The sequence below is a fragment of the Panthera pardus genome, unplaced genomic scaffold (genome assembly GCF_024362965.1).
Source record: "Panthera pardus isolate Hobbes unplaced genomic scaffold, ASM2436296v1 HiC_scaffold_11, whole genome shotgun sequence".
NCBI classification, from domain to species: Eukaryota; Metazoa; Chordata; class Mammalia; order Carnivora; family Felidae; genus Panthera; species Panthera pardus.
The window spans coordinates 106,458,095-106,513,233 of record NW_026526666.1 but is presented as its reverse complement, the minus strand read 5'-3'; the positions used below and the strand labels follow the sequence as shown (position 1 = coordinate 106,513,233).

Genomic DNA, 55,139 nt, shown 5'->3' with positions numbered 1-55,139 from the left:
ACAGGCAAGTCTCATCCGGATCAAACGAGGATGAGAATGATGAGAGTCATTACAATTTCACTGGACAGGCCACATCACGGGGCGGGAGCGGGGGGTGGGCAATGGACAGATCCCAGAGCCCTTACTGAAGTCCGTTTGGCCAAATCTTCCTTAAAGTATTGTGCCTGTACTTCAGTCCAGTGAGTCTTCTGCCGGGAACTTGCCTATGAATACACTAGCCCTAGTCCACATACGGGGCTGGGCATGAACGGCCACTTTTCCTCTGCCCTGTCTTCGGTACGGCAGGTACAAAGGCCCAGAGGCTGGAAGTTTGCCTTGCCTGGAGAAGAAAGGAGATGGAAGGCCAGCTTGTGCCCTCTTTCCCTCCACCCATCTACCTAAAGGCAAGGCTCTGTGGGCCTGGACAGCCAGATCCCACAGCCTTCTTGGGAGCAGTCGTGGCTCCTGCCAGGTCCCCCAGGCCATGCACCCCTGTCCTACCACACCCTACCCCGCCCCACCCAGTTCAAGGCCTGGTACTTGTAGGAGTTCATGGAGCGAACTCAGCAAAGGCCAGACAGGCAAAATGGTCTGCGTGGGGTCACAAAGGGTCAGGGAGGATGTGGTCCTGGGCTGCCTCAGGCCCCAGGGGCAGCAGGGCCTTCCAAGCTTCGGGTCCAGGGTGCTTACGGGGGCGGGGCTTCTTGAATGAATTGGCGGGGATGGATGATGGTCGGTGAGGCTTCTCCTAGACAGGCGGCGGGCGGGGCCCAGGGGGCTTCCTGGAGGAGGAGGCAGGCAGAGAGCCCAGACATTGGGAGGATTAGAGTGCCTCGTTCAGTCCCCAAAGACGCGGGCTGCGCGGGAGGCGGAGCGGGCGGCGCCGAGAAACAGCGGCTGCGGGCAGGCGGCGGGACCGAGGGAAGCTGAGCCGGCCGCCACCGCCTAGCAGCCCTCCGGCCGTCAGTGCGTCCGTGCATCTGTGCGTTCTCCGCGGATCGCGGCGGGTCCGGCGGCCGAGACCATGCAGCCGCGCAGCGAGCGCCCGGCTGGCAGGACACAAAGCCCGGAGCACGGCAGTCCGGGGCCCGGGCCGGAGGCGCCGCCGCCGCCACCGCCGCCGCAGCCGCCGGCGTGAGTGGGCCGAGGGTCTGGGGACCGTAAGCCAGACCTGGGGCTGAGTGGGTCCGGGAAGGAGACAAGGAGGGGCGCGCGCCGACCCTGGCAGGCTGCCCGGAGGAGGCGGCCTCTGCGCCCCGCAGACTCGGCCGGCCGGTGGAGGGTACAACTCCTCCTCCGTTTATCGCGCACACAGAGACCTGGGACAGGACGTCCAGAGGTGGCTGCTTCCCGGAGGCTCTGTCCTCTCCCGCCGCCCTTGAATTCTGGCTGCGCTCTTTAGACTCAGGCGGCTTGTCTGCAGGATGCGTGTTGGGGGGGGGGGGGGGGGGAGAGGGGCGGGTGGAGCCGCTTCGGAGGGTCAAGTGAGGTCAGGCCTGATGGTGGGCATAGGGGTCTTCTTCAGAGCTGTCATACAGCATTAGCCAGTTTCGCTTCATGCACGTCCTGTGTGCCCAGCTCGTGCGGAGGACACTGGACTCATGGGAAACAGGAACGGTGGCCGGTCACAGACAGAGGAGAACCTGGTCCCAAGGAGGGCAGAGGAAGCCTGGTTCTTGGGAGAGTCACAGGCAGAGGGGGTCCTGGTTCTTATGGGTACACCTGGGCAGGGGGGAGTGCGGTGCCAGGAGGGTCCCAGCAGAGGAAGCCGTATAGGCCCGACAGTCGACATCAGGTGCGTGACTGAACCTCACGCTAGGAACAGGGACAGGGCAGTTTTGCTGGACTCCAGGGAGGCTCCCCGTACGTGAGGAAAAGTTGAGGAGGGTGGTCCTTGATGGAAGCCAGGTACGGGCTGCTGGACGGAGGGGTGACCTCCTGGGTGTCCTGGCCCTGCCTGAGGTTTCAGGGGTGGGTGGACAACTCCCTGCAGAGTGCACCCTGACCTGGCACTACCCACCTGCAGCCCAGAGGCAGAGCGTGCACGTCCTCGGCAGGCCCGGCCCACGGCCCCCATGGAGGGTGCAATGCAGCTGCTGAGCCGTGAGGGCCACACTGTGTCCCACAACTCCAAACGGCACTATCACGACGCCTTCGTGGCCATGAGCCGCATGAGGCAGCGTGGCCTCCTGTGTGACATCGTCCTGCACGTGGCAGCCAAGGAGATCCGAGCACACAAGGTGGTGCTAGCCTCCTGCAGCCCCTACTTCCACGCCATGTTCACAAGCAAGTACCACCACATCCAGTCTGGGCACTTGGGGGGCTCCGCAGATCTCACAGGGCAGGGACCGGCCTGACCCGCTGTCCCCACAGATGAGATGAGTGAGAGCCGCCAGACGCACGTGACACTGCACGACATTGACCCTCAGGCCTTGGACCAGCTGGTGCAGTTTGCATACACTGCCGAGATCGTCGTGGGCGAGGGCAACGTACAGGTGAGGGTGCCTCATCTCACAACTCACGGCACCTCTCCTGGGCCTCGTGCCTCAGCTCCCGGTGTCTTCTCGTGCCTCTCCCTGTCCCTCAGTGCCTCACGTCCCGTTTCTCCGCCCCTCTTCCCCTGGCTCTCTCTCATCTCACCCCACAGACTCTGCTCCCAGCTGCCAGCCTCCTGCAGCTGAATGGCGTCCGTGACGCCTGCTGCAAGTTCCTGCTGAGTCAGCTCGACCCCTCCAACTGCCTGGGCATCCGGGGCTTTGCTGACACACATTCCTGCGGTGACCTGCTCAAGGCAGCACACAGGTACGTGCTGCAGCACTTCGTGGATGTGGCCAAGACTGAGGAGTTCATGCTGTTGCCACTAAAGCAGGTAACGTGCCAGCTGGCATACAGCCTCGACCCTGACCCAGTCCCTAGACCCTGGACCCCAGACCCCGTCCTTAGGCCCCTGGCTCCCTTCATCTTGGCCCTTAAGACCTGGCCCTTTGCCCCCCTCCCCCCGCCCCCAACCCTTATTCCCAACCCATGACCCACGCTCCAGGCTCACGACCCACCCCCTGACCAAGCCCCACAACCTCATCCCCATTTTCTGACCCACCTAAGCGTTCAACCTTTGACTTCTGATCCCATCCTGCCCTGACCACACCCCTGCCTACAACCTCTAGTCCCTGGTTCCACATCCCCAGGACTGCTCTGGGCCTAGGTCCCCAGGAACCAAATCTGTGGCTCCTGACCTTGCTTGGCCCCTTCTCATAGGAACTCTGGGCTCCCTATCAGACTCTCCCTCCCAGGCACCTTCAGGGCTCCATGGGCCCCCAAGACCCTCCCCAGATCTCAGGTCTGAGGGTCCCCACCCCCAGGTGCTGGAACTGGTCTCCAGCGACAGCCTGAACGTGCCTTCGGAGGAGGACGTCTACCGTGCCGTCCTGAGCTGGGTCAAGCATGACGTGGACTCTCGGAGACAGCATGTCCCAAGGGTGAGGCCAGCGCCTGGGGGGGCCCAGCGTACCCGGGAGGGGCTGCACAGTGGCTGAGGGCCTGGGTGCACCTGGGCTCTGCCGTGTCCAGAGACACTTCACAGGAGTGATGCAGGCACGTGTTTCAGGAAGGGTCCAGGGTGTCTGAGAGTGAGTCTCTTCGCTGGGGCCTGCCCCCTGACCATGGCACCCCCTGCACCCCCCAGCTGATGAAGTGTGTGCGCCTGCCCCTGCTGAGCCGGGACTTCCTGCTGGGCCATGTGGATGCCGAGAGCCTGGTGAGGCACCACCCTGACTGCAAGGACCTGCTCATTGAGGCCCTCAAGTTCCACCTGCTGCCTGAGCAGAGGGGCGTTCTGGGCACCAGCCGTACGCGGCCCCGGCGCTGTGAGGGTGCTGGCCCTGTGCTCTTTGCTGTGGGTATGTTCACCTATCGTGTCCCCTGGTTTCCACGCCCCCCACATCACCTCCTTCTCCCCTCCCATCCCTGACCTATGCCTTCTATCTGTAAGCCAGTGCAAGCCTACCCCACGTTATATTGGTCACATCCTGCAGCCACCCCACACCGGCTCCTCTTGTCAGCCTACAGAGGACCCCGAGTGGTGTGACCCGCTCACCAATCCTCACCCCCACCCACACTTCAAGCCCCCATACTCTTGACCTTGACCTATGCTAGAGACCCCCAGCCCATTGCCTCCCTGGGGCCCCTTGTCCTGCCCTGTCACCTCCCCATCCCTAGGTGGAGGGAGCCTGTTCGCCATCCACGGGGACTGTGAAGCATACGACACACGCACTGACCGCTGGCACGTGGTGGCCTCCATGTCCACGCGCCGGGCCCGGGTGGGCGTGGCAGCAGTTGGGAACCGGCTGTATGCCGTGGGTGGGTAAGTGTGGAGGCTGGTCTGGGGTCAGGGGCTCAGCATATACCCGCTGGGCCAATCCTGACCGGCAACGGACCCCTCCCCTAGTTACGATGGGACTTCAGACCTGGCCACCGTAGAGTCGTACGACCCCGTGACCAACACCTGGCAGCCTGAGGTGTCCATGGGCACAAGGCGCAGCTGCCTGGGTGTGGCCGCCCTGCATGGGCTCCTGTATGCAGCTGGTGGCTACGATGGGGCCTCCTGCCTCAACAGGTAGTGGCCGGGGTCAGGGCCGGGTGGCCTCTTGGGGTTGGTTTGGCTGTAGGTGTGGCTGCATCAGGATTGCAGAAGTCATGCCTGAGGGGAGCAAAGAGGGATCCCACCTGACTCGAGTCACCCGGTGCCCTGGGCTTCTCCATCTGCACCAGCCCAGCTGCCCTTTCTTTTCCTCTCAAGTTCTTCCCAGCAGCCCAGGGGCTGGGCCCACGTGGACACTTGCCCAGGGTCTTTCAGGCAGCCGGCCAGTGGCTCATGCCCACCCAGAAGGCCTGCTTCTTGCTGCAGTGGGATTCTGGGGTCAGTCTCTGTGACTGCCCAGCATGGGACTGTAGTCATTCCGTAGGGGAGGGCAGGTCCTGGAACCAGGGCAGCCTTTCTGCCACTGCTCAAGGTCAGTAGCAGACCTGGTGTCCACAGTGCTGAGCGCTATGACCCTCTGACGGGAACATGGACGTCCATCGCTGCCATGAGCACCCGGAGGCGATACGTGCGTGTGGCCATGCTTGGTGGGTGACAGAGCCTGCTTTGTGTAGTGCCCACACCCCCACCCCTACCTGCCCCCACCCTGAGGACCCCACAAGTAGCAAGCACGCCGTGGGTATGTTGACTCTCTGCAGATGGGAACTTGTACGCGGTGGGTGGTTACGACAGCTCATCGCACCTGGCAACTGTGGAGAAGTATGAGCCCCAGGTACGAACCCTCACATTGATTTCCCTTTCTAAGAGCTATTTGAGGTCATCGCTCTGGTCACCCATGTCACCCAGAGGGTCAACCCTCTGCATCCCATCCCTTTCGCACAGATACCCTGCCCCGGAGTAGGGGTCTGCGCTTGTGGTGGGTCTGCCCCCAGCCACTTTCCTCAACCACAGGTAAACGCGTGGACGCCCGTGGCTTCCATGTTGAGCCGACGAAGCTCAGCAGGGGTGGCCGTGCTGGAGGGGGCTCTCTACGTGGCCGGCGGCAATGATGGCACCAGCTGCCTCAACTCTGTGGAGAGATACAGCCCTAAGGCGGGTGCCTGGGAGAGTGTAGCACCCATGAACATCCGAAGGTGCGCTCGCCCCTCCTCCACAGCCCGGGGGTCGTCACCACCACCTACCAGCGCCTGGCAGATAGGTCTTAGGGCCTCACCCCTGTGGGGTGTGCCGACCCCTCCCATCTGTACCCCCGCCCCCTCCGCCAGCTCCAGGTCCCCGCCCCCAGAAGTGCCGCCCCTGGTCCCACCCCAGAAGCGCCTCCCTGGTCCCGCCCCCAGAAGCTTCTTCCCCACCCCCGCCCCGTCCCGCCCCCAGAAGCGCCTTCCTGGCCCCGCCCCCAGAAGCGCCTCCCCTGGCTCCGCCCCCAGAAGCTCTTCCTCTGGTCCCGCCCCCAGAAGCGCCTCCCTGGTCCCGCCCCCAGAAGCTTCTTCCCCACCCCCGCCCCGTCCCGCCCCCAGAAGCGCCTTCCTGGCCCCGCCCCCAGAAGCGCCTCCCCTGGCTCCGCCCCCAGAAGCTCTTCCTCTGGTCCCGCCCCCAGAAGCTCTTCCCTGGCCCCACCCCCAAGTCTCACCACCCCGACCCCACCCCCACGCCTCTAGGAGCACCCACGACCTAGTGGCCATGGACGGCTGGCTGTACGCGGTGGGGGGCAACGATGGCAGCTCCAGCCTCAACTCCATCGAGAAGTATAACCCGAGGACCAACAAGTGGGTGGCCGCGTCCTGCATGTTCACGCGGCGCAGCAGCGTGGGCGCGGCGGTGCTCGAGCTGCTCAACTTCCCGCCGCCCTCTTCACCCACGCTGTCCGTGTCGTCCACCAGCCTCTGAGCCGCCGCGCGGATTGCACAGAGACCCGGCCCCGCGGCCTCCCACATGCCTTAAGCCCCAAGGGGTGGCCCCAGCGCCTCGTGTGTCGGGGGCGGGGTGCTCGACCCCCACCGGGAAAGTCCTGCCCTGTGTGTCCATGTCTCTCTGCGTCGAGGCTGTCCATTTCTGTGTTCGTTCCTCAGTGTTTGTGTGTGTACCGTTTATTTACTTAATGGTTGGTTTATTCATTGTTTATTGATCGATGAGCAGCGCAGCACCCACCAGTTTACAGTTTCCCCTTGAAGTGTCCTGTGTCTCTGGGACCAAGCTGCCTTCCCCTGAGTCCTGCGGCCCCACTGGGGGCACCAGGGAGAGATGGGTCAGGGGTGAACTCAGACTCTGCAGACCTAGATGGACTGAGGGGCAGATGCAGAGCAGCAGGCCAGGGTTAGTGGGGTGGGGGCTTTCTGCGCAGGTGCAGACCCTTCCAGCCTGGGCTTTGCACACCACCCCTACCATGCCCAGCCAGGCACACTCCCAAGGAAGTCATGAAGCAGCAGGCTTCCTTCTCGTGGGCATGGTGTCTTTTCTGGATCCTGCACTGAGCTGAGCACAAGCGTGCCACAGACCCCACACAGCAATATGAGCCAACTTGAACAATAAACATGTTTCTGGGGCTCTGTGGGCTTGAGGCTGAGCGTACATCTCCACCCTTTGGGGTCCTGCCTGGAATGACCGGGAGGGCGCGGGGACAGGCGTGCGGCTGGGGGAGGCTCTGCGCTGGCAGCTGGGGGCTTTGAGGCCGCATCGTCACATCCAGGTGGGACAGGGAGGCGATGTTGTGGACAAGCACCCGGCCAGGAGTGTGGTTTGCTGTCAGCATGGTCCGGAGAGGCCTTCATGGTCCCATCTCATCATCCCAGGCTCTGGAGAGGGGGGTGGGTGTACACAGCATTACCCCTGCCTCACCACGATGGTCCTGGGGACACCCAGGAGGTTTGTGGCCTCCTTTTCTGGGCATTGGCCAGGGACGGAGAGGTTGGGGGAGGGTCCTGGCTTCCCCTTCCCTAAAGTTGCACACTCCTGTTTCAGCAGCTGAGAGTAAGCACACACCCCCTTAGTCAGTGGTGACTCAATGGCATTTGGGTGGAAACAGGATGTGTGCTCTCAGTGGGGAGGGGTTGTATCAGGCAGGGGAGAGAGGGGGGGATCCTTGGGCTCACGGAGCTCCAGCCCCAGGCAACCCCAACCTGAGTGTTGGCAGGCCACATACTCATAAACCAGGCCTTCGAGGCGACTGCTGTACAGACTGGAGGCCAAGGTGGGTTCTCTTGGCTGGACCCCGGGAGAAGACTCTTCCCACCCCCCACACCCCTACCCCCACCCCAACTCCAGCCTAGCCTGTGTGTGTGGAGGACCAGGGCAGAGAGCTGAAAGGCTTGGGCCCAGGGGAGGGTGGGTCCCTCCCAGAAAGGCTCCACCCTCGTCCGGCCCTTAGGTATAGGGCAAGACTTCCCAGAGCCCCGCCTGGGAGGCGGGACGTGAGGCTCAGTACCGAGGGACACAGACCGGTCGACCTGTTCCACTGGGGCACGCCACTCCCGCCGCCCATGGGGAACAGCCACTGCGTCCCTCAGGCCCCTAGGAGGCTCCGGGCCTCCTTCTCCAGAAAGCCCTCGCTGAAGGGGAATAGGTGAGGGCGGGGGAGGGGGGAGCTCAGCCTCGGCCACTAGGTCACAGGGTGTCCCTCAGTCTGCCTCTGGGGCCAGGCTGTGAGCCCCACTTCACTTGTCCCCAGAGAGGATGGCGCAAGGAAGCTGGCTGGCCTGTTTGGCACCGAGGCCGGTCCTGACGGGGACACCACTGCTGACAAGATCTTCTACTACGTCCCTGGGACGGTGAGCAGGCGGGTGGGCGTGTCCCAGCTCACAGGGGTGCGGTGGCGGTGGTCTCCGTGTGGCTGTGTGTGCCTGTCCTATCTTCGCTCGGCCCAGGGTCTTACCCCCTCAGCCTGGGGGGAGTCAGATCCCGAGTGAGGTGAGGAAGCAGACGCTGCCCCACCCTAGGGAGCTCATGCGGCCGAAAGTCTGAGTGGAGAGCGAAACTGAGAGACACTGAGTCAGTGGGGCGAGGGAGCACCGGGCAGGGGCGGGCCACAGGCGGGGCCTCCAGGAGTCTCTCTGCTACGCGGGAGGGGGCCCCAAGGTCAGGCTGTCCGCTCAGAACCGTACCTGTGGTGTCTGCCCACCCCCAGGATTGGGCGCGGGACAGCATGTCCAGGCATATTCGAGATGGACCAAGCACATGTATCTATGTCGCCGCGTGGGCGCGGGTGTCACGGTGGTGGTGTGGCTGTGAACCCCCACCCTCTGTCATTACTCTGAGAGGAAGAGGCTTTAGGTGAACAGGGAGCCAGCCTCTCACCTACTCTGGACCTGTTTCTCCCAGGGGGTATCTCGGCATCCACTGCTGCCTCATTCCACAGCAGCCCACTGTGCCCCGCCCCCCCCCCAAGGCCACACAGCAGGGATGTGGCTCCCGTGTGCTAGGCCCGCCTCTGAACTGAATTCCACCCCCTCTCACCCTGCCCACCTCCTTGAGGCTAAGGGTTAGCTGAGTGGGGAGAGACCCGCAAGCCCTCTTCCCCAGCTTGGATAGCACCGGGTGGGGGTGAGGCTCTGCTATGTGCAGAAACCCCGGCACATGAGGGAAATGAGCCTCCAATTTCTTGGGAGACATAGAAGCAGTAACATTTGTGACTCTGGGCCAGGGCCCACGCCCTGCATCCCTCTGTCCTCGCACTGCCCCTTTGAGGCCTAGCAGCTGGTGTGGGCTTCCAGAGCTCACCTTTCCAACGTGTTCCTCTCAGGCTGGGAAGCCCACCCCTGTCCCCTCTCTTGCCCTCTGTGGTCCCAGGGCTCTCCGCAGGCAAAGTGCTGGCTTGAGAAACCATGCTGCCTCAGAGAAGTGGGCAGGGCACTCTGTCCAGGCTCTGGCTGGGCTGGGCTGGAGTCCCTCCGTGTGGTCGCATCATGTGACCCTGGTGGAGTCACGTGAGGTGTGGTGGCCCTGGTGGTCCTCTTTTGGCAGGACATAGCAGGAAAGGGGACCAGGCAGGTTGAACCTACAAATGAACCAACCTTGCCACAGCTATGAGCTAACTCCTCCCTGGGCCCTAAGGCTGGGCCCGGGCCACAGGGACAGCTGTGTGGCCCTTCCTGCTCCATGGCCTAATTTTCATGGGTCCCATCCCTGAGCTGTTCCCCACACTGGGTGTGGGTACAGGAGGCCCCACCCAGAGTCAGGGAGGCCAGGAAGCCGTGAGCCTGTTCACATTCCTGGGCTTGCCCAAGGGGTGGCTTAGCTTGGCCAGGACTCAGCAGCCTTTGAGATGGCCCCTGCTAGCACCCAAATGAAGCATGGCCCCAACTCGCCCCTGAGCCCCTAGACCTCAGCCCTTCCAGCCAGGGTGTCAGGTCAACACCCATCCCTATCCGACTCCCAATCTGATGATTAACGCCCCCGACTACAGAGGATCCCCTGTGTGCCAGAATCAGCTAAGTGTGTGTGGGCACTGACAATCCCTCCCCTCAACAGACAGGCATTGAACCTCCAGCGCATCCCAGGCCTGGCCTAGGCCCTGGGGATACAGCAGTGGGCAAAATAGACAAAGACCCCATTCTCTTGATATTCCCATCCCTGTGACAGAGCCAGATAACAAGTAAAAGATATGATAAGTCAGATGTGGTGGCATTAAGGAGAAAAGTAAAGGAGGAAAGGTGTGCAGAGGGATCAGGGAAGGTTACAAAGTTACCCAGAAGCGATCTCCTAGAGAAGGTGATATCTGAGCCAAATCCTGATGGGTGAGAAGAGAGTTGGCCTGAGTAGTCCAGGCAGAGGGACAGCAAGTACAAAGGCCCTGAGGCAGCCTGTGCATGATATGAGAGAATAGGACTACAGGAGGCGGCAGATCACAGGGGACCCTTTGAGCCATTTCCAGGACCTTGGGCTTCTCTGTGGGTGAGGTGAAGGGGCCCGCTGTGGTGTGCCAAAGCTGTCGGCACAGACTCTCAAGGGCTGATCTGATGCATCTTTTTCTGGCTCCCCAGTCACTGACATGCTGGTAGTTTGAAATGGGCCACGGTGGGAGTATTTACATCGAAATCGCCTCCCCCACTTTGTAGAACCAGGTATTAAACATTTACAGCCAACACTACAAGCATGGGAGTGTTTCGAGCACCGTCTCCGTCAGGTGCCCCCAAACCCCTCTGACCGACAAGTCTTTGGAGGCTGAGTAACTGACACGAGGGTATGCAGCTGAGGAAATGTCTAAAATGAGGGTTGGATCTCCGCTGAGTTCAGACTTCGCTGTCTCTACCACCGGGCCATGTAATTTTATGACTGGCAGGCAGTGTTCGCTCGTGTGTGTATCTTCCCACTATTTCCACGTTAAGAAGCTGTGAGTGTGTGTACGGTTCTGTACCTATGAGCGATGGTGTGTGTGTGTGTTCCTAACCTTTGTATTGTGTAACTGTAGGGGTGTGTATGGGCGGGGCAGCTGGTCCCAGGTCAGGCCCCCTCCCCTGAGCTCTGCTCCCCACAGGACATCCCAGATTTGGAGAGCCAGCGAGAAAATCTAGAGCAGCCGTTCCTGAGTGTGTTCAAGAAGGGGCGGCGGAGGGTGCCTGTGAGGAATCTGGGCAAGGTTATACACTATGCCAAGGTCCAGCTGCGATTCCAGCACAGCCAGGTGGGGTCAGGCCGGGCCGAGCGGGGAGGGGGCAGGGGTGCTCGGGTACCGGCCCGGGGCCTGACCCCCAGCCCGTCACACCGGCAGCCCTGCTCTCCCCCAGGACATCAGCGACTGCTTCCTGGAGCTGTTCCCCTCTTACCTGTACTTCCAGGCCCATGGTTCCAAAGGACTCACCTTCCAGGTGCGGGGAAACAGGCAAAGGGCGGAGGCTGGGGGTAGAGGAAGAGAGCAGCCTCCTGGGAGGCGGGTGTCCACGTCCCACTCGGGGTCCCCCAGCCCTCCTCTCCCCCACGTGCTCTGGCAGGGGCTGTTACCACTGGCGGAGCTGAGTGTCTGCCCGCTCGAGGGATCCAGAGAGCATGCCTTCCAGATCACAGGTGTGTGGGGGGCATGAGTGGACCTGGCCCCCAGGAGGGACCTCTAGCTGGGGCTGCTCAGGGACCTCGGTCTGGCTGAGCTTCAGAACAATGGAGGGACCCTGAGTGCACTGGGGGATCCTGGCTTTTCCTCCAGCGTGCCCATGAGCATTTGCTGGGCAGGGGTGCAAGGTAGCGGGTAGGGGACCTCCAGGGCTGTGAATGTGGCCCTGTTAGTGGCCGATGGTCCCAGATGGTGTCACAGGCTCCTCCTGTTCCAGGCCTTGGGGTGCCCATGGATCCCTCGGGCAGGGCCTATCCTGTGGGCTGCTGGCCCAGCCCACTCCACTCCTCCACCCCCAGGCCCGCTGCCTGCTCCCCTTCTCGTGCTCTGCTCCAGCCAGGCTGAGCTGGGCCGCTGGCTGTACCACCTGGAAAAGCAGATGGCCCTCGTGGGAGGGCTGCAGCACTGCCACTCATCGCCCCCGCAGGTGAGTGCCAGGAACCCCCACCCCCCTTTCCATCCCCCCTGCGCCCACACCCTCTGCCTGCCCCTGACCCCCCTCCGCTAGGGCCTCCCTGAGGACGAGCTGCCCTGGACTCTACAGCGCAGACTGACCCGGCTGCGGACAGCATCGGGGCGTCAGATGGTGGGTAGTGCCATCTGTGCCTCGAGGGTCAAGCTTCAGCATCTGCCTTCACAGGTGCGTGGGAGGCGGGGGGACCCAGGGGTGACAGGAGATGGGGCCACAGGGATGAAGACATGGGGGCACAGGATGGATGGGAGGGGGAATGGAGGAGGGGACAAAAGATGGGGGAGGGGTGAGGAATGGGGTCCAGGCCCTCGCCCACACTGGTCGAGCCCCCCCTCTGCCTTTGACTCCCTTGCAGGAACAGTGGGACCGGCTCTTGGTCCTGTACCCAACGTCACTGGCCATTTTCTCTGAGGAAGCAGATGGGCTTTGCTTTAAGGTGGGTCCCTCCCCACTGTGGACCTGCCCCAGGGAGACACCCTGTGTGTGGGGGTGGGAGAGGGCAGTGGCTCCGGAGGAACCTGTATTTCGGGGCCTGTTGGGACAGAGTGTGCTGGCCCCACCCACCTGGCCCGCTGCCCTGGTCAGTCTGGTCTCAGCTGCGATGTGGCTAAGGAGGGACCCCTGCGTAGGACCCCTTATTATCCTAGAGCATCCTCCACCACCAGCAGGACCGTCACCGAGGCAGGGTGCATGGGGGCAGAACCCCTCCTGGGAGGCACTCTTGTGTTGGCCCCCAGTATCTCTGAGAGGGGCCTATACCTCCGAGCGGACATTTTCCAGTGTGTGTGTGTGTGTGTGTGTGTGTGTGTGTGTGTGTGTGAGGGTCCTCTCGAGCTGGAGTGTGTCTGTCATGTGTATCACAGTAACCTTCTACCCTCAGTCACTGAGGAACATACAGGGGTCTCCTGCATGATCCCTCCCACCCTAGCCCCAGTCTTAATAGGTGACCCAGGGGACCAGTCCCCAGAAGCATCCATCTGTGCCTGCCATTGGCTGATGGAGGCCCCACCCAGAGTCCAGGGGTAAAGGTATCCCTCAGGAGAGACGGGGAGCACTGACCTCCCTCAGGGATGTCAGCCTCAGCCTGCCTTGCCCTCTGCCTGTGCTCTGAGGGCCCAGCCCGGCTCTGGAGGGTGAGACAGAATTATGGGCCCAGGCAGAGGCACAGGGTTGCACCCACCCCAGACTGAGGCTCCGTCTTTCATCACTGCCCCCACAGGGGGAGCTCCCACTCAGCGCCATCCACATCAACCTGGAGGAGAAGGAGAAGCAGATCCGCTCTTTCCTCATCGAAGGTGGGTGGAGGCCTGGGCTGGGAGGGAGGGCGTGGGCCTCCCGGGCGCCCCAGCTCCTCAGTGGGGCCTTGCAGGGGGCTTCTGTTGCCAGGCCCCCTCACAGTGTCTGTGTGCTAGGCCGTCTCATCAACACCATTCGCGTGCTGTGTGCCAGCTACGAGGACTACAGCCACTGGCTGCTCTGCCTGCAGACGGTCTCCCACAGGGACGGAGCTCCCCCACTGCCTGGCCCCGAGAGCTTCCCAGGGCTGCGGGTGTCCACACAGGTGAGGGGCCAGCAAGGACAGATGCTGCACCCACCTCTCAGGTTCTGGGCAGAAGGGTGGGTGGGGAGGGAGAGGGGTCCTGCTGTCTGTCTCACCTCCCCTCTGCCTGCCCCCTGGTGTCCAGGTCATGGGTGGTGGCCGAGGCTCGCTCTCCTCAGATGGACGAACCAGCTGGGGCTCAGGGTGCCCAGCACCCCCGTCCACGCACACCAGCCACTCTCTCCCTGAGTCCTCGGTGCCGTCCACCACAGGCTGCCCCGCCCAGCCTGTGCCTGTGAGCATCTGGGAGTGGGGAGGGATAGGCAGAAGAAGGGGGCAGGGAGTCACGAGGACAGTTTGTGTTGGGGAACCTGGACCCCCATGGCACCCCGTTTCAAGCAGGACCCTAGTTCCCCAGGGGAGGAGACTCAGACTGAAGGGAACTTTGTGCAGCCTCATGGGGTTGAGTGGGTCAGGGCCCTAGGGAACCTTCTGGAAGGTCTTTGGTCCCCACAGGACCAGGCCAACCCTGGCGGCACCAGCACCAGCAGGCAGAGGGCAGAGCTGAGACGGAGCAGCAGCAGTCGGTCACCCAGGAACAAGGCCCGGGCTGAGGGGCCCGGCCAGGCCACCTCGTTGTTTTTGGACCTGACCAAGGTGAGCCCAGCACGCTGACCCAGTTCTCCATCCCACCCTTCATCTCCCTGGCCTCCATTTCTCAGGCCCAGGTGGCCCTGGAGCCACCTAGAGGCCTTCTTGCTCAGAGAAGGGAGGACTCAGGCCACCTCCTCTTCAGGAAACCTGTCCCTCCCGCCTCTTGCCTGCAGCTGAGCAAGCACAGCCCGGAGGGCAACCCCGAGGCCCGAGACCAGCCTCCGGAGGCCCCACGGTCCCCGCTCTATGCCGATCCCTACACACCACCTGCTACCTCCCACCACAAGATCACAGATGTCCAGGGCCTGGATGAGGTCAGTTCCCTGTGGGGGACGGACAGGGCTGGGTGTGTCCACAGCCTGAGGTCCACTCAGCCATGATGAGAGGCCAAGGCATTTCGGGGACAGGGATTCCCTCAGCTCTACCGAGGTTCTGGTCCAGAGCCTCAGGTCACCACCCCTTTCTTGCAGTTCCTCAGCGCGATGCAGAGCTCGCTTGGACCTGAGTCCTCAAGCGCATTCCCCTCGGTCCCTGTGTCTGTGCCTGTCTCTGACCCCAGCTCTGGGCTCTGTGGTCCCCACTTGCTCTCCAAGAAGGGAGCCCTGCAGCCGCGAGCCTCTCAGCGGCACCGAGGCTCTGTCCAGGGCCAGGGTCCACCACCCCCAGACTCCCCTCAGCATGTGAGTAGCAGCACCCACCCCTGCTGGGCAAAGGGTTCTGCGGGGAGGTGGAAACAGTGTGTGGCCTCGGGGACCCTGGGGGAGCAGGACAGACAGAAACAGGGAAGATATGGCAGGTCAAGGACAGGAAGCAGCAGCAGGCTGGGGGGAGGCTGTAGGAAGGGTAGGTGCGGGAGGAAAAGGTGGGGGTGGGATCTGGCAGATTCGTGGGCTGGTCTCCAAGCGTCCCCCCCAGGGCTCAGATCTCAGACTTGTGGTTGGGGTCCCCAGGTCTCCCCTGGGAGAGAAGTCTCACCCGACCCCCTGCCGCCTCCCTCAGGTGAGTGAAGGCCCTTGCCTCTTTCTGAGGGGAGCTCTGGGTGTTGCTTCCTGAAGGCACATGCATCTCTGTCCCCCCCACCAGGTGGCCATCCCCTCAGGAGCTATGACAACATCTGGGACAAAGCTTCATCTCCTTCCCACAAGCGCTGGCCCCGCGGAGCACCTGAGGCTGGTGGGGGGCTCATCCAGTGGATCTGATGGCCCCTGGGCCGGCTGGTTCTTGGGACTACCCGCCAGCATTAAGCCGGGAGTGGGGGGTCTGCAGCAGAGCTGGGTCTTTCTTTGTAGGGCCACAGGCTGACCAGCATCCAATACCTGAACGCCATCGAAGGCTGAGTCAGTGTCTGACCCCAGCAGGGTGCAGGGGTCTCCAGAACTCTGAGTTTCCCTGGGCTCTGGAGGGGCCAGGCAGAGGGCCTCATACCGAAGATGGCCTGGTGACACTGCTCAGGTCAGACACAGATCAGAGCAGGATGCATGGAGGGACCAAACTTGAACCATTCCTCCAGGGAAGACACGGGGAGGCCACTTGGTGCAGGCTTTACCTGGGGGTGGGAGAACAGCGTAGGTGTGAAGGCCAGAGGGCTGAGAAAGATTAGTGAGGGTCAGAGCACGTGAGGTCAGAGAGCACAAGGGTAGGAGGTCAGCGAAGTCTGAGACATCACAAGCAGAGGCAGGAGGGTGTTCTGGGCAAATGCGAGTGGACTGCGGCCGGCTGGGAGAAACTGACAAGAGACTAAACATAAAGATAAAGATTTTATTTGTGCTGCGTGTCCCCGCGTTTTCCACTCAGCAGCCAGAAGTCCCCTGTCCTGGGGACCCTGTGCACATGCCGACCCGGCACCCAGCTTGGTAGCCTCCGTTGCTTTGCTGCCACCAGCCTCCCACCCGCGCTCCTGCCCCATCTCTGGCTCCTCAAAGCCCCGGGACAACCCCAAATGTTCAGTCCCTTTACCTGACACCACCATATTCTGCCCCTGTGCCTCGTCCAGGGTTCCCCACAGGAGGGGCTCCAGCCTCTGCCCTACAGACCCTCACCCTGCTAGGGCCGCCCTCCTATAGGCCCCTATGGGTTCCCGCTCACGGTCTCAGGAGCCAAGAAGGCCTTGGCCACACGCCCCCGGGGTTCAGGGGTCAAAGAGGCCTCAGAGGTTTTCACTACCCCAGCCCACTTGTAAACAGGGCAGATAGTCTCTGGGACACCCCCCTCCACCTGAAGGCCACCCAGTCTCCTCGCCCTTGCCCCCTGCCCGGATTTCCAGCTGCAGCCTTGCTGCTGCACTGACACCTTCTAGTTTCCAACGCTTTGTCCTGCTTCTCACCCCAGCTCGCCAAATGAAACATAGGACACCCCGTCAAATTTGATTTCGGATAAGCCACGTGTAATTTAGTACAATCTCCAATACTGCATGTCCGAAATGCGAGTTTCACCGGACACCCTATGTTTTTATTTGCTAATCTGGCCACCTTACTAACCAGCTCCTGGCTCAGCCCTACCCACCCAGCCTTCCAGAATCTCCCTCTTTCCAGGTGTGGAGCACAGCCGTGGCCTCAGCCGCTGGCTAGACCTTTGGGTGGAATCCAAGGGAGCCAGGACCGAGGACACTGGCTCCTTCCTAGATGCCACAGGACACAGGGATCAAAGGGCAAGACCTGAGGCAGCACCTCGTCCTGAGCCCCTGGGGCCACTTCTTTGTCCTGCGTCTTCCTGGGCCGAGCCTGGATCCTACCGGCTGGGGCTGGGGCTGCGGCTGCGGCTGCGGCTGCGGCGCCCCTGCCCCACCTGCCGGCGGAAGTAGTGGATGGCAGAGATGGTGCCGATGTTGGCCAACAAGACTGCAAGAGAAGCATGAGAGAGCCTCCTGAGTGCCGGCCGCCTTCCGGTCTGGCCGCTGTCTTCTATGCACACGGCCCGGCCCCCCAAGGGCAGGAGGAGGCCGGCGGAACTAGGGGTGGGTCAGGGGAGACATCTGTGCCTCTCCACGCACCCCTCATCCCTGCTGGCCCGGCAGCCGAGACTGGACACCAGCTGTCATCCTGGGCACCAGCCCCCTCCTCCCCCAGGGCCCCCGAACCTGTTTTCCAGGCGTCTGGGGTGTGCAGGTCTGACGTTCTCACAGCCCAGGTGGCAAAGGCTACGAACACCAGGCACATGTCATTCTGGCTGAAGGTAAACGAGGTGAGAGGCTCCCGGGGCTCTCCTAGGGAAAAGAAGCATGCTCTGTGCTCCGGCTCCACCCAGGCTCGTCTGTCCCAGACACGCTGTCTGAGTCACTTCTTCCGTGCAGTACCCCGTCCCAGGACACAGGGTAGTGTGTGGCACAGTTGAGTCAAGCTGACCTCAGCAGGATTTGCCGCTGGGGTACCATTTCCTGGTTTGTAAAATATCTTGCAGGGAAATGTGAGAGAAAGTCTATTGAGTGCCCGACCCAGCAGGCAGCAAGGCCTGAGCGTGAGCTGTCCCGGTGTCTACTGTGCTAGAGGCCGGGGGCAGGGCACTGCTGTCATCTGGGCCCGGATACAGAATGACGGCCAGTGCAGAGACAAGTTCCTGAGTGGCCGTGGTGTCTGGCCTCATCCACCCCACCTGGACTGTGTCCTGGGATGGCCAGGAGCTAGTCCATCCTTCCCGGCTCATCCCTAAGGCCCCCCTAAGGGCTCATGACCCGGGGTCCTAGCCTGCCCCTCCCCAGCAGCCCTCCTGGCTGAGCTCTCTGGACAGTACGTTCTCGGGACCTGGACAGCCCCGGGGCCCACGCGACACTCACCTGCTTGGCTGAACTCTCTGGACACTACGTTCCCGGGACCTGGACAGCCCCGGGGCCCACGCGACACTCACCTGCTTGCCCGACTGCCAGGCTGAGCTGCTCTGCTGTGACTGGGCTAGGCTCTGGTGAGGTTCCAGACCCCACTCCCCAGGGGACCGACCCGGGGGGCTCTGTGGCCTGCAGCTGGAGAAGGGCAGCCAGCTCTAGCACGCCCCCCGACACGTCCTCCCCAAGGAAGTGTTCATAGGCCTCGGGGATGGAGATGGGCACGGGGTCTCCAGGCGGACAGGCTGGCACAGGCTCAGCTTGTGGGGGGTGGGCCACGGAGTGCCCCCCCCAGTGCCCTGACCTCTGGGTTCGGCGGTCCTGGAAGAAGAACTCGCACGTGTCCGGCCACTGTACTCCGGCCAGCGCCTGGTCAGCTTCTGCCGCCTCCACGGCATCTTTATCCTCCTCCTCAATAGTGTCACAAAAAAAGAACTCGTAGGCCTCTGGGAGGGTCACTGCAAAGCTGCGCCTGGGCCTAGACCCCACAGAGGCAGAGGGGGGAGGGGAAGGCAGGTGTTTGAGGATCCGAGGCTGGGGGGACCGGGGCCCGACTGCCATGGCATCCCAGCCTCCAGGCCTGTCTCGGCCCCCGGCTGCTGTCCTGGGAGGCGCGGGCCGGGCTGTGGCTGGTGAGGGTGGGCCTGAGGTTTCTCCCAAACCTGGCTCCTCAGGGCTGGGCACGGCCATGGAAAATCGCACTCTCTTCTTCTTGGGTGCTTGAACAGAGCCTGGTGGGGGGGGCTCCCCCGAGTGATGTCCAGGGGCACCTGCTGAAGGCTCCCCTCTGGGTTTCTCTTGGTGTCCTCCTGGAGACACAACAGAGCTCAAACACAGCCTGGCCATTGGGGCAGCCTCCACCTCCACCAAGTCAGGCCCAGCCCGGGGAAGGGGAGCAGGTGTAGACACACCTGCATCGGATCGGGTCTTGGAAACAAGGTGAGGCAGAGCACGTGTAGATGAGTCCACCTCTGGCTTAACCACTGGGCCCACCACAGGTAGGTCCGTGTCCAGTCTAGACTTGGGGGCAGGTGTAGACAGAGCCATGTCAGGTTGAAGCTTGGAGGCGAGTGTAGACGGAGCCACATCTGACTTAGCTACGGAGATATCTGGATGAGTCTCCTGGGCAGGTGTGGACGCGGTGTGTGGCTCGGCTCTGGGGGTCATTCTGAGTGGGTCTATACCTTGCTCAGTCGTAGGGACTGGTGTAGACAGACCCAAATCTGTTCCTTGCCTGGTCATCTGCACAGGCGCTCCTGCAGACTCTGGACTCAGTCCGTTCTGCCTGGTTCCTGGTGTCTGCTCTGCTGTTCCAGCCGAGAGACCCTTCCCCCTGGACCCAGCCAGACCAAGGTCCTCCTTGGGCCTGGCCTCAGCAGGCAGCAGGGAGCCCAGGTGGGTGGGAGCGGAGCCCGGAGTACTCGAGCACCGGCCCCCCTTGGCTCCGGCCGTGTGCCTCTTCTTTCGGCCAGGGCTGCGTGGCGCGGCTCCAGGAGTGCCAGGGGGCCTCTGGGGAGCAGTGGTGCAGCCGGGAGACTCGGGGCTCTGAGGAGACTCACCAGGGGGACTAGGATCAGGGTCCTGGGGGGCTGGCCCCTGCAGAAGTCTCTGCATCTCGTCTCTGGAAGACGCTGGCCCTGGGAGCGACGAGCTGTGACCTAGAGGGGCGGCGTCAGATGCGAGGGACGGCAAAGCTTCTGACTGTGCGGACGTGCCGGGCATCTGCTGATCAACCCCCAGGGCCAAGACAGGCTCACGCCAAGACCTGCTGACCAGTGGCCGGGCAGCGGCCTTGTCCTCCTTCTTGAAACCAGGCCAGCCCCTCCCCCCAGCAGCCGGCTGCCCCTCGAGGAGGGGTGGAGGCCCAGGGGGCCTGTGGCCACTGCTGTCCCCTTGGTCAATGTCACTGGACAAGAGCTCATCCGCAGAGGCCAGGCTGGCCTGCGGGAGGCCACACTCTTCAGTCGTGGCTGCAAACTCGGCCCAGTCCTGGTCACTCAGCTGGATGCTGTACTGGAAGTTTTCCATTTCAGGTCAGCAGAGGCGCTTGAGCAGCACAGCCTGAGGCTAGGTGGGATCTTCACGGACCCAGGCCCCGGACACAGGCCAGCATACGCTGCCACCACCCTGCCCAGTCCCCGGGGTGCCCCCCACCTCCTTGGCTCGGGGGCCGGCGCTCCATCTATGTCCTGCAAGAGAGCAGAAAAGGGAATCCGGAGGGAAGCTGAGCTGCTGTCAAACCCGATCTCTCCTCCAAGTTAGAGAACGCGTGGCTCCCGCTTTGCCTGTTTCCAAACTGACCCCTAATAATAACCGTGTAATGACATATGTTACATTCTGCAAATCAAATAGTGAGGCACACTAAGAAAATAGGGTTCCTTGTATTTGAATTCTTGTCCCCAGAAGTGGTTTACGTCACATCTTTGAGCATTTTCTGTGCAGCTAGGTCAGCCTCACTTTCTCCAACTTTCCTGCAGAACGGTAGGTACCAAAGTAAACTTCATACAGCAAAACCCATTTCAAGGGTCACTCACTGGGAGTCAGTTCACGTGGGGGATGGCCAACTGTGGCCTGTCCCCACGGGCCCACGGTGGCAGCTGGCCACGGAGGAGGGGTGGCAGCGTCCAGCAAGCGACCAGCCTTTGGGGATGACCTTCCACCATCCTTGGCTGGGACAGGTTTCCGGGCTTCCCCTGAGTTCAAGGTCACTCTAGTGCTGGCCAGAGCCCACTCAGAGGTCACCAGGGAGCACCTGGCTCTGCCCCTTGCCTAGGCAGGAGGTCACAGAGCAGAAATGAGCCTCCTAACTCCCAGTGGGTTACTAGAGCCATCCTCAAGGTCTGCGCCCCTGACCCAGGCCTGCCCAGCTAGCAGAGCCCCCTTGTCTGCCTCATCTCTGTGAACAAAGGCGACCCCAACTGCCTGAGAGCCCCTAGTGTCTCAGCCTCCTATGGGAGGTGACCTTTGACCTTTGGCCAGCCACCACCGCACCCTGGGAGGTGGGAGGTCACTCTGGTCAGGCCGGTGCTGAGATGAAGATTCCTTGAGACCAGAGCACTGTGGCTTCCTGACCCACTGAAATGTCCCCTCCTCTCTGGCCCTTGGGGAAGTCCCTCTGGGGCTGTCTGACTTTCGGACTTCTTGGGGTGGGAACAAGGGACTAACAGTGTCATACCTGGGACCCTGTGGCCAGCCAGGGCAGTGGAGCTGGGCGTCCGAGCTGCCTGTCCCAGAGCGGCATGGTGCTGGGCTCACCACACAGGCCCCACCCCCACTGCCAAAAATACCCCATCCCTGTGGTCACATGTCTCCTGCCAGCCGTCAAGGTCCAGGCCACAAATAGATGGCATTTGAGGGGCCTCCAGCTACGTGAGGGACACCTTCCTGGGCAGGTCAGATGCCGGCCAGAGAATGCGAACCTGCAATCAGTTCTGCACGGGCCTCCTCTTTCCCAAGCTGAAGGCCACACTGCACACTCTTGGCCCGGGCTGACTTTTCCTCTTAAAGTGGCCTCACCTGCTATGAACCCTCCCCCCTGCCAGCAGCGCCGCCCCCACCTCCCACCAGCCCAGGCCTGTCTGGGTCTTAGGGCCTTGCCCTGTCGTCTGTGTGGAATAGAGAGGGTTACTGAGTGATGATAAAGGGGGAAATGACCTTTCCAGAATGTTCCTAGAGATCCTTTGGAGGTGGGCCGCTGATGACTGGGTGTGGAATAGTGGAGTGAGGCGTGCACCTCTCTCCTCCGGCCTCCAGAGGGTTACTGGCCCCTTCCCAGGCAGCACTGTTGCACCTGCCGGTGGGGGCAAAGGGGCAAGTGGGGCCACTGAGGGCTCTTGGTAGCCAGCATGCCGAAGGGGAATGGGCTTTGGCCTCTAGAGAGGGTTGGGAGGGTTCAGGGGAGGAAAGTGCATTACTCTGCACCAGCATCTCTCCTGACCTAGACGCCGGTGGTGGGCCCAAGGAGGAGGAGGGAAAACAGAGTCTGTTCCTTCAAGAAAGGGGTCCTGGTGCTGCCACCCCCAGCGGAACCAGTCACCAAGAGTAGGCAGGCAGGGGTAACAGTGCCTCAGAGATGGGCCTCCAGAGTGCCCCTCCTCTGCCAGGCCTCCCTGAGCACTCTTTGCAAAACTTATCCATCCTGGGAGGGGGCACAAAGAAGACCCTGTTTTCAGAGTTGAGCCTGGTGAGGCACAGAGAGGGTGAGCGACTCCTGCCTGACCACACAGCTAGCAAATGGCAGAGCTAGGACCCAGCGCCCTTAGCTGCGCTCCAGGCCATCCTGATCTTGGGGCTGATAGTGCCCATCCCACACAGGTCATTGTAACACACACTTGTGGCTTCCAGGCTATAAGGGATGTGAAGGGGGAGTAAGGGAGCCAGACAGCAAACATCTAAACAGACAGGTAGATGAGATCACCTCCCACAGCAACACAATGGAAGAAAGAAGTATTGTGGAGAGAAGGGGTGCCCCGGAGGGGCTGGAGACTTCTCTGACGAGAGGCCCTTGGGCTAAAAGGCCTTTGAGAGCCTGAGGGACAGGACTCAGTGGGTGGGAGACAGAGAGGGCCAAGGCCATAAGGGTGATGGTGGAGAGGCAGCTTCACACAGGGGGAGCAAGGCCGGGGCGCTTCGATTCCCAGTAAGCCAGCCAATGTATGACACGTGCAGGAAGGGCACAAACTGTGTAGGAAAGGACCCTGCCTGTCGGTGTGTGCCACCCGGCCACCTCGTGCAGGCCAGCCTGGCCCATAGTGAACTTTACATAAGTGGAGTTGTGCCCCAAGAACCTTTCCGCGTCTGCGTAAAAAGAAAAACTAGTTTCCTACTCACACTGTTCTCCTGTGAGTCTCCTGTGCTACCCACACAACACACTTCACTTCTGTTTCTGACACCAGCTGGGTGTCCTACGGCTTAACTCAATTCTGACACCATCTACCTGGAGACAGCATGAGATCCCCAGGTGAAGGGCTCAGTCCCACAAGACTGCCCGCCCCCCTTCCGAGTTTAGTCACAGGTAGTGGGTCCCCAGGTCACCCACAACTTGTTGGCTACAGACCAGTTTCCCATGACCCTTCCCCCTTGGATTTGATGAACTTACAAGAGCAGCTCACGGAAGTCAGGGAAACATTTACTTACGTTTACCGGTTTACCGTACGAGGGTATGATAAAGGGTACAGATGAACAGCTGGATGGAAGAGATGTGTGGGGTGAATTATGGCCTGGGTGCCACTCTCCCCACACCTGCACATGTTCAGCAACATGGAAATTCTGTGAACCCCATACGATCGGGATTTTATGGAGGCTTCCTCACACAGGCATGATGGGTCATTAAATCCAATTCCAGCCCCTCCCTCTCCGGAAGAGGGGGTGTTGCTGGGGCTGAAATTTCCAAGCTTCTAATCCTGGCTGGTCCTTCTGGTGAGTATCTCTATCCCAGAGCCCACCCGGAGTCAGCTCATTAGAACAAAAGGTGGTCCTGGTGCTCTTATCACTTAGGAATTTACGAGGGTTTCAGTAGCTCTGGGCCCGGAACTGGGAGCAGAAACGAATATGTGTATTTTCTACAATCTCACGTCTGCCTCCTCGGAGCCTCAACGTGATTCGGAGTCAGGCACCTCGGGGGCTGTGCTGGTCAGTTTCACCACCAACAGTGGCCTCGTCTCTGCATCATGTTTCTGTGGAAGGAGATTTGGGTTGTTTCCGCTTCACAGTCGCAAACGTGCCCGAACGTTTCTCTCGGAAAACCTGTGTACTTGGCCTCAGAGAGGCCAGAGGGTCGGGTCGGGGGGCGAGCTTGTTCAGCTTCAGAAGCCACTGCCCGACGGTTTCCCGAGTGGCTGCGCATCTGCCCCGACTGCAGGACACGCGCAGGTCGTCTCTGTGCTGCGCATCCTCACGGACCGCCGTCTCTGCCACTCGGCGCTCTGGTGGCTCCGTGGTCATGCCACACTGCCATTTAATCCACATTCCCTTTGGTCCCTGGCCTTTCTATTCCCTTGAGGGTGTGTCTTCCCGGTGCTTGTGCCACCTTCATATGCCTTCTCCTCACTGGTTTGTAGGGCTTGTGCACTCTGGACGAGAACTCCTCACTGCTGTCTGTATTATCAATACCTTCCCTCACTCTCACATTCTCACTCTCTTAACAGTGCCTTTTGGTAAACAGTTTTAAATTTTAATATGGTGCAAGTGATCAACAGCTTCCTTTACGGTATCACCATTTCTGTTCTTTTAAAGAAACTTTGCCTGCCCCAAAGTCATAAAGACTTCATAAAGGTGTCCTTGTATATTTTGTTAAAGCTTTGCCTTTTAGCTTTCAAATTGTATCTGCAACCCACCTGGTATTGATGGGAGGTCCTGCCACACTTTTTTGTTTCCGTGCGGACACCTAGTTGGCCCAGTGCCATGTCAAGGCTTGGGTGGCACACGTGTGTGGGTTTATCTGTCTACAGGGGCAAAGCAGCACAGCCCCACATGGGGTTGGAGCCCCATAAGGTGAGGAGGTTTGGAGGGTTTGGGACAGGGGCTTTTTAACAATTGCCCTGGCTGCCCTGGGAGAGGCAGGGAGACCAGCTCTGAGACTGCGGGGAGGGAGCAGGGGGACTAGGGTGAGGCCATGTGAGGACTGAGCTCTCCCCAGAGGCTTTCCTTTCCTCCTCTCCCACCCAATCTTGGAGGACCTCATCGTGGGGGGCAGTGGAGGGATGTCTGCTGTAGGATGAGGAAACCAGGCAGAGCTCTATAGCACATCAGGATATGTTCCACAGTGGATGTTAAGTCTTGGTGGAGACCTGGGCCAGGGGGAACAAGTGATGGATAGATGGGCAGTCAGACACACATTCCATGGAGCCGGGAGCATGGGCCCAAGCAGGGGGAAAGGTGCAGGGTGAGGGAAGTAGAGGGCAGCCTGCTGTACCCCCAGGGACCACATGAGGGCACCAGAGTTCCACCGGAAGCAGACAGAGCTCAGCCCTTCCGGCCCTTACCCAGGTCTGAGGGAATGGACACTTGGGGGACGCTAGGCTCCCTTTCCTGAAGCCATGTAGTCCCCTTGAGCCCTTGAACTTGAGACAGTAAAAGTAAGCCAATTTCGATGAGTAGCTATTATGTGCCAAGGAGTCTTTCTCTTTTCTTTAAGTTTTATTTTAAGTAGACTCCACTCCCAACACGGGGCTTGAACTCACGAGGCTGAGATCCTGAGATCAAGATTCCCATGCTCTACCAAATGAGCCAGCCAGACACCCCACATGCCAAGCAGTTGTAAACGCTTTACACAAATTATGAGCTTTTAACTTTTTAAAAAATAGTTTTATTGAGGTATAACTTACATACAATAAACTGCACATATTTGAGTGTAAAATTTGCTAAGTTTTGACATTTGTGATGCCCAGGAAGCCATCACCATAATCCAGAGAGTGAACATGCTCATCACCCCTAAAGGTTCCTATGCTCTTGGTGATACCTCCTTCCCCTACTCCCAAGGTAACCATCAATCTGGATTTGGTAACTATAGTTAGGTGACACTGTCTAGAACTATTACGCTAACGGAAATAAGTCAGTCAGAGAAAGATAAATATATGATTTTACTCATATGTGGAATTTAAGAAACAAAACATGAATATAGGGGAAGAGAGGCAAAAATAAGATAAAAACAGAGAGGGAGACAAACCATAAGAGACTCTTAAATACAGAGAACAAACTAAGGGCTGCTGGAGGGGCACTGGGTGGGGGGATGGGCTAGAAGGGGGATGGGCATTAAGGAGGGCACTTGTCAGGATGAGCACTGGGTGTTATACATAAGTGATGAATCGCTAAATGCTATTCCTGAAATCATTATTATACTGCATGTTAACTAACTTGGATAAAAAACAAAAAACTAACTGTGCTTGAGCCATAAAAATAAAAAATAAATTGAAAAAAGAAAATATCAAATAAATAAAATGGCTGCACCATTTTACATTCTTATCAACAATGTAAAAGTGTTCTAATTTCTCCACAAGTTTGCTAACACCCCCATCTGTACTTTAAATTTTTTTTAAATTTAATTTTATTATTTTTCACAGTGATCTTGGGCACCTAGGTAGCTCAGTCGGTTAAGCGTACGACTTCAGCTCAGGTCATGATTTCGCAGTTCGTGAGTTCAAGCCCTGCATCGGGTTCTGTGCTGACAGCTCAGAGCCTGGAGCCTGGAGTTCTGTGTGTGTCTCTCTCACTCAAAAATACATAAACATGAAAAAAATAAGTAAATAATAATCTCTATACCCAATGTGGGACTCTCACTCATGACCCTAAGATCAAGAGTCATATGCTGTACTGACGGGGCCAGACTTTTTTTTTTTTTTTTTTTTTTTTTTTTTTTTTTTTTTGAGAGGGAGAGAGAGAGAGCACCAGTGGGGGAGAGGGGCAGAGGGTGAGAGAGAATTTTAGGCAGGCTCAGAGCTCAGTGCAAAGCCCAACGCAGGGCTCAATCTTAGGACCCTGGGCTCGTGACCTGAGCTGAAATCAAGAGTCACTCAACCGACTGAGCCACCCAGACGCCCCTTTTTAATTATACCTATCCTGGTGGGTGTGAAGTGGTATCTCATTGTGGTTTTGATTTAAATTTCCATGATGGCTATGATGCTGAGTGGCTTTTCAGGTGTTTGTTGGCCATTTATATATCTTTGGAGAAATGTCTGTTCAGATTTTTCACCCATTTTTTTTTTTTGTTGGGTTGTCTTTTTATTATTGAGTTGAGAGTTATCTATATATTATATATATATATATATAATACCTATTAATACATATTTATATATTTAATACATATTTATATATTATATGCATGTTTTGCATTGTTTTTCTCCTCTTTCAATTTTTTTTGGATAATGCCTGTTGAGGCACAAGTTTTAATTTTTACAAAGTTCAATTTATCCTTTTTCTTTTGTCACTTATGCTTTTTAGTATCATGCCTAAAAAGGCTTTGCTTAAGGCCCTTCATCACCCAAGATCATTTTCTTCTAAAAATTTTATGAAAGTTTTAGCTCTTACATTTATGTGTAGTATCTGCTTTGAGTTAATTTCTGTGTATGGTGTGAGGAAGGGAATGGCTGATCAGATGTCCCAACATTTGTTGAAATGACTCTTCCCACATTAGGTTGTCCTGACATTCTTGTTGAAAATGAACTGACTGTAAATATGACGGCTTATTTCTGAACTCTCAGTTCTATTCCACCAGTCACTATGCTTAACCTCATGCTAGTTCCACAGTGTCTTAATTATTATTGCTTTGTAATAAGTTTTGAAATCAGGAAGTTTGAACCCTCCAACTTTGCTTTTCTTTTTCAAGACCATTTTGGATATTCAGGGTTGCTTAAATTTCCATATGAATTTGGAAATTCAGCTTGTCTGTTTCTGCAAAAATCTTAACTAAAACCTTGTTAGAGACTGCATTAAAACCAAAGGCCTGTTTGTAAAGTATTAGCATCTTTTTTTTTTTAAGTTTATGTATTTTGAGAAAGCGAGAGAGAGAGAGAGAGAGAGAGAGAGAGAGAGAGAGAGAGAGAGAAGGAGAAACACGGAGCTTGACGCGGCGGCTTGGAACCCATAAACCATGAGATCATGACCTGAGCTGAGATCAAGGGCCAGATGTTCAATTGTCTAAGCCACCCAGGCACCCCTGTGAAGTATCAATATCTGAACAATGTTTAATCTTCTGATCCATGAGATACCTTTTCATTTATTTAGAACTTCTTTACTCTCTTTCAGTAAATGTTCTGTTGTTTTAAAGCCTGAGTTTTGCACTTCTTTTATTAAATATATTCCTAAGTATTTTATTCTTTTTGATGTTATTATTAGTGAAAGATTTCTTAATTTCATTTTCAAAAGTATTAGATGCCAGTGTTTGGAAATACTACTGATTTTTAAAATATCTATTTTGCACCCTGCAACCTCACTTAATTCATGTATTAGTTTTGATAGTTTTCCTAGTGGATTTCTTTGCATATAAGATCATGTCACTTGAACACAGGCAGTTTTACTTCTTCCTTTCCAGTATGGGTGACTTCTATTTCATTTCCTTGCCTAATTGGCTTGAACTCCCTACACCGCCGGACAGAAGCGGCAAGAATGGACACCATTGTTTTATCCCCGTATCGCGGCAGTTTGATTATGTGGCTCCTTGACGTAGTTTTCTTCAAATTTCTTAGGCTTGAGTTTCAATGAGCTTCTTGGATCTGTGGGTTTATAGTTGACATCAATATTGGAAAAATTCTATTCATTATTTCTCAGTGTTTTTGTTGTTGTTGTTGTTGTTTTGCCTCCTCTTCCTCCTCCTTCTGGGACTCCAATTACATGTATATTAAGCCACTTCAAGTTGTCCCACAACTAACTAATGTGCTTTTCTTGTCTTTGCTTCTTTTCCACTTTTTAAGTCTCTTTCACTTTGAATAGATTTTATGGGTATACTTGCAGTTCACTATTACCAGTATTTTCCTCCTCAATGTCTAATCTGCCATCACACCCATGTCTAGAAGCTCAGTGGGTTTCTATGAAGGTCTCTCAAACCTTCGGTCTTTCCTGTAGCTTCTTGAACATATGAAGTATCACTGTAACAACACTTTTAATGTCTTTGTCTACTGTTTCTATTACCTGTGACATTTCTGCTCTACTTCAATTGATCGATTTTTCTCCTATTATGGGTCATATTGTCCTGCTTCCTTGTATGCCTGGTAATTTTTTACTGGCTGCCAGACATCATGAATAGTAATTGTTGGGTGCTGGATATTTCTGTGTTCCAATAAATATTCCTGGGCTTTGTTCTGGGGCTTTGTCTGGAGACAGCTTGATCCCCTGGGGCCTTGTTCATAAACTTTATTAGGAACAGCACTCACCGTAAGGCTAATTGTCCCTCACTACTGGAACAAGTCCTTCTGAATACTCTACCATGTGCCCTATGAATTACGGGCTTTTCCAATCTGGCTAGAGATGAGCCTGGGTAAACTCAGAGGATTTTTCTCTCTAATCGTTTCTGGTGGCTCCTTTCCTGGCCTCAAGGAGTTTCCTCCCAGTGTGATCCGATCAGCCTTCAGGGAGACCCTCTGCATGTCTCTGGAGTCCCCTCCGTGGCTTCTCTCTCCTTGCTGACACTCTGTCACAGGACTCCAGCAGTGGACCCCCAGCCCCACCCTGTCAGCTCTGCCTCCTGGACTCAGGAAGTCTGCTAAGCTCTGCCTGGCTTCCCCTCCCTGAGGTCAAGGGCTAAACACCGTCTTCTGACAGCTGGGGCAACACAGGGCTCACTTCACTGGTTTCTCGCTTCTCAGGGACCCTACTGAGGGAAAAGCCTACTATTTCATATATTTTGTCCAGTTTTTAGTTGTTTCAGGCAAGAAAGTAAATCTGGTCCCTGCTACTCCATCTTTGCTGGAAACAACTGTCATTATACAGATTATTCACTTAATCCCTTCAACCACATAGCACTACCAGGGAGGTACTATTACTAACCTTATTTTACATGTGAGATTCTGTAACTTGCCCAAGGTCACACAACGAAGTGACAGCAGAAATAAAATTCAGTATCAGTCTGTGCTAGAAGCCTTCCCTGAACCACTCCTGTGCTGACAAGACCTTGAGGGGGTGCCCCACCCAGAGATTGTGGGTGTGGGATGCATGTCTGTGGCCTTCCCAAACACAGAGCACACTGAAGGAAGTTCAAGGACATGGGAGAGAAGGTCTGAGTCTGTATGTGTTTGTGGGAAAGGCCTTGGCCACCTCTGAAGGGGTCTCTATCTCTATGTAACTCGGTCTCTAGCTCTGACCATGGGACTGTGTGTCTCTGGCACTGCATGTCTGTCCCCCTCAGTCACCCGCCCGGGTGGAGCCCAGTTCTAGGCGGGACAATCCCTGGAAGCCCAGAGGCAGGTGCTGCTCTAGGAACAGCAGGTAACTGCTTCCCCCCCGCCCCACCTTCCCTTCTCCAAACTTCCCCCGACATCACATCGCAGGTCTGAGGGGACTGTGCCCCCCAGACTCCAGTGGATGGCAGCCAAGAAACCCACAGCCCAGTTACACGTGCACACGCAGTTGCAGCCACAGGCCGTGCAGTCACAGCTGCCAGCTCTAAGAACTTGTTGGGGACTGGAACATTCTAGCACTATTTCGTTCATTTCACACAACCCTCCCAAGCTCCAGACGGGGGTGGCCCAGACATTCCCCAGGGTTCTGGGGCTCATGCTGGGCAGGCAGGTCTCCCCACCCAGGAGGAAGCTGCCTTGCTGCCTTTGGGGAAAAGGTCAGATTGGAGGCAGGTGATGAGGTTCATGGGGGTTGGGGGGAAGCCCATGGCTCCTCAGGCCCCACCCTCCCAACTGTCTGTGCCTGTGTGCCAGGGAAGGACCCCGTGTGTGCCCTCTGCGGGGGGGGGGGGGGGGTCCTTCTGTGTACCCTAGTGCCAGGGAGGAGCCACCCACACAAAAGAGCATTAGCCTAGACACCCGAACCTTAGTTTCTGTCTTCAGAGGGGCAGGCATTCACCCAGCGACTTCTGGAAAGTCAGCAACGGCCTCCTGCCACCAGTCTACTTGGTAACAGTTAGCTCTGGTGTCTAATCCTCTGGGGACCACAGGCTAGGTGGCTTATCCACCACAGAAACATAGGTCTGGAACCTGGAAGTCCGAGATCAGGGTGCCAAAGGGGGTCTGGTTTTGGTGAGGGCCCTCTTCCAGGAAAAGTCTGCCCAAAGATTGCCAGCTCTAAGTGGGCAGACTGGTCAGCTCAGATCCTGGCATGTGACCCTTACCTCTTAATTTTACAAACCAAACTCCTAGAGCCAATTCATGGAACTTTCCCTTTTCCCAAAGCAGAAAAGGAGAGAAGGAAATTCCTTGCTCACACAGCCAGATGATGGCCTGTCCCACCCCAGCATTGCATTCAGAGCTGGTCTCAATGTACAGAAAGAAGCTCGGCCAGAACTTACATACGGGACACTTTTCCTGACCCTAGACTGGCAGCAGAGCTGAGGTCCAGGGCACCCACTGCAGGGCCCGCGGCCTCAAAGAACAATGAGAAGGGAGTCCAGTCAGCCCCCAGCTCTCTGGGTGTGAGCGTTTGGCACAAGTTGGGGGGTGAGCGCGGGGGCTGGGATGGACACTGCCACCTCCCTACATCCAGGGCTGCTGAGCTCCCCCTCACTGTGCTAAACAGGGCGTGGCAGGGCCTAGCTCGGCCGGTTAAGCGCCCGACTTGATTTTGGCTCGCGGGCACTTTTTTTGTTGTTAGTTCGAGGTCACAGTTTGTGGGATCGAGCCCTGCCGTCAGGCTCTGCGCCGACAGCATGGAGTCTGCTTGAGATTCTCCCTCTCCCTCTGCCCCTTCCCCACTCTCTCTCTCTCACACAATAAATAAACATTAAAAAATAAACAGGGCAAAGGATGCTGGGGGGACCGTGAGTGCGGGGAGAGGCAGAGCTGGAGAAGCGTTCCTCTCCACCAGCCTCTGGCCGGCACAACAGCTGCAGGGAGGTTCCCCCTCCTGGCCCACTGGGTAGGATGTTCCTGCTGGCTCAGGTGTGTGAACCTCCGTTACATTAAGGTCAGGGCTTGATGAGGACCAAGCCCAGGGCTTCAAGCGTCCAACACTGACTTTCTACTCCTCGCTGAGCCCCTATCTCCCCACACAGACATTAAGACTCCTGACTGTGGAGGCCCAGGAAATGAGCCCAAAGCGACCAGGTAGGCGGGCGTCAGGTGGGACACCAGGAGGAAACACCTTCGAGGCAGCAGCAACCAGGTACTTTTTGGTAACCATGGTTACCAGGCTGCCAAAAGAATTGAGGCACCCCACCGGGGAGAAGCGCAGTGTGGCCTGAGTGTCACAGGGTCTGTGCCGGGGGGGGGGCAGGGCCAGCTGCCCATCCAGGGTGGTACGCGCTGTGGCTCTAGCATGAAGCATCCCTCATCTACTGGAGACCTGTAGCCTGTGAATCCCCAACTCCATGCTCTGACTCAGGGTGCCCTATCACTTACACCACAGAAACGATCCCCAGTCTCACCTGGATCCCTCAGGGGTGGACCCGGCCTGTGGCTGGCCAGCACCATGGCAGGGCCCTGGACCTGTCACTGTACCCATCCACTCGGGGCTTGCTAGGAACTGCTTCCAGATCAAAGCCAGACTGGCCAAAAGCAGAATCAATCCACCCCCTGCTTATGACCACAGCTGTAGGGACTATTTCTGGGGTTACTCTCCCCAAAAGTCCAGTCCTCACCCCCACCCAACCTCTTCCACCATTCCATGGTCAGGAAGGCAGGTGGGGGGGACTTGTCAGGTGACCGTGGGTACGTTAGCTGTTTATTGCTATTATTTATTTTATGTACAACTTATTGTTACTTACTGCCACATAACAAATTAAAGTATAATAGCTTAAAACGACACGTCACACAGTTTCTGAGAGACAGGAGTCCAGGAGCTGCTCAGCTGGGTGGTTCTGGCTCAGGATCTCATTAAGTTGTTGTCAAGATGTTGAAAGTGGCTGGGATCTCACCTGAAGCCTCGAGGGGCTGGAGAACCTACTTCTAAACTCACTCTCACTCAGGTCCACACTGTGTTGGCCTTTCCACAGTAAAGGACAGCTGGCCTCCCCCAGAGTGAATATGGCAGGCACGGAACAAGATGTACCTGCAGCCTAACCTTAAAGAGACATCCCGTCACTTCTGCAGGACCTTATTGGTCACATTCACAAGGCTGCAAACCAGGAGGGGACCACCGGTGGCCTTTCAGGAAGTGGTCGACTCCAAGGCCTTTTTCCTTGACCACGGTACATCCCAGGATGGATACAGTCTGGGGAGCAGACTCCAGACACAGCTGTGGGAACTTTCAGCTCAGCTTTCTCCTCTGGAAAGGAGCAGGTCCTGGAGTCAGAGTGAGGCAGAGCTTGCCAGGTGATGGGAGGAGGCTGCCGGGGCCTGGAGACAATCAGGGCGGCCACTGCAGCTTTGGCGCCAGAGCTAAGGCCTCACCTCTCACAAATCAGGGCTCCAAACAGCCCAGCCCCTCCCCTGCTCTGAATTTCCAACTGACTGCAGTTTCGTGGACCTGTTCTTCTGTCACCATAGGGACTGATTCTCCAAATTCCAAAAACCTAGGATTTGCTGTCATCGATTGGTCCCACAGGCAGAAGGGACCCGGATAAACAGGGCTCCCACACCCACAGAGGCAGGCAATTCTGCTGACTGTGCATATGGATTCAGCACACATTTATTGACCCTTGATCCTTGCCAGGAACTGGGCTGGAAGGAAACGCAGATACTGAATGAGACTCTGCCTGCTTATGGAAGGGAACCGACCCAGGAGGAGGAGGAGGTCCGTACCCCTCCCCCACTCCTACCACACAGCCTGGCCAGGAGACGGTGCTTCCTAAGTGTCTGCAAGACAAACGCTGAGACAGAAATAGCTGGCTGGGTGGGTAGGAGGCTGGAGTCAAAGGAATAACCAAGAGCCCATCTGGGGGCTGGGGGTGGAGGGGGCAGAAATGGGTGGAAGAGTGGGGAGTGTGGGAAGGAGAACCCCTGATGAGGGAGGGATTACTGCAAACCTGGGGCCATAACTCCTCCCACTGAGGCCTTGTAGAAACTGCTGGAGGGGGTCTGCTGGACTGGGCTGGTGTCCAGGCTGGGCGTGGGGAGGGGTGGGATGCTCTCCACAGCTGGAGGCAAGGATGCTGTTCCTGAGAACCAGGTGCCCTCGGCTGCTGAGAAGGGGCAGGCTGGGGAGGGGGCCAGCTTCAGCCTGAGCTGTGCTTGCTCAGACCTCCCGAATCTAAGCAAGAATGACACCCCTCTCAGCTATAAAAAAGAATGAGATCTTGCCATTTGTGACAACACAGACAGACCCAGAAGGTATTGTGCTAAGTGAAATGAGTCAGACAGAAAAAGATAAATACCATGTGCTTTCACTTGCAGGTGGAATCTAAAAAACAAGACAAATGATCAAAAAATAGACTCTTGGGGCACCTGGCTGACTTAATCGGAGCACGCTACTCTTGATCTCGGGGTTGTGAGTTCAAGCCCCATATTTGGTGTAGCGATTACTTAAAAAATAAAATCTTTAAAAAAACAGATTCAAATACAGAGAAACAAACTGGTGGTTGTCAGAGGGAAGGTGGGTGGGGGGCTATGTGAAACAGGCAATGGGGATTAAGAGGTACAAATTTCCAGTTATATAATAAATAAGTCACCGGGGTGCCTGGGTGGCTCAGTCGGTTAAGTGTCTGACTCTTGTCAGTTCAGATCATGATCCTGCAGTTCGTGAGTTTGAGTCCCACATCGGGCTCTGCACCAACCATAAGGAGCCTGCTCTGGGATTCTCTCTTTCCCTCCATGTTTGCCCCTCCCCTGCTCACACTCCCTCTCACAATAAGTAAAATACACATTTAAATTTTTTTTTTAAATTGGGGCAGCTGGGTGGCTCAGTCAGTTAAGCGTCTGACTCTTGGTTTCGGCTTAGGTCATGATCTCGTTGTTTCGTGGGTTCGAGCCCTGCATCGGGCTCTGCGCTGGCAATGCAGAGCCTGCGGGGATTCTCTCCCTCTCTCTCTGCGCCTCCCCTGCTCTCTCTCTCTCCCAAAATAAATAAACTTCATAAATTAAAAAAAATTGTTAAAGTAAAATAAATAAGTCACGATGAAAAGTACAGCACAGGGAATATGCTCAATAATACTGTAATAACTTTGTACCCTGACAGACGGTGGCTACTCCAATCACAGCGAGCACCGTATGGAATTGTTGAACCACTATGTTGTACCCCTGAAATTAATGTAACATTGTACATCACCTATACCTCAAAAATAACAAAAGACACTCTTCTCAAACCTCCTGACTCCATCCAAATGAATCAAGTCAGTATGAATTGAGCCATTCCAAGCAGCTGTGAGGACAAAGGTGGTTGACACAGACATGGCCCTGGCCTCTGGAGCCCACGGAGACCGGTGGGAAAGTGGGGAGAGAATTCCAGCCAGGAGGCTGAGTTCAAAGACACAGAGATCAGAAGGCGCCTGTGTGGCTGAGGAACTGTGTGTGGTCCCCGACAGAGCCTGAGAGACCCTTGGAGGGTCCTCGCTGCAAATCTCCCTTTGGCAACAGCGTTAAGACATTACCAGAAACAGGAAGTAAAGGTAGCATGGGGGTGCAGGTGGGGGTGGGAAGGACAGGGAGTAAGGCAGGCAGGAAATGGGACACCAGGGATCTGGTCTAGAGTTATCACTGCCCTTTTATGGGAGGAGGGAGAGCATGACAGCCCCAAGTTCCAGGTGATTTCCCCAGGTGGCTCTTTTTCATTTGGCCACACAGGTAGGGAGGACCCTCTCTTTCCTGCAGGGTGTGTGGACCCCTGCTTTGTACAAACTCTACCCACCCTCCAGCCCTCCCCCCCACCAGGCTTCACATCCCCACCCCACCCCTCTTCTGCACTGAGGCCCTCCCTGAGCAACTGCTCTCCCCCAACCAAGCTGAGCTCCCTGCTCCAGCAATAGACCCTGGGCAGGTCTCTTGCCAAAGAGGGCTTCCCAGGCCTTGTTCAACTGTTCTTTCCCCACAGCCCTGCCAGAGCTGCAGCTCCGAGACAGAGGGACTACTTTGAGGTTCCCCCAGGGCCAGAATCATTGAATGTGTGTATCTCCAAGGCCCACGTGGCTGCCACCATCTAGCACCACTGACCCAGGTCCTTGACTCTCAGGGAGATGGGCAAAGCAGCCAGAGGGCAGGGATGACAGGCTTGGTGGGGACTTGGAAGTCCCTGACAGGTGAGCATGGCTGAGTGTAGGAGAACCAGGTGATTCCCGCCTACGACACGGCCACGGAGGCCACTGGAGGAGCAGCAGACTAACCTCTGTCAGTGACCCACCCTTTCTCCCTGAAGAGCCCTGGCCAAGCAGGAGGCAGGCAACCATCTGATGAACTCGGCTGCAGTTGGGAAATGAATCTTGGCTCAGCCTCAGATGGGCTCAGGGTGAGACACTCCAGTCTCAGCTTATGTGGCTCAGAACACCCCCTCGTTGCACCTGGAGCACAGCCCCCTGCAGCAGCTCAGGAAGACCTGGGACCGCGGGACAGTGACTCCAGGGCTGATGTCCAATGCTGCCTAGTATCACTGCCTGGCACTGTGTGGCTGACACAGTAGGTACTCAGGACAAAGGCATGGGCAGGACCACCCTCCAGTCTTCTCCCACTAGCAGAGACCTCCCCTCCCAGGGCACACGTCAAGACTGCACTCTGGTGGGGGAGTACCCCTCCCCCTCCCACCGCTGGCACTAAGTGTTCTTTGCCAGTCTTGCCCCAGTTCCTTGTCCCCAGGACTCAGACACCCTCTCCTGGGCAGATGCTGCCTTGGGGCTGACTCAGTCCTGGGAGCTTTGTGTTGAAGGAACCAAGAGAACAAAGTAGGAAGTGGACCAGGCCAGTGCTGAAGCTTCAGGGCAAGCTTTTGGCTCTGGCCACAGCTCAGCTGCCCAAGACAAGTGTGTGACTATGTCTCCACCTTCCAAGGTCCACAGAAGTGGGAGTGGGGTAAAGTACCTTAAAAAAACAAAAACAAACAAACAAACAAACATCTTGCCCAATGACGCTGCACAACTGCTTTCCCACGCTGGGATACATTCTGGGAAACGTGATGACTGTCACCTTGCCGCCTGAGCCTCCTGAGGGGCCTCTCACCCCCCCCCCCCCCCCCCAGGAGGGTCGCTGGCCTCTGAACCGTCGCAGGCGCACCAGCCAGGCTGGGCGGGCGGGGGGGGGGGGGGGGGGGGGGCGGGAAGGGAAGAAGGGAAGGGCCGACCCGAGGGTGCAGACTGTGGGGAAGAGCCACCCGAAGTCCCGCCCCGGAAGTCCAGCGCAAAGTAACCAGCAGACCGCCCCCACCCCCAGCTAAGCGCTGAAAGAGACGTCAGACTAGACTCTTCACAAGGACAAAAAAAGATAAAAACTCTCTCAACGTGGGCCCTGGAAACAAATACTCTCTGGTCCACTCCCGGCAAAGGCCGCGGCCCTAGAACGGGGTGCAGCTTCCGCTACAGTCCTCACCGCAGCCACGGCCTCCAGGGCGCGCCCCGGCCCTGCAGGCCAGCCCTGGGGGCGGCGAGGGGCGCCCCGGTCAGGCCCGGCGGGAGCCGCAGCGCCAAGACCGACCCGGGGCGCGGCAGGGGGAAGAAGGGACCGTCAAAGGCCGCGAGCGGCGGGCAGCCGTAGACCTGGGCCGGGGGGACCGGGCGGCGCGAGGGCCCCAGCTGGCGCAGGCAGGCCGCCAGGTGGCCCAGCAGGCGAGAACGCACGTCAGCCGGGACGCCCTCGCAGCCGGCCAAGAAGCGATTCACCTCCGCCAGACACTCGTTGAAGCCGGCGCGGTACTTGCCCAGGATGGCGGGGTCAGCGCCGAGCGCAGCTGCGGGGGCGGCAGGGGACAGGCGGTCGGTTCCCGCCGCGGTGGCCCTGAGCGCCTCCCGTCACCTCCCCCTCCCGCGCCCCGCCCGCGCCTCACCTGTCACCTGTACGCGTCGCAGGCTCTGCAAGTGCCTCACGGTCATCTCCAGGATGTCCGCTTTCTCCAGCTTCGAATGGCGGGCGCTCTGGGGACAGGGACGGTGTGGGCGGCTGGCAACACGGCGGCGCGCCGAGGCTCCCGGCACCCGCCCCCCCCCCTCCGCCCCTCGATCCCACCTCCCGACCCCGACTCACATCCTTCCTGAAGGCATCCAGGACGAGGGTCTTGAGCTGCGCGAGGCTTTCGTTGATGCGCGCTCGGCGCCGCTTCTCCATGACCGGCTTGGAGGACTGCGGGCCGGGCTGTGGCTGAGTCCCGCGTGCGTCCGCCCCACCCCACGCCCCCCACCCCGCGCCCGGCAGGTCCCCACCTTTCGGTGTTCCGCCGCGCTCCGGGGCTCAGCCGGCGCTCCGGCCGGCGGCGAGGCTCTCGGCTTCCCCGAGGTCTCCGCGGGCATGGTGCGCCCCCCGCGCCTCCGGGCCCGCGCGGAGCGTCGCCGGCCGCCGGGCTACTTAAGGCGGCGCGGCCGCAGGGCGTGTGAACTCGGCTCCGCATTCTTTCCCACGCTCGCGCCAGCCAATGAGCGGCTGCGCTCCCCCTCCCCGCTCCCCCCAGCACACTCGCGGGCTGCGCGCGGGGCCGCCCGCCCCCGGCCCCCGCCAAACGTCAGTCAAGCCTGCGCTCCGGGCCCGCGACAAAGGCCACTGGAGGCGCCCTGCCCGCGCCCGCCTCCAGCTAGGCCGGGACGACGCGGGAAGGGCGCCTGCCCCCCGCCTCTGCAGCCGCGGCCGGAGCCGTACGCCTGCGCCGGGCCTCTCCGGCCCGCCCCGGGCAGCGGGCCCCGCCCCCCTCCCCGGGCGGGGCGGAGTCGGGGTGGCGGGGGGGCGCGGAGTTCACGGTGGGCGGCGCGGGAAATCTGAAAGGAGAATTCTCCAGGGGAAATGGGTCAGACGCCCCACCCCCGCCCCTCCCGGGATTGGTGAGCCTTAGTCCACAGGCCTCCCGTTTTCCTCCGCCATCGCCAGTCCCCACCAGGGCTTAGGGTCTCATCTGACCTGCCACGCGCTTAGCCTCCCGGAGTCCCCACGGCCCGCACACCTCCTCAAGGCCTGTGACACAGTGAACACCAGCCACTGGGCAGGACAGAGGTCCGCTGCCCAAAGTCATGAGGCAGGCAGGGTGGCGTCACGGGACATTTAAATTGTGACATAGAACCAATGAGGGTGCTGCTGCAGGTAGAGGGATGTCACCAGTCACGCAGGAAGATGTAAGGATGTCACCTGGTCAGGCTGGCGATGCCACCAGATAATCAGAGGTGATATCTCTGGTGAAGGTACATGGTGATAGCCCAGACAAGGGGAGGTCATGGGGCTGGTGATGTCACATTCGTCTAGATTACCCAACAGCAAAGTAGGGCTCACAAAAAATGAGGAACAGTTACTAAAGTCTGCTTATTTCAGGGGTGCTGGGGGCTCAGTCAGTTGACCGTCTGACTTCGGCTCAGGTCCTGATCTCGCCTTGGTGAGTTCCAGTCCCGCATGGGGCTCTGTGCTGATGGCTCAGAGCCTGAAGCCTGCTTCTGATTCTCTTCTCTCTCTCTCTCTCTCTCTCTGCCCCTTCCCTGCTCAAACTCTGTTTCTGTCTCTCAAAAACTAAAATAACACATTAAAAAATTGTCTCTTGGGGCGCCTGGGTGGCTCGGTCGGTTAAGCGTCCGACTTCGGCTCAGGTCATGATCTCACGGTCCGTGGGTTCGAGCCCCGCTTCGGGCTCTGTGCTGACAGCTCAGAGCCTGGAGCCTGTTTCAGATTCTGTGTCTCCCTCTCTCTGTGACCCTCCCCCGTTCATGCTCTGTCTCTCTCTGTCTCAAAAATAAATAAACGTTAAAAAAAAAATTTTAAAAAAATTGTCTCTTTCTCTTAAAAAAAAATGTGCTATTTCAAAGTGATATAGTGGGAAAAACAGGACTATGTTTATCTTCCTGTTCCATATTGTTTTCATTTTGGGGGCTTTTTTGGTGGGTTTTGTTCTGGTTTGGGTTTTTGTTTTTTGTTTGGTTTTTGGTTTTTTAAGATTTTATATTTAAGTAATCTCTACACCGAAGGCGAGGCTCAAACTCACAAACCAGAGATCAAGAGTCGCAGGCTCTACTGACCAAGCCAGCCAGGTACTGTGATATTATTTTCATTTTGAATTATATTGCTGGCCTATACTCTTTCGAGTACTCAGAGTCTCCAGTCCACTGTGGCCTGATGGCAGTGTTGCCATCCATCCCACAGACATTTCTGGGGCTCACTGTGGGCCTGGCCAGCCCTTGGGGTGGGGGAAGCCTATCCTGGGGCTTCTAATCTGGTGGATGACAGGGCAAGCAAAATAATCATTCCTTTGGAAGTGATAGAAAGAAATGGGTGGGCTACTGGGAGAGAAGAAATCTTTCTTTTCACCTCACGTCAAGGTGGGATCTTCTGGGGAGAATGCAGCTTTGCAAGGCCCCAGGGTGAGGGAGTGGCATCCCTAGAATTCGAAAGGGACCACAGAGGCCAAGGGAGGAGGGGAAGGGGCGGGCAGAGGCTTCTGGCTCCAGGAAGGATCTGAGAGCCTCAGGGGCCTTTTCTGAGCAAGGCAATGAGCCAAATGGCAGCTCGGAAAGGGTTGCCTCCACTGTTATGGGTCTCCATAGTGAGTGTTGTTGGTGCTGCCCCCTGACCCAACACCCATTCCTGGGGTCCTACTTTGGGGTCCCATCCAGAGGCCTTCGTCCCATTCCGAGGCTGATTCTAGTGTAGTGCCAGGCAAAGATTGCCCCTGCCCTCTACCGATGCCTCCCACAGTCGGCCTGGGGTGCAGGGATGGGGCAGGGGGCAGCTAAAGTTCTCCCCACCACACAGTCGCATACGGGCACCCAGATGAGGCTACCCATTCCCCTTTCCGGCCTCAGAGGAGCACGTGGGAGTGGAGGGGGCATTGGAAAGCTGCTGGGGTCAGGCAAGGTTCTTCCGAAGGGGACCCCACCCCCCCACCCTGCTAGCACAAAAAGCCTGGGAGCGAGATTGGTCTGTCAGTACAGGCCTGGCTCAGACTAGTCTTGCTGTCGAGGACTTGGAGGTCATGAGGATTCCAGAGGACAGAAGCCCTCGGGCGCCCTCGGTGGCCACTGGCGCCTCCTCCTCTTTCCAGGAGTGATGGAGGAAGCTGCCTCCAGGACCAGATGTGGGTGGGCTCTGGGAGGCCCCTAGCCTCCTGTGGAGGCCAGATAGGCAGGGGATTCAGACTGGAAGGAGAGGCCTGAAGAACTACGTTTTTGGCCATTCTTTCTCTCACTAGTTGTTAGATGGGCTGACTTACCTTCCTATACCTGCATCCTCGCCTGTAAAATGGGTCACCTTTCTATTTATTCCAGGATTATTGGGAAGATGAATGAGACCCTATTCTGAAAGCGCGCAGCACGTAGAGAGAACTGGGTACATGTCAGCTACCTTGTTGTTACTTCCCCAGGGGAGCAGGTGGGAGACAACTGGACAGAGGGGAGACTGAGGCAGGGGGAGACAACTGGATGAGGGGAGACCGAGGCAGGGGGAAACAACTGGGTAGAGGGGAGACCCAGGCAGGGGGAGACAATTGGATAGAGGGGAGACAGGCAGGGGAGACAACTGGGTAGAGGGGAGGCCCAGGCAGGGGGAGACAACTGGACAGAGGGGAGACTGAGGCAGGGAGAGACAACTGGGTAGAGGGGAGACCCAGGAAGGTGGAGACAACTGGACAGAGGGAAGACTGAGGCAGTGGGATGCCTGTCCTCAGCTTCATCATGTGCCCCACAGTGCTCTCTACACTCTGAGCACGCCCTAGGCTCATCCTCAGACACTGGCCAGAGAGGGAAGCAGTCCCCCACCCAGGGTCTCCAGGGGCCTGTGTCTTGGCCTTCCCAGCCCCAGCCAGCCAGGAGCCCTCTCTAGGCCAGAGCTTTCCCAACGGCACTTTCCTCACTGTGTCTTTCCCACAGGGCCGCACCCCCGCTATCTGTATGGTCTTGTCTCTCTGGGCCATTGTCCCTCAGACTGCCTCTGCAAGGAAGCACAGACTGGTGCCATGGAAAGCCCGCAAGGAGAGGTCCCATGGAAAGGCCTGGCGTAGGTATTGTAGCCAATAGCCCAGTCGTCTCACGGCAAACACGTGAGTGAACCCCTAACCCGAAGTTGCCATGCCACCCACTTTATGTTTTCCCAGCTGCCCTGTGTGCTCTGCTCCAACTGTTTTTAACTTTTTTTAATAGTTCATTTGTTTTTGAGAGAGAGAGAGAGGGAGCGACTGAGCGCAAGTGGGGGAGGGGCAGAGAGAGAGAGGGGGACAAAGGAACCAAAGCAGGCTCTGTGCTGGCAGCATAGAGCCTGCTACGGGGCTCAGACTCACGAATCATGTCATCACGACCTGAGCTGGAGTCAGGTGTTTGCCTGACTGAGCCCCCCAGGCCCCCCTCTGTTCCAATTCTTGATTCACAGGACAGTTGTTTACTGTGATATCTTGAGATCATTTGCTACAGTAGTAGGAACTGGGATAGCTGGATGGACCAAGCCCTGGACCCTGGGAGAGGGGCCCTTTCCTCCCACCCACCTCTTCCTCGATGTCCTCATTCCCTATTTTCTTCAGCTTTCTTAACTTTTTGAAGTTTATTTATTTATTTTGAAAGAGTGAGAGAGAGCTCGCGGGCGTGCACGAGAGAGGGACAGAGAGAGAGAGAGAAAGAGAAAATCCTGAGCAGGCTCTGTATCAGCACAGAGCCCGATGCAGGCCTTGATCTCATGTGAGATCAAGGTCTGAGCCGAAACCAAGAGTCAGATGCTTAACTGACTGAGCCCCCCAGGCGCCCCTCCAACCCTTACAGAGGCTCAGTGGTTTTGAGCCCCGGCTTTCCATCTGATGAGGTGCTTCTTGGAGCCATCAAAGGTCAGCTGTCTGTCTTTTGTACCCAGGCCCAAGTGGGCCAAGCCCCAGGTGGCTGGTGGTCCAGCGGGCATCGCCGGGGCCCGCTGGTGGTCGTGCGGAGTGGGGGGGGGGGGGGCAAAGCAAGATAGTCAGTGTGGGAGTTTGTGGGGAAAGACAGAGGTATCTTCTAGGCCAGACCTGGGACTCCAGCCTTGTGGGCAGGAGGTCTCACATAGGCCACTGTGAGCATTCCACATGACGGTATTCAGCCAATGTCCCTTGAGGGCCTGTGAAGTGCTGTCTACCGGTAAACAGCCCCCATCCCCCTCCACCACAAATTTTGACATGGGGTTAACAACTGTATTTACACCCTGCCCCTCACATTCCTCGGGCGCATGGATTCCAGAACATCAGAGACACCACAGACCCACCACCTGCCCCTGTCCGCCCCCCCCCCCCCCGCCCCGTGTACCCTCTTCTCCTGCCAAGAGACAGCAGCCCATTGGCTCAGGCAGCTGGGACCAGAGCTGTCCAGTGACCAGGCTAGAACTGTTGCAGTTTCTCTCCTGCAAGGTGGGAGTTAGGGGCTGAGTCTTTTATTGGTGTTTGCTGGAATTGTAAAGTGACAGAGGCCAGGGCTGATGGGATCCAGGATGCAAGATAGAGGTGAGGGAAGCATAATGCCCAGGACCCAGGCAGAGGCCAGGAGCACAGGCCGCGGACGCTGTTTGACATTCCAGGACGACCCTCATCTTCTGTGGCCAGAGGGGCATCTTCGTCCCTTACAGGACCTGGAACTGACACACCTTCCCTCAGCTCCCAAATACTTCCCCCCAGCACCCGCTGAATGACAGCACCGCCCCCCAGCACCTGCTGGGTGACAGCACCGCCCCCCAGCACCCGCTGAGTGACAGCACTGACCCCCAGTACCCGCTGAGTGGTCAGGGTGTTATCAATGCTTTCACCCAAATCTGAGCACTGACACCTCTCTACATTTGGGAGGTGACAGAAGCCCCTCCGAGCTCTGTCTGCACGGGATGCTGCCTGGCCCACTGGCTCCCCCCGGTGCTGCTGTTCATTCTTCTTGGACCGCTGCACCTGGTGAGAGGTGAGCTTCCTTGTGCCTCCTCTTTGGCACTTCCAGACCTGTCTCTTTCCTAGCACAAAAGCCCCAGATTTGAACCTCATATCATCAGATCTTAACTTGTTGGAGTTGCCTGCATGCCTGGGGGCTTCCCTAAAATCCTTCCTGTTTTACTCCTGATTCCCTGTCACTTTCCCCAACCACTCCTGTCATAGTTCCTGGTGATCTCCGAATCCACAGGGGATTCTCCAACCTTCTGTACATCCTCCCCTTCAGCAGTCCTGTCACCTTCCCAGCTGGCCACTCGCTCCCCTGGCCAGGGTCCTTCTCACAACCGCAGCCTCTCCACAGTCTAACCTCAAGGCCCACATTCTCTGACGAGTTCCCGACCTTGCAGCTCATGCCCTCCACTCCCCTTTAGCCCCGCCGAGATCTGCGGTCCTTGGATAAGACCCAGGTTAGTACTTTCTCACCCCCTGATGGCCTTTCCCTCCTCTGTATCAAGAGAGACTCTCCAGATCAGCCACTGTGCCTGCTCCCTAACCCTACCCCCCTCCTCCTGCTTCATCGTATTCACTTGGCCAAACCATAACCCATGTTAAATCCCAGCTATCTTTGTGTCTTTGTTCCTTCTCACAGTTGGTGGATCTGGGCGGTGCTGGTGGCTTCCCCAGGGCCCCACTCATGCTGTCAGCTGAGGGTCAGCTAGGCTGCGGGGATACAAGTGGCACTATGTATGGACACGTGGGGTTGTGGTCACCGGGCTTCTGGCGCTCTGCCACGTGGCCCCATCCTGCCCAAGCCGGACCAGTTTCCTCACGTGGCTTGGCCAACATTTCAGAAGGGTGAAGCGGAAACTCAGGGTCTCTTGAGGCCTGGGCTGCAGAACTCACACGGTGAAACTTCTGCCAACATTTCATCAGCTGAAGCAGGTCACGAGGCCAGCCAGATTCAAGAGTGAGATGCCGTGGCCGTGTTTCTCTATCAGTCACGTCAATCTTCTGACATCCTGTAGCTGCATGTGGCCAGAGAGGCCCCGAGCCACTGATCAGCCTTGCCTTACACTCTGGACCACGGGCCTCTCGTGGCTCTGATGCTGCCCAGGCGTCTTACGTTTCCTGGCCCCTCCCCAGCGTGCTCCTGAACGGCTCTAGCACACTTTTGGTCTCTCTCCCACAGTGCCTCCGCCCTGTCCGGCTCTCATCTGATATGGAGCTGAGGACACGCAGGCCTGCAGATCACATGTCCTTTGGTTGAGCCCCGTGCTCTGCGTGTACTGGTGCTTCCTGCACGAGGCTGGTACCTGGCACCGTCCCCTCTCTCTGCACCCTCAATCCCTCTCCCTGTGCATTCATTCCCATTTTGCTGTTCAGGGTTAGAAAAGCACACACGGCATCAACTTATCAGGTCCCCACCTCGCTTTCCATCTACCGCTGCTGCTCTGTGGCAAAGGTCCCAGAGCGACCACCTACCTCGTGAACCCATTTCCTCTCCTCCCTTCTCTCCAACTCTCTCCCGGTCTGCCAAGACTCTATGGACACCAAGCTCACCAAGGTCACCAGGATGTCCCTGTGGCTGATCTAGTAGTGACGAGGTGCCTACACATCCCTCACTGCTTCTTAGACCTGTCAACCCCTGATTGCCCTCCTGCCTCACTGCCACTCCTTCTGCCTTTCTGATTTCTCCATGAGTCCTCACTCTCTCTGTGTGTCCCCACTCCCTTGCACACCTCACTGAGGCTCCTGCTGGTGGCACTCCAATTGGTGTCCACAGCCTGGGCTTACCCATGAACCCCAGGCTGTATCCTTTACCTGATTTTAAGTCTAATAGGCATTTCGACCGCAACATGCCCATAACCAAGTTCCTGATAGTGTCCTATGGTGTTGGATTTTGACTGATGCTCTTAGTTTCACACCCAACCTGGAGTTCCCACCCACTAGGAGGCCCTGACCACAGGGGCACAGGTGAGGAGGTCAACCTCCCTCTGGACTACTTTTGACCTGCCTCTACCCTGCACAGCCCCAGCCTCTTCTCTCCGGCCCAGCCTCTCACCTGCACTGACTGGCAGGTGTCTTCATGTTCTCCTGTGTAGCCTCAGGCTTCTGATGCCTTGTGAATAAGTCTTTACACTGATTTCTCTGTTTAGACAACCGGGGCGGGCAGTGTCTCTGCCTGGTGATTGGGCCTGACTGAGGCTCCCTGCCTCCTCTGCGTCGGACCTTTCTTGGAATTCTCAGACCAGCATTCTGCCATCACGCTTAACACTGGGAGTCCACTCCCCACGCTGGCCCATCAGGCCCTACTGCAGCTCTAGCTCCCTGATATATCCGAACGCCACTTCTGGCCATTTGCTCTCCTGCCACTGACTGTGTCACCTCACCTTTCGCCTGGATTTTCACAGAATCTCCTGATTGGTCTCCTGATTCGTCTCCAGCTCCCTTCCTGACCCAAGGTCTTTCACTTCATGCAGCCGTCCTGATGATCTTGTCAGGCCTGAGTGGAATCAGGCCAGGACCCTCCATGGTGAAAGCCTGGTGTGTTCAGTGGCCATCCACATGCCCTACTTCTCTGCATCCACTCTCCAGCCTCACCGCCTCGCTCATGTGCAGACACACTCCTGCCTCAGGGCCTTTGCAGCATCCGTGTCTCTGCCTGGGAAGCTCTTCCCTCCCTGAGGTGTTTACTCAAAGGCCGCTTTGGTATCTCCTCTCTGCCTCCCCCACTTCAGGACTTACACTCCCCCCTTTCCTGCCCTTTCTCCTTCCTGCTTATCCCTGTCAACAACATGTGCCATCTGCACCTCCCCATCCCGTGTGATGTCTGTCCACCACACTAGAACATGAGCTCCATCTTGTCCAGGGTAGTACCTGGCATGTAGCCTTGTACTCTGTAAAGACGTGTTGGCCAAATGAATGAGTGACAGAGGTGGTATCTCCCAACATCCAGGCAATGATACCGTCTTTTCCCAAAATCAGTGTGGTGACCGTTCCACTGGCATCTGAGCAATGGAGGGATACCTTCCGATATCTGATGTCAAAATATGATTTTCAAGGCAAAAAAATCCCAAAAGGCAAACACGACTCCCATGCAAATGCAGAGCGAGCCCATGTCCAGTGTCTGTTTAGCTCACCAAAGAGGAAACCAACAGGTTCCAAGAGGCTTTGAGGGAGGAGTACAGGTCAGTACAACACTGGCAGATGTCACATGGGGCGGCAAGACTGTGTTTCTCCGGGATTGATGTCCCCTGTGTCTGGTGGGACGGATGTCTACACCGTATTAACTTGTAACTTCAAGGATATCAGCAAAGGCACCTCCAGAGAGACCTTCAAGGATAGGAAGGATCCTTGTGCCTGATTTCCAAGTTGAGGATAATTTTCTTAACACTAAGAACTGGTGGCCTCTCCCCCAACCATCCCACCTGAGTCTCCTCCTCCCCACTTTGGCCCCAAGGCCCAGATCCCAACCAGGTAGAGTGAAGGATTGTGTGGTGTGGCTCAGGGCAAGGGCTAGACTTCATGGGGTATCAGGGCTTTGTCTCCTGAGGCGAATTCTGCGGAGAGGGAGGATACGATGGCTGATCCTTCCTTCTCTTCCCCCTCCCACCTCTTCCTCTTCCATCGAAAGCGTGTGCGGAACAGGTCGGGCCCACAGATGCATCCCATTGGATTTTCTGTTTTGTGTCCTTCGCCATCAGCCTTGGGTTGGTCAGGTGCCTGCTGTTTCCCTGCTGGGTCTGGGGTGAAGGGATGAAAGTGTCATTTAGTGGCCAGGGACATTAGGGAGCCTGGTTGGGCACAATCCAAGCCCCTCCTCCCCTTGACGGTACCTCCAGCACAGCGGGCCCTGGGTCTCCACACTGCAGACTCCAGGCCTTGTTTTCATGTGGTCCAGAACTCAGAAGACTTGTCCCTAGCACACAGGTGGCCACATAGGATTACAGGGTGTGTCTGGATCTTGGGGCCATGTGGGGCAGAGTGCAGGTGTGCTTCTTCCTTGCCCTCACCAGCTCCTGTGGGTTTGAACTAAGTCCAGTGCCCCCCACCTTGTTCCTCCCATACCACGTCTCCAAGTCACTGCCTCCCCAGGTTAGCACAACCCCTGCATCTCAGGTCTGCCTTCTACTTCTCTTCCCCCACCCCCACCCCCCATAGGCCATCCCTGTAGCAAAAGGAATCTTTCTCATCTGCAGACTATCTCTTGACTTCCCTGAGGACCGACCACCCCTATCCCAGAATCTGTTTGGAGGAGAACCGGACATGGGGCTGTTTGAGCGTCCCTCTAGGATAGCTGGTCAGTGTGGGGATAGCAGCTTTATTTCCACTCTCTGTCCTCCACTGAGTCCTGTTTTCCCTAGACACCCATTACAAGGAGCTGTGGCTAGGAGAGGGATGTGTCCACCGAGTGGGTGGTGAGGCTCTTGCATGAGAAGGGATGGGGTCCAGGACAGTGAGGTTGTGGCCCAGGTCAGGGGATCCTCGGCCTTCCTAGTGCTGGGTGGAGAAACAGAGTGGCACTTTTCCCTCAGAGCACGGAAAGGAGGGGCTGCCTGTTTAATGAGCTCAGCCAGCAGATATTTACAACTAATTAGACTTCAACAATAAGTGGAAATTTGGCCCACCCAGTGTCTCTGGCAACACTTTTCCTGGTCAGCCACGGTGACCAACAAGCTCTGTGCCACTTTCTCAACAAGTCATGGTGTGCCTGGGCTTCCAACATCTGTCTATCAGGAGGTCTGTGGGGGCAGCCCACCCTCATCATTCCACAGTGCATGACCTTCGAGCTGTGACCAAAGGCCCTTAGCTAATCAGACGTCATCCAGGATGATCGTCTCAGGGAGCAGTGGTTGGCCAGGTGGAAAGGTAGGGGAAAGGAATCAGATCTGAATGAGAGCAAAGATTGTTGTGTCTCATTAAAAGGTAAACTCAAAAATAAAACAAACTCAAAATGGATGAAAAGGCCTAAATGTAAGACAGGAAGCCATCAAAATCCTCGAGGAGAAAGCAGGCAAAGACCCTTTTGACCTTGGCCACAGCAACTTCTTATTCAACACGTCCCTGGAGGCAAGGGAAACAAAAGCAAAAATGAACTACTGGGACCTCATCAAAATAAAATCTACAAAGCACTGCACAGTGAAGGAAACAACAAAACTAAAAGGCAACCGACAGAATGGGAGAAGATATTTCCAAATCACATATCAGATAAAGGGTTAGTATACAAAATCTATAAGAACTTATCAAACTCAACACCCAAAAAACAAATAATCCAGTGAAGAAATGGGCAAAAGACATGAATAGACACTTCTCCAAAGAAGACATCCAGATGGCCAACCGACACATGAAAAAATGCTCAGCATCACTCATCACCAGGGAAATACAAATCAAAACCACAATGAGATACCACCTCACACCTGTCAGAAAGGCCAACATTAATAACTCAGGCAACAGCGGATGTTGGCGAGGATGCAGAGAAAGAGGATCTCTTTTGCGTTGTTGGTGGGAATGCAAGCTGGTGCAGCCGCTCTGGAAAACAGTATGGAGGTTCCTCAAAAATTAAAAATAGAACTACCCTACAACCCAGCAATTGCACTACTAGGTATTTATCCGAGGGATACAGGTATGCTGTTTCGAAGGGACACATGCACCCCAATGTTTATAGCAGCACTATCGACAATAGCCAAAGTATGGAAAGAGCCCAAATGTCCATCGATGGATGAATGGATAAAGAAGATGTGGGATATATATACAATGGAGTATTACTCGGCAATCAAAAAGAATACAATCTTGCCATTTGCAACTACATGGATGGAACTAGAGGGTATTATGCTAAGTGAAATTAGTCAGAGAAAGACAAATACCATATGACTTCACTCATATGAGGACTTTAAGAGACAAAACACATGAACATAAGGGAAGGGAAGCAAAAATAATATAAAAACAGGGAGGGGGACAAAATGTAAGAGACTCTTAAATATGGAGAACAAACAGAGGGTTACTGGAGGGGTTGTGGGAGGGGGGATGGAGTAAATTGGTAAGAGGCATTAAGGAATCTACTCCTGAAATCATTGTGGCACTATATGCTAGCTTGGATGTAAAATAAATAAATAAATAAATAAATAAATAAATAAATAAATAAATAAAAGGTAAAGGTGGTAGATTTGCAACTAATAGAAGAGTCTGGGCTGTGAGACTAAAACCTCTATGAGATAAGAACTGTGGACATTCTTGGAAAGGTTTTTTTATTGTTGCAGTTTTTAGATAGTGAAGGGTTTAAAAATAAAATCAAGTATGTTAAATGACTTGAAAAGTTTTAAAGGTTTAAGGAAGTTTAAGTTAGTTTGTAAATGAGACAAAATATTAACTAAAGGTCCCCTTATAAGTGACCATTATAATTTCATAAGTAGAATATTAATGTTTGAGACTAGAACTTATATATTTGTGGCCATATTATTAGGTGCATACAAGTTTACAGTTATTTTCTTTTACCAGTGAACTCAAACTTTTATTGTTACCTTCTGTATCTCTGTGACACTTTGCATATAAAGTTTCTTTGTTGATATGTTAATAAAATTGTTAATATGGCTACAACTGCTTCATTTTAGTTAATAGTCATGTGGTATGTTTCTTCCCATCCTTCTACTTTCAAATTTCTTGTATCCTTGTGTTTCAGGTGATTCCTGTCTTCTGTAAGCTACATAAAATTAGATTATTTTTAACCAGCCTGACAATACTGGTCATTTAGTCCCCCTGGATTTCAGACTTCTTGCCATTGTTTCAAGCCCCCCAGTCTGTGGCAGTTTGTTATGACAGCCCCAGGAACTGAGACAGGTTCTGTCAGTTTGTTTCCTTAATGACTTTGCATTTAGTTCCTCCTATCAAAAGCAGGAAGACAACTGCTTCCCAACAATGGGATGGAGTAACTAAAAGAAAACGAAGAGTCTAGTGCCATTATGTCAGTATTAAGAAATCAGAAGACATTGGGGCACCTGGGTGGCTCAGTTGGTTGAGCGTCTGACGTCTGCTCAGGCTGTGATTTCACAGTCGTGGGTTCGAGCCCCGCATCAGGCTCTGTGCTGACATTTGCTCAGAGCCTGGAGCCTGCTTGGATTCTGTGCCTCCTTCTCTCTCTGCCCCTCCCCCGCTCATGCTCTGTCTCTCTGTCTCTCTCAAAAATAAATAAACATTTAAAAAATTTAAAAATATATTTTAAGGAATAAGGAAAAGGGAATTAAAAAAAAAAAGTTAACACATCCTACTCTCACCATTTTGTAACCTGCTTCATTCAAATAGTATATCATAAACATTTTTCCATATTAATAGATACTTTTATGCAAAACAATTTTTAATGGCTACATGTGTTTCCCATAGCATAATGAATCCATTATAGTATAGAGGGGAATTTAATCAATCCCATATTGTTGAATATTTAGGTTGTTCCCAAATTTTTGCTAATACAAATAGCATATAGCAGGCTTAAGTTAGCTCAAAATAAATAAAATTTAGGTAAATAAGAAAGTAAATAATTTTTGAAATAAAAAAAGTAAAAGAGTGGAAAAATAAATGTTGTGAATATAAATCTTTCCCATCTCATTTCCCCATTTTCACCACCCACCTCCCAAATCTCATAGGACTCCAAAATTGTGAACACACAAAAACCAGAGGGGTTTAATTTTTCTTCTTTTTATTATTTTAAGTTTATATCTTGACTCATTCCTCGCATAAGTAATATTGGTATTGTAAAAAGAAAACCACAAATGTTTATTGAGATAAAGAATACAGAATGTGAAAATCTCCCCCATCTCCCCCAAATGACCATTGTTAAACACGGTATTGATATCTTCTGATTTCTTTCTTTTTTTTTTTTTTTACATTTATTTATTTTTGAGAGACAGAGTGAGACACAGCGTGAGCGGGGGAGGGGCAGAGAGCCTGTCAGCACAGAGCCTGTCGAAGCGCTCGAACTCACAAACCCTGAGATCATGACCGGAGCCGAGTGGGAAGCTTAACAGACTGAGCCACCCAAGTGTCCCAATGTGTGTTTTTAGCTTTGTTTTTCTGAGGTGAAATTCACGTAACAAAAATGTATCCATTTTAAAGTGTATAATTTAGTGTCAGTATATTTACAACGTTGTGCAACCATTACCTCTACCTAGTTCCAAAACATTTTATCACCCCCAAAGGAGGCCTCATATCCATAAAGCAATCACTCCCTGTTCCTGCTCTCATCCAATGCCTGGAAATCCCTACTGGGCCCTATGGATTTGCTTATTGTGGGTATTTCATATAAATAGAATCATATAATACGTGGCCTTTTGTATCTGTCTTCTTTCACTTAGCATAATGTTTTCAAGGTTCATCCGTGTTGTAGCAGTTATCAGTACTTTATTCCTTTTTATGGTTCAGTAACATTCTATTGTAAGGGTGTATCGTGTTTTATTTCTGCATCCATCTGTTGATGGATTTGGTTGTTCCCACAGTTTCTACCTTTTGTCTATTGTAAATAGTGGTGCTATGAACATTTGGTTACAATATTTGTTTGAACACCTGTGTTCAATTCTTTTGGGCATATACCTAGGAATGGAATTGCTGGGTCATATGAAACTCCTGTTTAACTTTTTGAGGAGTGACTACACTGTTTTCCACAGTGGCTGGGCCATTTTATATTCCATCAGCAATAATATGATGGTTCCAATTTCTCTACATGCTCCTCAACACTTCCTATTGTTCTTTTTGAATTATTATTATGTTATACTAATATATTATTATTATAGTTATGCTATGATAATGGGTATGACATAACATCTCATTGTGATTTTGATTTGAATCTCCCTAATGGCTTTTCCCTAATGGCTAATGAAGTTGAGCAGGTTTTCATGTGGTTTTGGCCATTTATATATTCTACAGAGAAATATCTATTCAAACATTTGTCCAATTTTTAATTGAGTTGCTTGTCTTTTTATGGTTGAGTTATAAGAATTCTTTATATATTATGGACACTAGACCCTTATCTGACATATGATTTCCAAACATTTTCTTCCATTTTGAGAACAATCTTTTCACCTTCTGGATAGTGACCATTAGTTCATTTTTATAGAAAATAAGAGATACATCTCTTTCATTAAAAAAAACAAAACAAAACAAAACAAAACAAAACAAAACAAAACAAAAAAAACTATCTGAGGAAACATTGTCCGAAACCAATGGTGATTATCTCTGGGTAGTTTGGATTGCCACTCTTTTGTTATTTCTGAATCAAATGTGGCAATGTGTTCCGTACTTACTAATTTTGCAAATTGGTAAATGGAAAGTGAAAGTTCTAATCGTTAGCTCGTGTTATTGTGACTTCTGTGCATCTTGTAAAGGACCTGAAGTGATGGACATTTAGGGGGTTTCTGAATGCACACAGGGGCAGGGTCCTGAGTGCTGGGGCAAGTGGATAGTCCCGGCTTTTACCCTTGTCATTCTGTTTTGTTTCTGTCACTCACGGGGCACACCTTGGGAAAAGGAAACTGAAACTGAAGCTGAATTCAGCCACTGGTGAGGCTCTCTTCCCGACACTGCCCCCTGACGTGCACAGCTCAGGTTCATAAAAGGGCTGAGCCGCAGGGGAGCTGGAAGCTGAGAGGCAGCCTCCTCGACTGTGCCTGTGGAGGACCTGGTGCCAGAGCCTACAGCCATGGTGAGGGGGGGTTTGCCGGGTGGGGGCAGGTGGGCTCTGTACCAGTCGATTTTCCCATTTCATCGCTGGGGTCTCCCAGGGGTGGAGCACTCACTGTGTGCCAGGCAAGTGGAGGTGCTCAGAGCTCCCTCAGGTCCCTAATCGTAGCGGGGTGGTGGACAGAGCTCCTTCTGACGCCAGGGTCTGAGTCTTGGAAAGTGTGTTTTGCCCAGCGTTTAACCCCGAGATCCCTGCATTGGCACAGAGGGGCATCTTCGTGGGTTAAGGGAGGTGAGGGGATGGTTGCGAGTGGCTGCCTTTCTTCTGGAAATGCTCCTTGCTCGCCTCCAGCACCTGGGGTCCCTTTCCTGGTGGGTGAGGAGGAGAGCAGCAGCCCCAGCCCCTAGGAGCTTGCCCTGTGGCCAATGCCATGCATGCAGTGGCTCCAGGACTGATGCCAGGGTCTGTAGTCTGTGTGATGTCCACAGGGCGGGGACCTGAAGGTGAAAATGCTGGGGGGTGACGAGTTCCTGGTGCCCCTGAGAGACAACATGCTGGCGTCGGAGCTGAAGCAGCAGATCGCCCAGAAAACTGGCGTGCCCGCATTCCAGCAGAGACTGGCCACCCACCCTGGCGGCACAGTGCTGCGCGATGGGGTTCCCCTCCTCAGCCAGGGCCTGAGCCCCGGCAGCACGGTCCTGCTGGTGGTGCAGAGCTGCAAGGACCCCCTGAGCATCCTGGTGAGGAACCACAAGGGTCGCACCATTGCCTACGAGGTCCGGCTGACGCAGACGGTGGCTGAGCTCAAGCAGCAGATATGCCGGCAGGAGCATGTGCAGGCCGACCTGTTCTGGCTGACCTTCGAGGGGAAGCCCATGGAGGACCAGCACCGGCTTGGGGAGTATGAACTCACACCCCAGTGCACTCTGATCATGAATTTGCGCCTGCGGGGTGGGTGAGGCAGGACCAGGGCAGCAGCGCGGAGGGCTGCCCACCCAAGTCCCTGACCAAGTGTGGGTAATAAAAGTTGACGCAAAATTAAACGTCTCCTTCCGTTTCTGCCCTCCTCCTTCCCCCAGCACCCCTCGCTTCTGCACCCCTACTGATGAGGCTGGGGGAGGGGCAGAGGAGGAAGTGGGATAAGGAGACCCAGGGTCACCGGGTGGTCACTAGGCTGCATTTGCCAAGTAAGTTAAGGCACAAGTCTAATGAGATCAAAATAGTGACCCACTCCCAGCCACTCCTCGGAGAAACTGAAGATGTCCCCTCACCTTTGAGAAATTAAATTCTAGAGAAAGAAGAGACATATCTGTTGGCGCGCACCCCTACCTCCAGGCTGAGCCTCAGTCAGCCCCTGCATAACTGATTCCCATCCCCCACATCTGGGTCAGCAGACAGTACAGGGAGGGAAAGGTGTGGTCAGGTTCTTACTAGGACCAGCACCCCTGGAAGTGCTCGGAGGGTGAGGCCCTAGGGCCTGCCTGGCTGGGTGTGAGGCAGGCTCCTCCACTGGCACTCATGGCCCTCCAGAACCCATCAGCCTGCCCTGTCCGGCCTGCACTGGTCCAGGGAGGGGTGTGGGCAGGGCCTTGAACACACACATTACCATCTGGCAAGCTGCTGAATGGAGACTATTCTCCAACAAATATACCTTAATGGAGAGACCATGGCCAGCAGGTGAGGGGCCCCCTGGAATGGGCGATTCCTTCAGTCCAATGTGGAAGAGCTTGTCTCAGATAGAGGGCACGCACCTAATTTGACACAAACTACACCTGCTTCCACGTAGACTGTTTCTCTCTATATCAATTTCCCAGGAATTCCATGGGAGCCAGACTGAGTCAGCTTTGGACACAGGCAAGATGGGGGGTGGGGGGAGAGACACAGAACATACCCATATGCTTCTCTGGGCTAAAGTCCACGACTCTGGGGACTCAGACCTCAGCCTT

The 55,139-nt window shown here is 55.7% G+C and overlaps 5 protein-coding genes and 1 long non-coding RNA gene across 13 annotated transcripts; 4 read left to right on the top strand and 2 right to left on the bottom strand.

The window, feature by feature from the left end:
- The first annotated feature begins 873 nt into the window (after positions 1 to 873).
- Positions 874 to 7,060, top strand: KLHL17 (kelch like family member 17). Its single transcript, XM_019460994.2, has 12 exons — positions 874 to 1,113; positions 2,006 to 2,265; positions 2,353 to 2,474; positions 2,627 to 2,848; positions 3,339 to 3,455; positions 3,662 to 3,875; positions 4,195 to 4,339; positions 4,424 to 4,591; positions 5,015 to 5,103; positions 5,215 to 5,288; positions 5,468 to 5,649; positions 6,175 to 7,060. Exons 1-12 carry the CDS (start codon positions 1,004 to 1,006, stop codon positions 6,401 to 6,403), a joined length of 1,932 nt encoding a protein of 643 aa, XP_019316539.1. The 5' UTR covers positions 874 to 1,003; the 3' UTR covers positions 6,404 to 7,060.
- A 746-nt stretch (positions 7,061 to 7,806) lies between these two features.
- On the top strand, positions 7,807 to 15,988 carry PLEKHN1 (pleckstrin homology domain containing N1). Of its 5 annotated transcripts, XM_053899148.1 has the most exons (16): positions 7,812 to 8,075; positions 8,181 to 8,280; positions 10,986 to 11,132; positions 11,236 to 11,316; positions 11,440 to 11,512; positions 11,855 to 11,982; positions 12,064 to 12,195; positions 12,383 to 12,463; positions 13,247 to 13,322; positions 13,440 to 13,588; positions 13,713 to 13,862; positions 14,084 to 14,224; positions 14,395 to 14,535; positions 14,692 to 14,901; positions 15,172 to 15,220; positions 15,305 to 15,988. In XM_053899148.1, exons 1-16 carry the CDS (start codon positions 7,993 to 7,995, stop codon positions 15,418 to 15,420), a joined length of 1,857 nt encoding a protein of 618 aa, XP_053755123.1. In that variant the 5' UTR covers positions 7,812 to 7,992; the 3' UTR covers positions 15,421 to 15,988. The 5 variants fall into 5 exon arrangements, with proteins under 5 accessions (XP_053755120.1, XP_053755123.1, XP_053755118.1 ...); XM_053899145.1 differs by having other exon boundaries at positions 7,807 to 8,075; positions 11,236 to 11,512; XM_053899143.1 differs by lacking the exon at positions 13,713 to 13,862 and having other exon boundaries at positions 7,922 to 8,075; positions 11,236 to 11,512.
- A 447-nt stretch (positions 15,989 to 16,435) lies between these two features.
- PERM1 (PPARGC1 and ESRR induced regulator, muscle 1) lies at positions 16,436 to 21,458 on the bottom strand. 2 transcript variants are annotated; one of them, XM_019460993.2, is made up of 4 exons: positions 21,211 to 21,454; positions 18,062 to 20,224; positions 17,298 to 17,423; positions 16,436 to 17,058 (listed from the first exon to the last, which is right to left on the bottom strand). In XM_019460993.2, the coding sequence occupies exons 2-4, from the start codon at positions 20,061 to 20,063 to the stop codon at positions 16,949 to 16,951; spliced, it is 2,238 nt and encodes a 745-aa protein (XP_019316538.2). In that variant the 5' UTR covers positions 20,064 to 20,224; positions 21,211 to 21,454; the 3' UTR covers positions 16,436 to 16,948. The 2 variants fall into 2 exon arrangements, with proteins under 2 accessions (XP_019316538.2, XP_053755117.1); XM_053899142.1 differs by lacking the exon at positions 16,436 to 17,058 and having other exon boundaries at positions 17,077 to 17,423; positions 21,211 to 21,458.
- Positions 21,459 to 36,954: 15,496 nt separating this feature from the next.
- Positions 36,955 to 38,660, bottom strand: HES4 (hes family bHLH transcription factor 4). 3 transcript variants are annotated; one of them, XM_053899141.1, is made up of 4 exons: positions 38,591 to 38,660; positions 37,730 to 37,825; positions 37,533 to 37,620; positions 36,955 to 37,436 (listed from the first exon to the last, which is right to left on the bottom strand). In XM_053899141.1, exons 2-4 carry the CDS (start codon positions 37,808 to 37,810, stop codon positions 37,075 to 37,077), a joined length of 531 nt encoding a protein of 176 aa, XP_053755116.1. In that variant the 5' UTR covers positions 37,811 to 37,825; positions 38,591 to 38,660; the 3' UTR covers positions 36,955 to 37,074. The 3 variants fall into 3 exon arrangements, with proteins under 3 accessions (XP_053755116.1, XP_053755114.1, XP_053755115.1); XM_053899139.1 differs by lacking the exon at positions 38,591 to 38,660 and adding an exon at positions 37,939 to 38,357 and having other exon boundaries at positions 37,730 to 37,826; XM_053899140.1 differs by lacking the exon at positions 38,591 to 38,660 and adding an exon at positions 37,906 to 38,353.
- A 768-nt stretch (positions 38,661 to 39,428) lies between these two features.
- Positions 39,429 to 42,858, top strand: LOC109274350 (uncharacterized). Its single transcript, XR_002083552.2, has 3 exons — positions 39,429 to 39,702; positions 40,936 to 40,996; positions 41,536 to 42,858. It is a non-coding gene; the product is annotated as an uncharacterized LOC109274350 (long non-coding RNA).
- Positions 42,859 to 53,081: 10,223 nt separating this feature from the next.
- On the top strand, positions 53,082 to 54,236 carry ISG15 (ISG15 ubiquitin like modifier). The gene is made up of 2 exons (XM_019461001.2): positions 53,082 to 53,214; positions 53,682 to 54,236. The coding sequence occupies exons 1-2, from the start codon at positions 53,212 to 53,214 to the stop codon at positions 54,150 to 54,152; spliced, it is 474 nt and encodes a 157-aa protein (XP_019316546.2). The 5' UTR covers positions 53,082 to 53,211; the 3' UTR covers positions 54,153 to 54,236.
- The last annotated feature ends 903 nt before the right edge of the window (positions 54,237 to 55,139 follow it).

Coding starts and splice junctions, on each gene's coding strand:
- PERM1 (XM_053899142.1), bottom strand. CDS start 20,063: ATGGAAAACTTCCAGTACAGCATCCAGCTGAGTGACCAGGACTGGGCC. Junction 17,424..18,061: donor CCTGGCAGTCGGGCAAGCAG/GTGAGTGTCGCG, acceptor TCTTTTCCCTAG/GAGAGCCCCGGGAGCCTCTC.
- KLHL17 (XM_019460994.2), top strand. CDS start 1,004: ATGCAGCCGCGCAGCGAGCGCCCGGCTGGCAGGACACAAAGCCCGGAG. Junction 4,340..4,423: donor CGGCTGTATGCCGTGGGTGG/GTAAGTGTGGAG, acceptor CCCCTCCCCTAG/TTACGATGGGACTTCAGACC. Junction 5,650..6,174: donor GCACCCATGAACATCCGAAG/GTGCGCTCGCCC, acceptor CCACGCCTCTAG/GAGCACCCACGACCTAGTGG.
- HES4 (XM_053899139.1), bottom strand. CDS start 38,090: ATGCGGAGCCGAGTTCACACGCCCTGCGGCCGCGCCGCCTTAAGTAGC. Junction 37,621..37,729: donor TGGATGCCTTCAGGAAGGAT/GTGAGTCGGGGT, acceptor CCCTGTCCCCAG/AGCGCCCGCCATTCGAAGCT. Junction 37,437..37,532: donor GCGACGCGTACAGGTGACAG/GTGAGGCGCGGG, acceptor CCGCCCCCGCAG/CTGCGCTCGGCGCTGACCCC.
- PLEKHN1 (XM_053899145.1), top strand. CDS start 7,993: ATGGGGAACAGCCACTGCGTCCCTCAGGCCCCTAGGAGGCTCCGGGCC. Junction 8,076..8,180: donor CCCTCGCTGAAGGGGAATAG/GTGAGGGCGGGG, acceptor ACTTGTCCCCAG/AGAGGATGGCGCAAGGAAGC. Junction 11,513..11,854: donor GCATGCCTTCCAGATCACAG/GTGTGTGGGGGG, acceptor CTCCACCCCCAG/GCCCGCTGCCTGCTCCCCTT.